Below are 60,948 nucleotides of genomic sequence, written 5' to 3'. Positions count from 1 at the left end.
TAATCTATTGTCACACAAGTATCATGGTCCTAACAAAACCTGTATGTCTTGGCTTTACTACAACAATTGGTCAGTCCCATGAAACTTTATGTGTCTAAGCTTGGGTATCAAATTTAGTCTTGTTTGAAAACCTACCATACCATCTTAGTAATTGGAAACATCAAAACTAGTTTTGTTTCATAACGAAAAAAAAATGTGGCCTAAAGCTTATATTAAATGGCATGATTTTGACTATCAACCAACAATGACTGTTCTCACACTAACACCATGGCATTAACAAACCTCCTTGTTCTCTCTATCTAACCAGACAATCCATTGTCCCACTAGTACCATGGAATTAACAAAATTTGCATGTCTTCGTATCTCCATGACAGTCAGCCAAGCCTAGAAAATCCAGTGTTATTTCAGATATCAAATCTAGTTTTATTTCAGAATCTATCATACCGTCTAATTAATTGAGAAGTATCAAACCTAGTCTTGTTTTAGGGCCGAGAATGAGTGGCCCAAACCCTATAATAAACCACGTGATTCTGGCTATCAAACTTAAAAACTCCTCTTACAGTAACAAGTAACACCACAACACTAACAAACCACATGGTTCTTTGTCAAATTGGACACATGCCGTTGTCATATCGTGGCCTTAACAAAATCTGCATGTCTTAGAATTACCACGGCAATTGATTAGGTCCAGAAAGCTCCGTGTTTTGAAGTTCAAATAAATATAGTTTTCACCTTACCTCTTTCATCTCATCAGCCTCTTCTTTGTTCCTTATTGTCTCAATCTGTGCTCCTCTCTTCCCCTTGGAGTTGTAGTGGAAAGTCTTTGCTCCTCTACTTACTGCCAAAGATTACGTCACCAAGTTCATGTGCTCTTGGCAAGTTCTGAGTCCTTTTATATTCTCCCGAACCGCAAACAAGTAGTTTTTGCATCCTAACTTTGTTCGTAACAACTGGTTTTTCTCTTCTTAGCTTGGCGGTGCCGCGCTTCAATAGTTGCACACTTGAAGTGGAAATTGCATTATATTGGTACCATGAGCATAATTTCCAAAGAAAAAGGTCGGGAGAGTGGGGGGTGGGGGTGTGTTCGGTTTCTGGTCAAGCCGACTCAGGCTGTGACACATGATGTAAAGAGGGAATGGTTGATCTAAGCTTGGGCATCGGGCCCGGCTGACCCGATTTTGATAGATGTGTGGCAGGCTTGATAGTGTAGTAGTTGGGCCCATTATCTGGCCCAGCGTTATTTGGGTACCAAGCCAAACCCTTCGCCCTATACGCAGCCGGCTCGACAGCATTTGCTTTTTAAATTTTATGACATTTGTAACAGACTGATCCATTAAGAGTCAGTCCGATCCATAGCTACTTTCACACTTCCGACTGATTAAGCATTCCTGAGGCTAGTTTTTCTTTGTGGCATTGACACATGACTAAATACGAAGTCCTTGTCCTCAAAAGAGGTGTAACTGTGTATTCTTTAATGCTTGTTTGCAGTGCTTTGAAGTTTAATGACTGAACAAAATCTTTTTTCCAAAAGAGGTCTGACCGTGTAAAAAGAAAGCTAACATTTCTTTAATGCCTTGCAAGTTGAAACCACCTTTTTTTGATATAGACGTAAGTAGGAGAAAACAATGTAAAAAGTTAGTCCAATATCGAAATATTTGAGTGCTAACCCGAAAACAAATTATAAAAGGAGCCACCCATGCATTGTCTTATGTCCAGCTGCATATATTGGGCTTGTCGGGTATCATTGGGCCCACAGGCTGGGGCCGGGCCCCATTAATTTTGGGCTGATGTCTAAACCAAGGCCTGTTTCTGGTTCAGGGTACCCGGCGGGCACCCGGCCGGATGCCCGCCCTTGGGTCGATCATGGAGCACATTCGTCACCTCCGAGCATCACGCGACGACAAACTAAATGTTTTCGTAGGAAAAGTCTGGTCTCCTTTGGACTGTTCAAATTCACGTTTAGACATTTCAAAAATATCGCTGCACTGAAATTTATCGCGAACCTCGTTATGCAACGCAGCACCCAACGCGGTTGTGGATGCGTGAGAGAGCGCCTTTTACTGCCTGTCCTTTCTCGATTCTCCTTCCCTGTGCAGAAAGGCGCTCCAGTGACTTTTGGGTTGAACTCCATCCCTCCCTTCTCCTCTCTTACTTCTCCCTTCCAACCCTTTTTGAAGAGGGGAGGAAGCAAAACTCCGGGAAGAAACAAACCCTAACCCACAGGCATAGAAAAAAAAAAACAGAGAGAAAAGATGGCGAGTTTCTTCTCTACTTGGTGTTCTCTTTCTTCTCTTTATCTTCCAGAATTCTAGATCATCTAGTGTTGTTCGTTCAAGTTTTCTTTATTTCCGTCCCTTTCTCTGTTTTTTTGGCCCCGGCGAGACGGGAAGTGCGTTGGGGGAGGAAAGGGGTGTTGGAGGGGAGCGGAGTTGTCGACATGTTCAGTTTTGGTTCACCACAGAAAATGGTTTCGTCTTCCTGTCTTCTTGGTTGAAATCACCAGGCCATCCAGTGCTCCTGCTAGAAAATCGTAGAAGCGAGTTAATTTTATGATAGTTGTTGTGCAGTTTCGAATTTCAGATGTAATAGCCTTTTTCAATATTTTGTTGCAAGATGCTTATCGAACTGGTATCACAAATACACGTGAAGGTGATCAGATGTTCTGTCTTTGGATCTGCATGAAGTTTTAGATTGTAATTTCTTGTTGTTAAGTTGCTCTTTGGAGCTTTTAGAGATCACGGACCGTCTGTGCTGTCTTTGGGCTCACCGGGTGTATCTAGTGCTCTAGACATTCGAATTCACCTTGTTAGCGTAGCTAACATAGCGTTGCTTGTTATTTCATTTGGAGCTTGTTGGTTACTAGGTGAACCTTCAAGGTGTCCTCCCGGAAGGGTTTCTGTTGAAGATTTTAGAAAATTCATAAGCGTGCCTGTATCATTATATGTTAGAGTTAGACCTACTTCCATATGTCATGCTAGGAGAATCTTCAATTTTGTGTTTCTGGTTCTACTTGATTAGAGTAAAAGGGCTGGTTTTTCCCTCTTCTGTAATTGAGTGAAACATTTTTAGGGAGAATGATGGTGGATATGTTTTGCCTCAGGAAGGCCATACAGATGCTTTGGCATTCTAGATGTTCCATGGTCTAAAATTGGGCATCGAGAAAAAAGAAGAAGCTTAATTTGGATTTTGAACACCTAATTATCAAGGAAAATTCAAACATAGGAAAAATAGACCTCGTATATGACCGGGGTGTTCCAAGGCAGCAACCCCTCTCTATCAGCCTGTATCTTTTGCCTTGCGATTCCTTGCATTTGTGTGTGCTTATGTGTGTCCATATGCAAATCTGAATCTGTATGTTGCATGTGTGGGTACTGGGTAGTGTATGTCTGCACAGTGTATCAGTGCATGTACGTTTGGTATTTCTATGAACCTAACTATGGACAGTATATTGGAGAACTGAACATAAAAAGGATGTTCCAAATTGGAAGAAGGTCAGACACAAAAAATTAAGGTTGAGCTTCTTTTAAATGGCAGTGCTTGCACGCGCGAGTATACACTACTAAATCAGAGCCATACCATGGTACCCTAAGTCACACAGTGTTGCTTCCACAGACTTGTGTGATGCTTGGCAAAATGATGGTATTTTTTGGGTCTATTTTAGCATTTATTATTTGCAATTATTTTTTTGGAATATGAATAATGAATATATTGTTTGTTTATAAATATACCATCACCCGTGCACACACACATATAAAACTGTATGCATGAACCTGAGTGGATTTGCTCTGCAGCTGTTTCCGCACCTGCACTTGTGTCTGCTTCCATGCCTAACATCCCTGTGGCATAGATGTGGATATGGCATAAACTAATGGTACATGAGGCTATCACTTCTATATGTTTATTTATTTATTTGTAAATGAATGGCTAAATGGAGTAAACAGAAGAAATGTTTGTGCATGCCCATCACTTGCTTGTGTGCATGCATTGAGATTGAAATGGGAAATGTAAAAGAATGAGAAAAGGGGATATGTTAGCATCCTATGTGGCGTATTAGCATTGTGCTTGTGTCAGTGGTCAGCATGAGTTGGAGACTTGGTATGTGACACATGTACATGAAATGTTCACATCTATAAAACTTTTGTTTTCTTTGAGAATGAAAATGTTTCTCTTAAGGTGGAGGTAACTTTTGTATTGAATTAGTTGAGCTTAATTGGAGGCATATTAAGTGCATTACCTGCTGAATCATATAGTATTAAAAACGAGACTTTTGGTGTTAATTGTTGAGAATAAATTTGAAGGTAGAGGAAGAGAATTTGGCATAACTTCAGGGTTCATGCACTGCACATGTTAAAATGAGAAATAAAACCTTGTAAAAGATAGTAAAACCATTTCAATTGACCAGTCATCATGAATTTGGGGGTTAAGTCACTTATGCGACTGTTGTTTGTAGCTGCATCTTCTTGCTTGTCGAATGTTCTTTTCATTTTTTTGCATGTGCTGTTTGTTGGATATGGCAGGGTCTTAGATAAAGTGAGACTTATTACTTGTTCTCATTAATTGAATTTTTATGTTGACATATTATTTTTGTTTATATCACATTTCTTCTGATCTGCCCCCTCTCACCCTCCCTTTTTCATATTTTTCTCTTATTGTATTTGTATTATTTCTGTCCAACTTGACCAATAAATGCTTTCATCCAACCTCTTCTTGATGTCTGCAATGTAACAATTTGTATGCATTTGTACTTGCAGCATAAGTTGGGTAGGGGACACAAGGACAAGGTCCAGCAATTTACAGCAATAACAGGAACTAGGTAAGATTATTTGGTTGTATCCTTATATTGCTTCTGGTGCTACAACCGTTACTGCTGTTAATGTTCAATCACATGGTTTTACTAGTGCTTTTTATTAAATTATTTAAATTGTTCATTTCCGCTTTGCCAATAATTTACTTTTTTAATCAAGACTAAGAATGTATACGTATGCCTTTTCTAGAGATTCCATCAGCAGACATTGAATATGTGCCTTTTATATTGCATCTATGGAATACTATTTTCTTTAAAAAGTTTTTATCTTGTTTATTTATTCTAGTATGGAATTTGTTATCCCATGTTAAGTTACTGTCAAATGTCAATTCTTTCTCTTTGTTCATAACCCTATATGCCAATCACCATTTACTTGATTGTGTTACAGAGGTTTTATGCCTATTTGTGAGCCAAATGATGATTCTCTATCTTCACCAATGTTTGTTTGTCTCCAAGGTCCACATGCTAATATCTCTAAGTGGCATATTTTCCTATTGGTTTCTTGGATATGTCCTGCCAAAATACCTGTGTCCTGGGAAAAGAAACAATCCCATGAGGTTTTTCTTTCAAACATCTTTACATATTTCCTTTGACTCACTATTGCTCCTTGGACCTTGATTTGTAAAGCTAAATACTCAAACTAACAATAACTCATCAACTCATCATTTCTTCCTACTACATTCAATTTGTGTGTCCTTGTACAACTTTATATATGTTAAGAGTCATAATTTCTTAACTATAGCTCAAGTTAAAGAGGTATAATTTTTTGTCATTTTTTTAGTGCCATCAAGTTCATCTTTTGGGAATTGGGATGCTGACATCTGCTTGTTTCATTTCTTGTGATGAAAACACTGCTTGTCATGGTTGTCACTTGAGTCTTGAAGACCTTTGTTGATCATGGTGGAGATTAGGGGCTGAATGTTCTTGGTTCTGTGTGTTAAGTTTTGAAAAATTGCTTCACTATAGCTATCAATCAGGCCTATGGGCTGTCGTTATGCTTCGTGTTTGCCAACCTGACCAAGTTGCTCCTTAGAATTGTATGAAGCAACAATACCACATGAATAGATAGGACAGGGGACTTTAGGAAGGCGAATTAGTGCGGCTTAAAAGATAAAATGAAGTGAGCACCAACGAACCATCCTAGGACACACAAATTATTTCCCAAGTATTTGGGACCATTGACAATGGTGAAAGTTTCAATTGCCTAAGATGACCTAAATACATCTCATGTTCCATGTATCTCCGTCTGAAACCATTCAAGGGAGGATCAAGATATCAAAGGAAACTGATTATTCCAATTGAAGAGAATCAAACTGGTAGTCAGCGATTTTGGATTTTGGGAGTGGCTGATAGAATGAAGGAAGGGGATCAATTCAGGCCATTAGAAAATTTCAAAGAAATCATAAAGTGCCTTCTGGATTCGACACTTGAGGACCAGGTGTTTTATGTCAAGATCTGTTTATATTTTGAGGGGAGGTGTTAAAAACTGTAGGGTAGTTCTTTGTTATTACTTTGTGGACTTATCTTGTAAGATGTCTCAGCCAACCCTAACTCTCTTTAATTTGAGATTAGGGCTAAATGGCTAATGAATGTTACAACTTTTCTCTCTCCATCTCTCTTGCCATTACATGGTATCAAAGAGCCCCTTACCTGAGACTTTCTGACGCTAGAAAGGGTCGGTTCTCTATCCTCTTCTCGTCTTTGTGTTCTTCTTCTTCTTTCTTTATGCTGACTGATCTCTAAGGTGGGAGCAGTGCTGTTTGTCGTTAACCAAGGGGTCTAATCACCGCTGGTCCACATGAAGCCATGATTAGAAGCCCTAAGTTGGTCGTTATTGACGAGGAGCACACACTATCTTGTATGACGTCAAGGCAGAAAAAAACACAGTGAAGGTTGATGTCTTTGACTTAGCCATATCGTGTGGAAGCTGCATGCATCAGGTCTGTTGTGGGGAAGCGTATTCTAATCAAGTAAGTCAAGGCTGTTGTTGGTGAGGTTCATCTTTGCTGTTAAGGATGTCTTTGTGGCGGTGCTGGGCTAAGCATCGATGTCAAATTAGTTCTGCCTGCCTTAGTTGGCGTTAAGTTTAATCCATTGATTTGTTTTTGCTCTTGATGCCTATCAATTTGATATTTTCTTTTCTGGAAGTCTTGGTTGTCCAAGTTGATCAGTTTTGGCCGTTGTCATCAGATCTACATTTGTGATCAGTTTTATTTTTCCAATTGATTATCTAGGAACTTCTTATTGCTGCTGTTGGTGGTCTGAGGTTGGAGTTTGAGATTAAAACCTAGATGACAGTGTAGAAGTAGAGGGAGGAGAAACACATGCAATAAACTTTAGATGAAACAAAAGGACTAGAAAGGGAAAAGAACCAGGCACCTCAGTGTTCATGATAGACCCAGGACGAGAAAAGGCTGTAATTCAAAGAACATACATCTGCATTTGTCATACTCCTTTCGGGAGATTGGATCAAAGCACCTATACCTTTTCTATTTTTGGACTAACCCACAAGTGTACATGTTATTGCTTGAGTAGAAAATTTATCTTTATCTGATCCCTGCACAAAACACACACAGCCAAAACCTTGAGGGGAAGATGAAATAAGGTGCAACCAGAATAAAACATTTGGGTAGGTATTTGATCATCAACTGATGAGGATGGCATTAGCTGTGAGAATTGCATCCCCCCAAAAAATATGATGGAATATGATTTTGAGTCATGAGGGTTCGGGCTACATTGAGAAGATGTCTATGTCTTCTCTCTGCATCCCCATCCTATTGAGATGTATATGCACATGTAAATTGAGGCAGATGCCATGCTCTTTGTAGAATTGTTGTAATTGGGTAGATTTGAATTCGAAGTGGTCAGTGTGAACACATCTACAGTAGAGCCAAACTGAACTCTTATTTCAAAATAAACGTTTTGAAAATACAAAAGACATCAAACCTTTCTTTTAGCAGGAAAACCGAAGACGTTTTAAAATAATTATCAACAAGGAGAAGATAATATCTACACGGAGACCGACTAAGGACCCAACTAGTTCCCCACACATTAACATGAATGAGATCAAATAGACATTACAATAGAGCCAAACTGAGTGTTTATTTCAAAGATAAATGTTTTTGAATACAAAAAAGCATACAAAAAACATCAGACCTTTCTTTTAGCAGGAATACCCAAGACATATAATCATCAACATGAAAAGGATAATATCTACACGGAGACCGACTAAGGACCTGATACGGACCTGTCTAGGAGTCCGCCGAGACAGGACGTGGGCGATGCCGTGAGGCGCAGGGCCACCCCGGCCAAGCGTCGAGGGAGTGGAGAGGCCCGTTCTCTGCCGCCTCGGGGACGAGCCAGGACCGCGGACGAGGGTGTCGTCCAGGAGACAGCTGCGGCCATTGAGCCAGACGAGAACACTAGTGGCAGCAGAGTGCCGTCCGGGACCGGCCACACCAGCGCCGAGGGGTGCCGAAGCGGGCCGCTTACGGCCGAAGGTGGCACCGACAGGCGCGAGGCAGCTAGCGGCACCAGAGCTACGACTAGGGCTGACCCTCTTCCCACCCGCCGTGCTGGGAAAGAGCCGATGGTCGACCTGCGTTTAGACTTGTTTGTGGCTAACCCTTCTTGTAACATGTTCGAAGAAGTACCCGGACCAAGCGGGACCAAGGGGCGAGACAACACACAGAGCGTCGGACTGGTGCTGAGGGAGGACGACATGGACTCCGCCACGCTCGGGAAGAAGACCACCCTTCCTGAGTCAGGGTGAAGTGGGTCCACGCCCAGCTCGAGCGTCTCGACCGATCTCGCCTTTGGTGCGAGCGATGTGAACTTGGGTGACCGTGCAAAGCGGTTCCCTCATTACGTGTACATATTTTAGAACTTATTTCAGAACTTAAACCCTTGTATTGGTACGCTATTAGACTTGGAATCGGTTTGGCCATGTAGAACCGGTTCAGTTGCCAAACCGGTTCACTCAAGCTACTTAACGCTTGAGACTCATTGTAAAGGTTATGCTTTGAAAATCAGAAAATCGATTTCTCTCTCCTCTCTCGCGATTTCTTCCTCCTCCCGCCCGAGGGTTCACCCTCACCTTGACGAGGCTGACTCCCCCGTGTCTCTCTCTCTCGCGTCCCTACCTCCTGACGCCTCTTCCTCTCCTCGATCCTTTGCTTCTTCTATCTTCCCCACGCATCCCTTACCTTCGATGCCTTCTTCTGCTCTCCCCCGTGAGGTCCAAGCATAACCCGTCACCCTCCACCGCAGCTGAACGTTGCTGCTTCACCCACAGCCTCACCTGCCGCCAATACCTCCCTGCTCTGCCGCATCCAGCGCCCATTTGGTGAAGGCTTTCAGCAAACGGACGCCTCCATCAACTTCCCAACCCCTGGGCGACGCTCTGTACTCATTTTGAGGAGGATCCGACTGATCACTGCTGCCAACGAACCCTCGATGGCATCAAGAGCTCTCAGGTTGCTGTCTGCCCCTTTCAACGCATCCTCCACCCTAACAGGCAGCTGTTGCATTCCCAACTGGTCCAGAGGACCTCGCCATTGCCTTCCTCACTTCTGGGCGATGCCGTGGGACCTCACTGAAGAAGATCCGACAGCTCCTAGCGACTGAGAAGCCTCCTGCCGGAATTCTGAGATCACAGGCCGATGTCCGCCCCTTTCAGCGCCTCCTCCACCCGAACAGACAGCTGAGGCGTTCCCATCTGCTCCTGGGGACCAAGCCGTTGCCTTCTTCACCCCTGGGCGACACCATAGATCAGTTCTCAGGAGGATTCGATCGTCCATAGCTGCCAGGAATCTCTCTGACGGAAACCATACCCCGCTGGTGGCGCTCCCTGTGAACTCCGCCTGATTCCCAGCTGGTTCCCCTGTTTGCGATAGCAATTTGGGGGAAAACCCCAAATCGGGTGAAGGATCTTCTCCTTCCCCTCTCTCTGGTTGCTTGATCCTCGTTTCTGCCTGTGGACTGCACGAACAGAAGGCTGGAATTGGTTGAGGGGTTGAGCCGTGAGGAAGAAGAAGCTCACTGCTACCTGCCGTGAGCTCTGTTTCCTGTAACAGGCCAGATCCCAATCCTTCCAACGACTTGGCCATGGGGTGGTCAGATGCCCCCCAAACTCTGGGCGTCCCATCTTAATTGTCATGGCCTCCTGCCCACCAAGTTTCAGCTTCATCCGACGTTCTGGTGAATTGCTATGGATTTTTGAAGGTTGACTGCCCTGTTTTCCCCTGTTCTTCTCTGTTCCGGGTGACAGTCCAGCGCCTTGCTGAAGGAACGACCTGGCCTTAGGGTGGGCTTTTGCCCCCCATCTTTTGGGCGTCCCTAGATAAATATCACAGGCACCTGCACACCAAATTTCAGCTCAAACGGAGTTGCGAGTGAAATTTGACGAATTTTGCAAGATTGAGCTCCCCTGTCCTGCGCCTGAGACAAATCTGAAGCCAGCGACTGTGTCAGCCAGCGCTCTTCTTCAGGGCTTCGACTGAGCTTGGAGGCTCCTTTGCAGCTCATATTCGGAGCGTGTCATTGTAATTATCTGAGGGAGCGCTCGACCAAATTTCAGCTTATTTGGAGCTTCCTACGAATTTTAGTGATTTTCCGAAGAGGGAGCCACCCCGCGCCCACCAGTGAACCAGGGAACTCTGTTTTGACTGCGGAGAAGCCTGGAGCATTTGCTGCTTTGCAGCGCGCCTGCGCCGGCGTTAAACGGCGCTTGCCTCACCCCACTGCCGTCTGCTCCCGGGGTTTATCATCGTGCACGGTGACGCTTCTCTACTCCTTGGGACAGTTACTGCTTATTTGACTACACCTTGACTGCTTGGTTTTCTATTTTGAGGGCTGCTCGATGAGCCGCTAGGTACCAGCTGTGAGGAGCTAGGAGCAAAGGCTGCTTGGCAGCGCGCGTGCACCGGCGTTAATCGGTGCCTGCCTCACCCCTTACGTTCGCTCCTGGGGGTCCCTATTGTCGTCTGGTGAAGCTCCTCTACTCTCGCCTCCTTTATTCCTGTAAATTGTGTTCTTGGTAATTGCCCTGCTGCTTGTGTTGAGGGCGTTTCCAAGGAGCGACAGGAGGCGTGAAGGAAGCTGGTACTCGCCTGATTCGCCGTCCGTTGCTGGATACCGAGGGCCTTGGTCTTCTGCCCTTGGTCGTGCCGCTGGGCTAGCCCCAGCGAGGTTTGCCTCACTCTCCCCCTATAGAACGGGGTGGGTTACTTGCTTTCAGCCTTAACTGTGGACCAACCTATGGGCTGGGGAATGGTTTGTACCAATGTTATCACTGGCGTATCGTATCGCGTATCGGTCGGGCCGACCTATACGCCGTATCGTAACGTATCGTAAATGTATCGTAACGTATCGTAAAATTAATTTTTAATTTGTAAAAAATATTAAAAAATTATAAAAAAATAGAAAAAAATCAGAAAAAATTTAAATAAATTCGAAAAAACAAGAAAAAATCAAGAAAAATGTATTTAAAGGAACATTCATCATTCATGTATATGAAGTATGAACTATGAAGTATGAATATGAACAACACATTCCAAAATAAGAAATCAGACATTCAAAAATCAAAATAACATACTAAGCAGCCGAAGAGTATTCGATTACATCACAATTCATAAGTTCAGAAGTCAAAACATATAGACATAGTTATCATCTTTCATAATCCAAAAAGCCCTCTTTCTCCAAGCTTTCCACTGTGCCCTCTACGAGAAAGAAAGCTATCTCACGGGCAAAACTTAAAGCAAATGAGGAAAATCTCTTCCTCCCACGTCTCTTGCAATGTTTAGAAACAAGAAGAGAGAGAGAGAGGAGCATATCTTTTGAAATAAAATGAAAAAAAGGGGCCATCGGACCCTTTTGCCATTTTTCCCCCGTATCGTACGATACGGGGGTGTATCGACCGTATCGTACGATACAGTGCCCGTATCGTACGATACGGGCGATACGCCTACGATACACCTCCGTATCGTGTATTGTAGGCGTGTCGTATCGTTTTTGTTGATACAGACGATACGTATCGTACGATACGCGTCCGTATCGTACGATACGCGTCTGTATCGTACGATACGGATAACATTGGTTTGTACGCATAGGCATGAATGAATGGTTTGTTGAGTGAGGCTGAGGGCATTCTTGTACGCAACGGTTGTAAGGCCTTGAACCCATCTGTGTAATAGGTTCAGACCTAGAATAGGCGGGAAAAGCCCTCCTTGTACCCTTACCCTTGGGAATTAACTGGGTTTGTCCCCAGTGAGGTAGAAATTGGCTTGTAATCTTGGTATCTTCGGCGCCGAAAGCATCCGTGAAGAGATCTTGGGAGGTCAGGACGGCAGCGCAGTCTGGGTTTTCTGGACAGCTACAGTGCCCGCAGCTTGCGTCCTACCAGGACCCAACTAGGTCCCCATGCATCAACATGAATGTGATCAAATAGACTCTGACTTGAAAGAAAAGAACTCCGAGAATGCTTTCGCAACTAACAAGTTTCTCATTGAAAGAATGTTGTCGAGGGAACCTGAGGAACGACACAACACAGTTTTGAAAGAAAGGGATGACTGAGCTTGAGGTGCCATTGGAAAGGACTAGTACTCGATTTCAATGTTTAAAAATGTGCCGAGCCAAGGTTGACTTGTTTTGACTCGGCCAGACTTGTTTTCTATTGAAACTCGACATGACACGGCCTGACTCGGCCGAAACTCGGTTTGACTCGGCCACAACTTAAACAACTCAGTGTAGTCCAGTGATATATTTTGTATTTTGTAATTAAAAGGGTGGTTTGTTTGTTAATTACTCAATTACTTAATTTTTGACAAGAATCTTCTAACTTATTGAATTATAAGTATTTAGAATTATTGTTCATTTATTAAATTTACATATTAGAAATGGAAAGCTAAAGCTAATTAGGCGTAACTTCTTGTAGGGTGTATTTATTTCAATTTTTAGGACATTGGACTCTTTACTTTGGGATTTTTAGTTTTACATAATATTAACATACATGTTGAGTTTGTTAACCATTAGATAGTTGTAAATGTTGAATATATTTATATTGATTTTTGCCCCATAGTTTTTTTGAAATATGCGCTTATATAGAGTAGGAGCAATAGCTTAATTGTGCAATTTCTTGTTATCAAAAGAGAAGATATAACTTAGGTATTACTTGATGGTATGAATTATACATGTATCAAGTCATTTTACAAATTTTTATTTTTTATGTTTAAATGACAAGTTATATAGTATTTTTCTTTTAAAAACAATAGTTAACACAACCCCGGCTGAGTCACTGAGTTGACTTGCCGAGTCATGAGTCAAGAATGAACGAGTTGAGACCCAAGTCAGTGGGTTTTACAACATTGCTCAATTCCACAGACGATGCAGCAACTCCAACTGGTCGTGATAAATAACAAACCCTCCTTCCTCATGGCCTCCACCAATCAACTTTCGAGTCGATATGTCTTGAATAAGAACTAAGGTCAAATATGACTCGGCAATTTAGTTCTTTAGTGAGCTGGCTCACAGATAAGAGACTTTTGGGAAACTCTAGGGCATGAAGAGCTCACTGAATATGTAGTGAATGAGACAACTGAACATCTCTTTTCCCCAAGATAGGAGAAAATCTACCATTGACTAGCTTTACATGTCGTGATGTAAGAGATAGTGCAAAGTAGAAAACTAGGAGACTGACCACAAAAATGTCTAAAGATTCAAAGTTGACAATCCATATCACCCTTTTTAGTGGCCACAAAAACGTCCTCGTCTGCCAGACATCGTCAATGCTAAAGCAGGGAAGTCACTAGATGCCTGAGGAAGGGTGACTGCGAGACAAAATTGGCAATTTCAACACGTATGAGCATCTATAATTTAGCTACTGTATACTTAAAGGATAGCCCAGATAAGAATCAAGCTACAGTAGTCTGCTTATGGTGCGTTTTGAAACACACGTTGCACGGAGGTTGAACCACAGTCAGTCTTTTGTAGTCAGATTTGATTGAAGAAAAATGCTGTGCAAGGTCTTGATCTCTCACTGGAGCTGAAAGTTCTGCTTTATCTGCACACATTCTTATCCTCGTTAAAATGTCCTGCAAAAACTCCCACATCCATCTGACCGTAGTATAGTAAACTAAGCACTAGGAATATGAGGCTGAACATTATTCACGATCCAAGTAATAACAATGTTGTTGTCCTCCTTTGTTCTTCCACATAGCATACTTTCTTACCTTCTCCTTCAGCTCCTCTTCATCAATGATGTGATCTTTGTGTTGTCCTACTACTGACATCAGAAAGGTACATCACCACATTTTGTAGTTAGTGCCGTCTAACTTAACAATTGACCCATATGAAAAGGATCGACAAAGGCTTTATAATCTGACACTAGGTCATATTTACTGCCATGAATTTGTGGAATCACAACACTTGACAAAAGACCAGACAGCTCACGTTCCAAAGCCAACTTGAACCAGATACCCACTAAAATCTGCCTTCAACTACCTACTCCAGTTCATCAAAGAGAGCAGCCACAATGAGAAAAAAAAAACAAAAGAAGAAAAAGGAAAGATTCAAGTTTGATCACTGAACAGATATATATAATATACTTTGATGTCAAACACCAAAGCTAAAACCACCAAAGATGCAACACTAGAAATCTACACACTTCCTCTCATGGTTCCACATCATCGCCTTCTCAAGAGGTAAGCATCCTGCTGATAAGGCTCATGTTGATTCTGGCAACTCTACAAATTCTCCTATAGTGGAAGATTATCTCCCTATTGCTTTGCGGAAAGGAGAGAGACAGTGATCTTTGCATCCTATTTGTTAGTTTTGGTCCACCCATAGACTTGGGGAGCATATGTAAAGTTTTGTATCCACTCTATATGTTGTTCCCATTCCCATGAATCATCAGTAGACTCTTTTGGATTTCAAGTGGAAACAAGCCATGCAAGATGAAATGGATGCATTGATATCACGTGAAACTTGGGACCTTGTTGATCGACCCGTTGGGAATGACTTTGTTGGTTCCATGTGGGTGTTCACCATCAAGTATCACACAGATGACCTAGTAGAATGGTACAAGGCTTGACTGGTTGTGAAATGGTATATGCAATCTTAACAGATTGATTTCTTTGAGGCCTTCTCTCCTGTTGGCAGTTGGACACCATCAAACGTGTTATTTTCGTTACAGTTCATTATGGGTAAAGCATATTCCAACTTGATTGATACGATGAGAGAGATAGAGCCAAAAGAATCTTCACTTACGTAACCCTAATCTCTTTTAAAAGAGATTAGGGCTGGCTGTAAACATTTTACAAAAAAGGTCCAATAACAATATGAAAATGTTTAAAGAGCACCTCTCTAACTTTTTAATATTTCAATAAAACTCTTTTAACACTCCCCCTCAAGCTGGAGCATATATATCAATCATGCTCAGCTTGTTACAACATCTCAGGAAATCGCCTATAGGAAGAGCCTTGATGAGGATATCAGCTGCCTGATCTTCTGAGGAGACATGAATAGTGCTAACAATTCCTTCTTGAACTAAGTCTCGAATATAGTGGCAATCCACTTCAATGTGTTTAGTCCTCTCATGGAAGACATGATTGTTAGCAATATATGTAGCTGTCTTGTTGTCACAATACATCTTCATTGGGAGATTCACTGAAACATTCAACTCTAAAAGTAGTGATCTAACCCACGACATTTCAGCTGCAGTTTGAGCCATAGCCCTATATTCCGACTCAGCATTAGAACGAGCCACCACATTCTGCTTCTTGCTCCTCCAGGAAATAAGATTACCCCCCACAAAAATACAAAAATGTGTAGTAGACTTCCTGTCATCTACAGACCCTGCATAATCAGCATCACTATATGCTTCGATGTCAATACATTCTACCTTTTTGAACCATAACCCCTTTCCCGGGGCTGATTTCAAGTATCTAACAATCATTAGAGCAGCATCCCAGTGAAGCTTCCGGGGTTTTTCCATGAACTGGCTTAACTTATTCACAGCAAAGCTAATGTCGGGACGAGTGACAGTCAAATATAACAGTTTCCCTATCAGGGATCTATAGGATCTAGAGTCAAATGGCTCTGAGTCATCATCATGTATATGAATGCGGGGATTCATGGGAAGTGTGGCAGGTTTAGCCCCCAATAGTCTTGTTTCCTGCAGAAGATCAAGAACATGTTTTCTTTGAGACACTACAACTCCTTTATTACTACGAGCCACCTCAATCCTAAGAAAATAACGGAGTTGTCCAAGGTCTTCAGTAACAAAGTGTTGCTGTAAAAACTCCTTTGTTTGAGCTATCTCTTGATCATTTTCCCCAGTAAGAACAATATCATCCACGTAGACAATCGATATCACCATCCCTGATGAGCCTCGCTTGATAAACAATGAGTGATCAAGTTGGGATCTGCGAAATCCACACTTAGATAACACCTCAGTAAGCTTCTGGAACCATGCACGAGGACTCTGCTTAAGTCCATAAATAGCCCTCTTTAATTTGCATACCTTGGAACACTCCCCCTGTCGCTCAAAACCAGGTGGTTGCTGCATATAGACGGTTTCAGAAAGGTCTCCATACAGAAAGACATTTTTCACATCCAGCTAGAAGAGAGGCCACTCTCGCTGGACAGCAAGAGATATAATCAATCGAATGGTACCCAACTGAGCCACAGGCGAAAAAGTCTCAAAGAAATCAACACCGTAAGTTTGAGTATACCCTTTTGCGACAAGACGTGCCTTGAACCTTTCAGTTGAACCCATCATAATGATATTTGATGGTGAATACCCATCTTGATCCAACTACATCACAGTGCGTCGGGGGATCTACCAAATCAGAAGTCTCCCGAGAAAGAAGAGCATCCATTTCCTCCTGCATGGCTTGTCGCCAACGTGGATCTAACATGGCTTGATGGTGAGAAGACGGGATAACATGATTAGATAGAGCTTGATCAAACTGCATCAAACTTGTACTCAAACAATCAGTAGAGACAGAATTAGAAATAGGATGTAGTGTACACTGTCGCTTGCCTTTGCGAATGGCAATAGGGAGATCTGCAGTAGAATGGTCATCATTTAAACCTGAGTCAGTCTTATCAGTGGAGCTTACCTCTTGAGATGATGTTAGTGGACAGTTGAGAGAGGGACCTAGACGACGAGTGTAAACTAACGGAGGATCAAGGAAACGTTCATGTGACCTAGGTTGAGATGGTGGAAATGACTCAAGTGACACTGGTGGAATAGGAAGAGGTACAGGTACATGCATCTCAGACAAAGATGGACTTGACGAGGCAAAATAAGGACGAGACTCAAAGAAGGTAACATCCGCACTGATAATGTCTTTCTTAGTCAGGGGATCAAAGCATTTATATCCTTTTTGATTGGCTGAGTAGCCAATAAAGACACATTTGATGGCTTGGGTAGCAAGTTTATTTTTCTTTGGGCCTAGAATATGTGTAAAGTAAGTGCATCCAAATACTTTGGGAGGTAAGTGAAATAATGGACGCCCTGGATATAACATATGAATGGGAATACGTTCTTGGATGGAGGAAGAGGGTAATCTATTAATGAGGTAACATGCAGTAAGAATAGCATCACCCCAAAATTAAGCAGGCATGTGAGAATGTAGCATAAGGGTGCGAGCCACATTTAGGAGTTGCCGATGTTTGTGTTCGGTTACACCATTTTGTTGGGACGTATGCGGACAAGTATATTGAGGGCGAATTCCATGATTGGCATAAAACTGAAGCAGAATAGAAGACTTCAATTCAAGAGCATTATCAGTGTGAATACTTTTAACAATGAGACCAAACTGAGTTTTTATTTCATTGACAAACTTTTGAAGAATATGATTGACAAACTTTTGAAGAATATGACTTCAGATCTTTCCCTTAACAAGAAAACTCAACTGACTCTAGTAAAATCATCAACTAAAACAAGATAGTATCAGAAACATGACCGAAAAGGAACTCGACTAGGACCCCATACGTCCACATGAATGAGATCAAACAAACTCTGACTAGACGGACTCTGACTCGAAGGAAAGCTGCTTCGTGTATGCTTGCCCAACTAACAAGCATCACATAAGAAGGACTTTGATGCAGGAATATCTGGAAACATGCGACAAAGTTTTGGTACTGACGGATGACCTAGTTTGAGATGCCATTGGAAGGGAGAAGGCTTTGAAGGGACTGAAGATGCAACAACATCAACTGGGATCGACAGAAAATAAAATCCTTCACGTTCATGGCCGCCACCAATCATCTTCCCAGTTGGTAAGTCCTGAAAAGAACAAGAGTCAAGTTCAAAAATGACGTTACATTGTAAGTCGATAGCTAGCTGCTTAACAGATAACAAATTAACAGGAAACTGAGGAGCATATAGCACGTGTAATAGTGCATAAATGTGGAAGGTAGATATCACCGCTGCCCAAAACAGGAGACAGCTTGCCATCAGCTAGCCTAACATGCTGTGGTGTAGAAAATCTGACAAATGATGAAAAATTCTGTGGTTGATTACAACAATGTCTGGAAGCGCCAGAATCTATCATCCATGTCATACCTGGATCATCAGTAGGAGCACCAACAGGGAATGCTGAATCTATAACAGTAGCATTGACAGATGTAGAGGTAGACCTTTGAGCAAGAACACGATCATATTCATCCTTACTTGAGAGAATATGACATAGATATAGAAGGATCAGTAGAAGACTCAACCATAGATATTGTTGCCTTTGAATGAGTTGCTTGGGATGAAGAAGGACCTTTGCTTGTGGCGATTCTACCGCCACCACATCCCGAGGAAATGTTAGAACGGAGGTGAAGATGTTTGTCCCAACAACGATCCTCTAGATGACCAATTTTGCCACAATAAGAGCACTGAAATCTGCCGCGTCCTACACCACGGCCTGTACCACGTCCCCTACTGCCACCAAAAATAACTGGGGACCCGTTCTCCTGATATCACAAGAGCAGAGACTGGTGTGTCTTGCGTATTCTGAGAAAGAGTGACTGCAAGACGACTCAGCCTATTATACGTGTCTGCTAGATCTGGAAGATCACTGCCTGTGAGAATTTGAGACTTTGCCACAGAGTATTCTGGAGATAAGCCAGATAGAAACTTCGCTGCCATACCAGTTTCAAAATGTGATGCATAACAATGTTGGCAAGGTAGACGAAAAGCCTTTAACCGTTCATATGCAGCAGTCAAAGTAGCAAAATACTGAGATAAATCCTGATCCCCTTGTCGTATGTTGCATAGCTCTTCTTCCAATTGCAGGATTTTAATTACATTAGTAGCATGCGAATATGTCTTCCTCAAGAAAGACCACATTCCTTGGCCTTGGTGTAATATGCAATAATTGCGGCTATATGAGACTCCACACTATTCATAATTCATGACATAACAATATAATTATCTTCATCCCACGCAACATATATCCCCTTTTTCTCAGTAGGTTCATCCTCCCCAAGAACATATTTTTTTTTATGCCCAGCCACAGACATCATGAACACCCTAGACCATATTTCATAGTTTGAACCATTCAATTTTATCGTGGTTCCATAAGAGAATGTTTCCAGCCATCTTGTATTCAATAGAACTTTCTGATTTACTGTTTTCAGCCATAAGAAATCAAGAGGACCGAGCTGGCTACTAATATTAGAGGTATATCAAAATCACTGCAATGCAGGAGAATCTAAAAAATTCTTACAGTTCCAATATCAAATCAGAAGTTCAATAAAGCAGGCAGCAACCCAGGCATAAACTCTGAATATTTCCAGCAGACACAAGCAGCAATATGGACTGAAATTTAGGCAGTAAAACAGGAAAGAAACACAGCAGACACTCAAATAATAGTTGCAGCCGATGAAGACAACACAGGCAGGAAATCTTCAAGAGACAGTAAATATTAACTTCAACAATATCTGCCAAAGACAGCAACTACTTCCACCATGAACAAATGGCTGCTGCTATTCTTAAATACAGCCACACCACATATGACTGGTTGTCCACGACATACGGCAAGAATCTCAACATAATCAAATGTTAGATTTCATACTTACGATCAGCAGCAGTCCACAGCTCATTAAACTTTAACTTTCAGACTTCATATCCACAATCTATAGGACAAATTAACATCCACGATCTATAGGATATTTTGCTCCCCACGGTCAACACAAAATCTGATCACAGCAGCCACAAGATTGATAAACAAGGATCTGATCACGCCTTCCACATAGGCGTGATCAGGTCCTTCCCCACACAGCCCCCTCAACCTCTATTCTCTTACCGTCTCCTTATTGGGTGGTAAGAAAGAATAGAGGTGGGAGATGAAAAAGAGGGAGAAAGAAAGAGATCACCGGAGGGAGAGGTCGCCGGAGTGTTCGCCGGAGAGCCGCCGGAGAGAGAGGTCGCCGGAAAAGCTCACTTGGCTGGCTCTGATACCATGATACGACGAGAGAGATAGAGCCAAAAGAATTCTTCACTTACGTAACCCTAATCTCTTTTAACCCTAATCTCTTTTAAAAGAGATTAGGGCTGGCTGTAAACATTTTACAAAAAAGGTCCAATAACAATATGAAAATGTTTAAAGAGCACCTTTCTAACTTTCTAATATTTCAATAAAACTTTTTTAACATTGATGTTAAAAATGCATTCCTTTATGGTAATTTTTCTAAAATAACTTATATGCAGCAATTATTTGGGTTTGAGAAGTGTGGAAAGGTGTGTAAACTCAAAAAGGCTATATGTGGTCTAAAGCAAAGTCCACGTGCTTACTTTCATAAATTGTTTGAGGTAATGTTTGCATTCGGTTTCCAGAGATCTCCATTAGATCATTTGCTATTCATAAAAAAGAGTTCCAAGGGTATAGTAATTATGGTGTCTTATGTGGATGATATCATCTTGACATGTGACAATAAACAAAAGGTTTTTGCTACTAAGATGTATCTACCAAAACATTTTTGTTACAAAGACCTTGGACCTCTCATATACTTCATGGGGATAGAAGTTGCTAGAAGCAAGGAAGGCGTGGTCCACTTGTAGAGAGTCAAAGACTATGTTCTTGATTTATTGAAGTAAACATGAATGTTGGGTGCCAAACCAGCTTCTGTTCCTATGAATCCTAGATTGCATCTTTATGATGATCGATTTTAATGTGTGGATAGCAAATCCTATAGGTCATTGATTGGTCATACATATTCCTTGTGTTAGGAAGTGTGAACCAGACGGGTTTGGATTTGGACTCAGAACCCAATACGTCTGGTTTGGGCAAACTTATCTCACGGGCATTAATTTGTCATTAACGGCATAGTCTATAATTTTGTGTTATTATTGGGATTAATACACATCTTGTGAGGGTCGATATATGCATATACAATCTCTAGGGCTGAACTGCGTGCAAGATGAAGACACCTACCATCTTAGTGTCTCCAAGTCTCCTTCAAGATATTTCTGTTCAAACAGTGCTCCGGCGAGGGCTCAGATCTGATTTATCAAAACTGACACCTTGCAAGTGGCAAGTTAAGTCAATTTATGGACATGCCTAAGAAGGTGCATTGGGATGTGGCTATGATGATTCTCAAATATCTTAAGTCCTAACCAGGTAAAGGACTATTATTTAAACGGAGAACATTTTTGGATGTAAAAACTTATATTGATGCAGGTTATGCAGGGTCTGTTGATGGACTTCTATGTTTTTGTTGGAGGAAACTTGGTATCTTGGAGGGAGTAAGATGGGTTGCTAGATCCAGCGTTGAGCCTGAGTATAGGGCTATGACACAAATTGCTACAAAAATGACATGGGTAAGATCCATGCTCATATGTTTGGGTGTTCCAATCAGTCTTCCCATGAAGATAAGATGTGATAATAAGGTTGCCAGGTATATGCCTATAATCTAGTATTCTATGAGAGAACCGAGCTAGAAGTTGATTCACTATATTAGAGACATTGTCCATAAAGGAGTTATATCCATTGTCACAAATATCATTCTTGGGTTTTTCTTTGCGAGGTTTTTCTCGGGTATTCTTCTGCAAAGCTGATTTTTTCTGAAAAATATGAGGAAAATGTCGGTGATTTAAAAAAAAAAATTAAGTAAAAAAATAAAATAAATGAGAAACTAATATAAAAACTAGATAAGCAAGAAAAAAAAATTAGAAAATGGAAATTGGCACTCTAATAACTACCAAAAACACAGGTTATCTAATGGCTGAAACGTCAGATGGGATGCTCTTCTGGGTTTCCAGCAATCGTCACCTTCAACACAGGTTATCACTCGTCACTCCTCAAACACTCACACGCCAAACACAGCTTCCTCACTTCTCAAACCCTCACCGAAGAGGTAGACACTCTTTAAAAGGTTAGGCGCGGCTGGAAGACGCAGCTTCCACTCTCACATCTCACACGAAAGGTAAAGTTAATAAACCCTATTCATTAAAAGTTAAGAGTTAAGTACCCTTTTTGCCATTAAAAGGAAATTTCAGTTCAGAAAATACCCTTTGTTTCTTTACTTTTAACACGTTATACCTTGCTTTTGCAAAAGAATTCATCATATGCAGTTTTTATGAATTAAAACTGTGCGCAAAAACATATAACAAGCTGAGCATGATTGATATCTATGCTCCAGTTAAAAGGGGAGCGTCAAGAGCTATTTATATGCTGAGTGGAAGTGTTTAGTATTTTTGTAAAAACCGTGGGGTAGGTCTTTGTTTATTTTTTTCTTCTTTGTGGACTTATCTTGCAAGATGTCTTAGCAGACCCTATCTCTCTTTAATTTGAAGTCCCTCTCTCCATCTCTCTTGCCGTTACATTTTGTAAGGGGGAGGGAATTTGATAGATTATAAACAAAAGGGAAGGGTGTAGATTGTAGTTCTCTCACGTTTTCCTTTTTATTTTTTTCATTGCGGATATATAAGTAAGGTTGCCATCCAGCTTCTCAAGCCCACTTAGGCCATTAGGGTGAGGGTTCAATAGATTTCATTTTCTTTGCTATGAACATTGGAGGCTTCCCTCCCTTGATGAAGAGACCCCATGTTTATGCTTAATATATTATTGTTAGTTTTTATTGTTAGTTTTCCATAGTTTAACTTAGTTCCTCTTCCTCTCATCCCTTTGTTCCCAAGTATTCATAGGTAGATGGTTATAAGAAGCCTAACCTAGGCCTAGGCATCGGGCCGGCCCACCAACCGGCCCTACTATTAATGGGCTGGGCTGGGCCGGGTATCAAGCCTAGTCAACCATGTCCGAGGCCTGGCCTGGCCCGCTTTGTAAAAGACATAGTCGATCTCCTCATCTCCATCTTCCATCTTGACAACCATCACCAATGTCCCAGGCAATCATCAATCCTAGTTTCTTCAGCAAAGGATCCAAGCAAGGAACTCTTCAGTACCCACCACGAACAAAAAACCATCCATTGTGCCGCTAAAAGTAAAAACAAAAAGGAAGAGACGACGAACCAGAAATTGCTTAGAGTCCAGACACGATTAAACCGCTTGATGGCAATGCTCCGGCCATCAGCGAGCTTCCTCTTATACACAACGTTGGGTGCCTTCTCCCCATGCTCTGACACTATGTTCTCAACAGAGAATCCCGAGGTCGCAACACCGAGCACCTCTAGCAAGTACTCCTTGAAAAAAGGCAGCTTCCCCACCCCATTCTTCCCCCCATTATCTACACCCAACTAGGAAAAAAAAAACGTAACCGAGTCAACTACAACAGAGTCCCAAATCAACCCCGAAACCCACCAGCGACAGATGTGGAAACTGAACGGCATCTGAATTCTCGACGGCAGACGACCAAAAGGACGGATGCCACCAGCAGATGGGGAACTTGGAGTAGCTTTCTCCCATTGTTGCAGCGAACTTCAAATCAAAGTAGTAACAATACAAACAAGAATCAGCACTTAATGTAGAACAAATCAGAATCAGACCACACCAATGTTGTTAAAAGCGTATCGTAAGCCGTATCGGTCGGGCTTTAAGATACGCTGTATCGTAAAATATCGTAACGTATCGAAATCGTATCGTATTTTTTTTAAAAATAATAATAAATCAGGAAAAGTTGAAGACAAAAATACGAAAAATTCATAAAAAATCAGTAAAAATAAAAAATAATAAGTTCTTCATAGAAAACATGTTTTAAATAATGATAGACTTATTGTTGCTATAAAGTTACGCGTTCATCATTCATAGACATCAAAATTCGTAACAATATCATTCTAGAAACTTACAAAGCATAAAACATTCAAGATTCAACAACCATAGATTGATAAGTCATAAAATTCATAAGTCTATGAACAAGTTCTAAATGTTATGTATTATAAATTTACATCACAATAGGCCCAATACATATAAAATGAAAGCACTTTTGAGTTTTGACTCTCATTCATAATCTTCATCTTCATCTTCATCTTCAAGAATTTGAAGATCCTCACCAACATATTCACCAACTCTTCTTCATCAACAAATCCTTCTGTTGCTTCAACTTCAAGGTTGAAACATTGAAGATCTTCATCATCAAATATTGTAGCTGGTTCTTCCTCAATCCATGGCTCTAGATCGTCAAAGTTTTCCAAGTTGATAGGATCAAACTGAGATGTGTGCTTCATTGCTGATGCTTTTTGTAATTCTCTGTGTTAAATAAGAGAAAACTTGTTAATATATATTACATATAAATATATTGTACAAAAGATGTAAATATTAAGCTATATTACCTTTGTTTCAACCTCATATTATATCGAACAAAGACAAAGTCATTCAACCTTTTATGTTCGAGCCTATTCCTTTTTTTGCTATGGATATGTTGGAACACACTCCAGTTCCTTTCGCATTCACTAGCACTGCATGTCTGGCTGAGGACTTTCATTGCAAAACGTGTTAGGTTTGGGCAATCAAATCCAAACCTATTCTACCACAAATCTAAACAAAAATATAACAAAACAATGTGAAAGTTCTAAAAGAATCAAATGTAACAAATGCAAAGTAAATTAAAAATTTCTATGTATTTACCTGGACGCATGGTAGTCCTGGCTCGAACTACGCCAGATTCTCCTATGTCCCGAAAACAAGTATCATATAGATCCAACTCATTGTGCACAACATCTTGTTTTCTAGAATCTGTCACTAACACTTTAATACAATTCAACAAACCATGCAAGACTTCTCTGTCCTTCTTAAATGTAGGAGAAAATCTAATTGCAGGATTTAGATAGTAAGTTGCTACATGAAGAGGTTGATGAAGTTGTCCAGTCCACCTTTTATCTATAATCATCCATATGGGCATATACAACTTTTTCTTTCCTTTCAAGTTGTCTCGAATTACCTCTTTTGCTTTATCCATAGCTTTGTATAAGCACCCTATGAAAGGTCTATCCTCTTGTCAGCTAACCTGAGAACTTTAACTAATGGAACACAAACCTTCAATAGCTTCACACATGATTCTCAAAATTCGTTATTAAATATAATATCCACAACTAAATAAGCATTTCTTTTATAAGCATGTGGATATGCATCCCGTTCTTCACTAGCGAACATCTGCTTCAAAGGAGTTCTTTGTTTCACCATACTTTGCATAGTCAATACATTTGTGGGAAATCTAGTTTGTGCAGGTCGTATTAATTCAACTCCTTCTGTAAACTTTCTCATCAAACTCAATACATATGCATGATTACAGATCAATTTTGTTACCTCGTGGCATTGGTGAACAACTGATTTCATATCATGCATCTCATTAAGATCTTGAAGCATTAGATTAACACAATGAGTGACACATGGACTCCAATAAAATGTTCTATACTTTTGAAATAACATATCCCCTGCAGCTTTATAATTTGCAGCTTTATAATTTGCAGCATTGTCTGTAGTAAACTGTACAACGTTTTCAGGTCCAACTTCTTGTACAACATTATTAAAAACATTGAACAAAATCTCAGCAGTTTTAGGAACATCAGATAAATCAAGAGATTTCAAGAACATTGTACCTTTAAGGCAATAAACAAGAAAATTTACAAGTGTTCTTGACCTTGTATCAGTCCATCCATTTGACATAATGGAGCAACCTGTTTATAACTTTATTTCCAGCATAATTTCAATTGATCACAATGTTCAGACACCTCTTTTACCGTATCCTGAAGAATTTGGCCCCTCAACTGATGATATGATGACATTTTGAATCCGGGGCCTATAGAAGCAATTGCATCTGCCATGGCTTGGAACTGAAAAGAATTAGATGCATTAAATGGAATACATGCATCATAAAACCATTTCCCTACCGTCCTTTGTGCTTGAAGTAGCATATCTTTAGATGTCATTGCAGCACGAATCTGCTTCTGACAACCTGGGCCAGTATATGAAGGGAAAAAGCTCTTAACAGAACCAACACTAGACCTATCAGTAGGAACTCTACCACTAGGTGGTCGCATACCACGCCTGGCCCAAATATCTAGTGTGCTTCTTCTCTTTCTTCCAGATATGCCAGATCGACCTCCTTCATACATGATTCATTTCTCTCTACGATCTCTACCTCTTGGGCTCTCCAAATCTGTTCTTAGATTGCTATCATCTTCATCATCATTAACATTTTCATAAGCTTCTTCCTCTTCTTCTTCAGCTTCCCAAGGCTCATTATAGCCTACATCTGCGTTTTCCATTTTTTTTTGTATCTTCCTTTGATGTAAAGCATGAAACATATCTAAACATTGCTGACGCACAAATGGAGGCAAATGATTGTTTGGTTTTCCAACACATTGAGCCACATCTTTGGAGGTCCCTGCCAAATGGTGTTTCGTTTTAATAATCCCTCGTGAAAATGTATTCTCACAAAATTTACATTTGAGTTTCAACTGGTCATTTTCCTTCACCCTTTCGCACCATTGCCATGTAGGATCCATATCTTCACAACAAAAACGAAATCCTACGGTAAACTTAATGAAAAACAATCAAAATCTTTCAATCTACGATTCTACAGTAAAAATATATGAATATATGGTAGAAACAAGAGATTTCATACCTTACAAAGAAAAAATGAAGAAAACCCATTTCCTCCCAACAAAAATTAACCACCCACGCACAAATCGACCCTTTAATCTTCGATTTCACGGTAAAAATCAATGTTTTTACAGTGAAAGTTGATGATCTCCCTCCTTGGATGTGCAATCCCCACGTTAGAAAAGAGGAACCCATTGACGTTTTAAAGAAAAAACGAAAACGGAGGCGTCGGGCGCCTCTTTTTGAAAATTAGCCCATATCGTGCGATACGGGGTGTATCGTACCGTAATTTCAAAACGATACGGTATGTATCGTACGATACCACACACACACACACACACACATATATATATATAGATAGATAGATATCAAGGTGTTGTACTAAGAGCGTAAGGCTAATCTTCTAGAAGAGCAAGGAGGTTCGGAAAGGAGGGGAGAGGGGGGTGGGGGGGGGGGTGGGAGGAGAAGAAGAAGACAGTGGGGCCCACGGGAGCCATCGACTGTTCGTCTTTATCTTGCATCCGGTGACGGTGGCGGTGGCTCAACTTGCACAGGCACAACTCTCTTTCTCTTTCAAATGAAAAACGAAAACCCATAGTTTTACGATGGCTGTCCTGTTATCTGTTTTAACTTTTTAAGTTTTAACATTTCGACCTAATGGGCCCCAACAGGCCAAGTCTGGTAATCCGGGCCTGGTCCGTTATGATGTCGGGCCGGGCCGGGTGCAACGGGCAAAAGCCCGACAAGGTTGTTCATGTAACCGGACCCGGGCCTGTACTGGGCCGGGTACCCATCGGCGACCCGGCCCGGCGCCCAGGCCTAGCCTAACCCTGAGATCTGAATTGGATCTTGGATCCAATAACTAAAACAAATCCAAACCCAAAAATAACATTCAAGTTTAAAACTTTAAATAAGCCTAATCAGATCCGAATATACAATTCGATCCACTCTAACTATATTGCGTCAAGGTGTAATCTGTGTCTTTAATACATATAAATTGACATAAAAATAATTTTAAGATGAGTTTTAGAAGTGAAAAAAAGTCAGACTGTTGACTATGTGTGTATATGTGTCTAGTTTCCCAAGATCAGCCAGTTTCAACACTTTGTACTTTGTACCCGTTTCTGATACCATTGCTTGTCTTAGTGTGCATGGACGATAGCAGATTCTCTTATTTCTTGATATCTTATAGTATGTTGAGAAGAGTTTTTTTTTTTTTCCTTTTTTTTGGGGGTGGGGTGTGGGTTAAGGAATTGCTTGCTGCTTGGCCTTCTCTCTCTCTCTCTTGTTTATGTAGGATTCAGAAAAATGTTACATTTTTCAATATTATTCATGCAGTGAAAAGATTGCTCTTCAGGCGTTGAAAGCTAGTGATTGGCATCTAGAGGGGGCTTTGGATTTGTTCTATAGCCAACCTCAAGTCAGAGCTGTAACTGATTCTAGACACCTTGAGGAGTTATATCATAGATATAAAGGTAAGAAGCTCTAACTTTCAAGTCAAAACTAAGTACCTTTTTATTTTCAGAAGATATTCTAAAGTGTCATGTCTGTGGGACTGTTAATAGTAGCTGTTATTTGCACATGTATATGCAACTTGAGTTTTTGAGTCGAGGTTATGTGACTTGAGCTTGAGCTGAGAGCTCACGTGGGGTTTGAGTAGCTCCACTCCTGGTTCCATGTCCAGGTTCACTCCACTTCTCTAGGCATGAAATGAGAAAACACAGATTTTGATTATGTTATGTAACTATGTTTATTATTGGACACTTTGTGTCTAAGACACTTAAAAGTATTGAATGTGTAAAACAAATATCCACTATTTTGGTTCACTTATATCTTAAAATTGAATTACTGATAGCATGCCATGAAGTGTTGCTATCCAAGTGTAGGACACTGGATAATTAGCCCTCCAAAGGAGTGAAGGGAACTTAATGTTCAAGCTGAAGTTAACATGGTTGTTGGTACTTTGCTGTTGCTTTGCCAATTTCTCAACCACCGGTGATTATTCATGCGGTCAATGGATGCAACCTCTTGGTCTACTTCGGTTCGCAATTATTCATTCAACACAAATATTTCAGTTACTTTTAGGTTATCATTTTCTCATGAAGACTTTTCATCTTTGTCATGTCACAGGAATGTCTCTTTTTTTATTTTGACCCTGAATATGTATAGCTTAAGCATCATGTCTATGTTTTTCTGGTGTTTTTATTTCTTATTTTTATTATCTCATCCTCTTTCCTGAAAACACCATCTTGTTTCTAGTCTTCTGTTATTATGACAATGTTGGCCTAACCATTTGGTAATCAGCTACCTCCTCTTTGTTAGGTCCAAATGTATTCTTTCCACAGTGCATATTATCAGGTCAATCTAAATGGCATTGTAGGGTTCTATATCTCTTATTTGTAGATCCTCTCACTTTTTCCTTGAAATCTTGTCTTTATGGCTTCTCATGTTAGTAACTGAACATGCCTTTATGGGATTCCGATGAGTGTATATTCGGATCTGATTAGGCTTATTTAAGCCTAATCAGATCCGAATACAAACGCATGCTAAACAGTTTTCTGAGGCATGGGTTCCTAGTGAAGTAATGGTTCTTTACTTATTTGAACATTTATTTTTCATGTGTGATTTTCCTTCCCATTAGTCTTAGTATTTAGTTACAGAGGTTTGGTTCAGTCTGCATGAAAGTTTCTGTTCCGATGAACTGATATGATAATGCCTATTTTATGATGTTGTCCACCAGTATGATTGTTAATATATTGATTCATTGATTTGTGATGTTTTTCATAATCTGAGGAATGTTAATATCTACTGGGCTTTGAAAATTGCCATGCTTGAAAATTGAGACGAACATCTTATTTCTGCAGATCCATATGTTGATATGATAATGGCAGATGGAATTGCTTCTCTCTGTGATGATTTGCAGGTAATTAACTCTCTGGATCTTGATTGGATAAACTACTTTATTACATCTCATGATGTGTTGCATGCATTCTCCATTTTTGACTCCCACATCATTGAATTCCTGAAAATTGCTAATGCCTGTATCTATAGCTGCATCCATGTGTCATAGATCTTGCATGGGGTCTCCTTTGGTTTCGGTCTTTCCATACAATATTTAGATCTGCCCCTTCTTTGACTCCTCGAATACGATGGAAATGTAATAATCTGCTTACTCATACTGCATGAAGTGCTTTGGATATTTTTTCCTTTTCGAATTGCGACAAGCACTTCAGAATAATATTTATGGGGATTTCCATTAATTTCACTCCAAGTTTCTTTCTTAGGAATAACACAAAGGACATCATGTTGAGATCAACGGGGTAGCTGGTAGTCTGTGCGGTACATGGTCACTGTTCTTAAATAGTCATTGCCTGCAAATTGGTTGGGGATAGTACCAGCTTAAATCTTCTGCATATGGTAGAATTTTCATATCACTACCTCAAACATGTTAGTGTTCAGGGACATTTGGATATAATTCTAATTGGTGAAGAGTTGTGGCTAATATCACATGAAGATCAGTATCAGTGCTATTTTTCCTTCCACAGAAGTATGTGGCATTTCACATTATCTGGTACATTTCCCTCAGAAAAAGGGGTTCAACATCTGATTTGTCAGCTGTGAAGATTATTATGCCTGTAATATCCTGCTTAGACGGGTGCATGAGCAGTCACTAGCTGCATATGACTGTCTTGATGAATCTAACCAATGGTTTGTCACCTAAGTCACATGGGTACTTCAGTAAGGTCCACGTACCTGTGTCGCCGTACCCGTACCCAAAATGGGTAGTTTGACACTTGGGTACCTATAGATCCAAACTGCTTAATTTTACTTTGATTTAATTTTTTCCACCTTACTTTTTATTCTATTTTTTAGATGTGAAAATTCGATTGATATTCATATTTGACTAGGGGGCTGCTTGGTTGTCCATATGTTTAAAGTTTTTCATAGGTTTCTTAAACACACTGCTGCAAGAGCCGTTGATATATATTTTCTATGTTATTTATTTGTTTATGTTGATGTATATTCTTTATTTTGATACATATTTTCTAAGTATTTCTTATTGTTTATATATATATACAGCCGTACCCGCGCACCCAAGTTTTTTGAAAATGGTCAGTATTCGTACCCGCACCAGCACCCGTACCCGTACCTATGTGACATAGTTTGTCACATGTTAACCATTTAAGTACAATAGAATATTGGAGGGAACCCTTCCAAAGTGACAATAAAAGCAGGTGCTGTGCTTAGAAATGTATCTACTAAAATTCTTATGGTATTGCCATGATAACTCTATGTTCGGATATTTAGAGAATATTGAACATGTGGTTGCTAATATCATTATCATGTTCAACAATTGCGATCTGTTAGGAACGATTTCCATTGTTATTGGCTTCATATCATTTTAAAATTAGGTGCTCTGAAATAGTTTTTTCAATTTTTTTGGAAAAAAATGTACAAGAAAAATTTATGATACCTTAACTTCTTTCAGTTATGAAGCATAGAGGATCTTATAATTGAGCCTTCACCAACTTAGTCTTAAAATGTAATTAATGTTCCATGATTATCAAATTTATATCATGTCCTAGCATGATAAAAATGCAAATACCTTTATATATTCAAATACCTGCACATCAAGAATCTTCAAATTAGACCTATTGATGCTAACGACCAAACTTAAATGATTAAGGCAAGAACATGAAAGCAAAGACATAGAAAGGCAATTTCAACCTCAGTAGATGAGTGGAAAAGGATCTTCAGCAAGGCCTTTCTGATGAGACATTTATTCAGATAATTCTATTTTTCGTTTTGTTTCTTCTTGGTGTACATGTTTGTATTATGGTCGGTGGTTTAATGATTTGAACTTGATTTACTGGTTGTGTAACTTCAGTTTATGATTTAGTCAGTTACCTCTTGATTGAAGGTTGGCCTACTCACTTTCAAAATCTGCCCTTGAAAACTGATGTTTCTCTATGTCACATGTTTGTGGGTACGATACGGGTACGGCGATGCGGGTATGGACACGGCAATTTTGAAAATTTTGGATACGCGGATATGGCAAATTTTATATTCTCAAAAATGATAAAATGAAAAAAAAAACATTAAATTAATAGTTCACTCTTACAATCTCGTAAGAAAGTTTCTTTTATCACAAAAGTGTTGAGTATTTGAAAGGATTGTTCATGGAAATAATTGGATGCATCACAAAACAATGATAAAATGAAAAAAAAACATTAAATTAATAGTTTATTTTTTGGCATGTCTCACCCGTGTCCCGCATCCGGATACTTGTGTCCGCGTATCGGATATGGGTACGTGGGCTATACCCACGTATCCGTGTGACAGAGATCTTTCTCAATCTAAGTCATTTGATGGAACTATTTTGATGTGGATGTCTTGTTAATTTGACCTTTTCATTGCTTTTATAACTGGAGAACTTGTGTGAAATTGTGAATCTGCTTGAATGAATTTCCTCCTCCTGACTTTTCCTCTGCACCCTTTACAACAACAAGGGGTTTTTGACAGTAAAAAAATCATTGCCTCTTTTTTTAAATTTTATCTGAAACTGATTTTTGCAGTTTGAAAGCTAATGGTCACAAACTTTAAAATGCATTGAGAGCAGAAATAGTGATGGCAAGATTTGTTTTTTCTTTTGGACTATTGAAGTGTGCCCTTGTTTGGCTAATGTGAAGTTAGTTTTGTTAGCTACTCTCAAATTCTTATGCCTTCTCCTTTTCTTGTTTCCAATCTGGTGCTTCCTTTCTTATCTGCTTTATCCTTTTGCCTCTCAGAAGTACTTATAGCTGTTATTCATGGTTCTCTGCAGGTTGATCCTGGAGACATTGTCATGGTAAATGGATGACCTTCATGCCTTCTTCAGCATTCCAGCCTTCAATTGTGTTTTAGTATTCTGATAAGTATAATGAGCATACTTCCTACAAAATATATCTCACTGTTGATAACCTCTATGAATATTGAAAATATCAGCCTTTTGAACGCATTCTAGCAGAAGATATCTGTGATGGATGTGGTAATGTAGATATAAATTTGAATATTGCATGATTTTAAGGTTTTTCTCAGGTTTTCTGAATTCCTCTTTTTTAATGTTGTCAGCTTAAATTATAACATATTTGATGAGCAATTGATATATATTTATCCGTTTCACTATCAGATGAAGATACCAAGCTTCTTTAAATGCTTTCATATTCTTATGATCTTTGTCTTTTGCTTTTAATGTGGACCTTAGAGCATCTGACATACTACTAGGGTGAAATTGTTAGGCGCTCGAGCCTTCTTATTTGCTTATCTGTTTCTTAGCATGAGGTTTTCTTGGGCTGTTGGATGCTAATGGCTGATTGCTAATTGTCTGTCATAGGTTATTTGTAGAATGTGTCATTTTCTCTATAGGTGTTGTGGGTAATATGAATTAGTCTTGTACAAGCTGGTCATATCAATCTCATTGAGCTGAACTCTGTTGTCAACTTTTGTTTTCTGTAACTGTAAAGAGGCACTGCTGATATAATATTTTGCAAATATTCACCTTTTTGATGAATGCTTAAATTAAAATGGAGTGCTTGTTGGCAACTACTGTCAAGTGTCAAGGAATGTTGTCAAAAGCATTAAAGCATAGGGAAGCACGACAACCAGCGGATGAGGCATAATCTGTCTATAAATAAATAGTAGTTCTGAGCACACAAAACTTGAGCTATTAAGCATAACAATCACAGTTTAAGTGAAATACACCTACCCAAATTTGAAATGTTACAAACTTTACAAGGTGAAAGTACTTTTGAGTCAAACTAAAATTATCCATTGGATGATATCCATGCAAAAGATGAAAACATTGTTCCATTTTAAAATCTTTTTATGAGATTCATCTCTTGTCTCGTCATTGTCAATGCCCAAATCATCAATGTCATCATTACCATCATTCAAATTATTCATGTAATTTGGCTCTTCATGTTTGCTCTCTGTTTCTTCATCACTCGCAGTCTCCTCAACATTAATTACCTGTTTTCTTTTTCCTTTCTCTTTGCTTTTAATGGGAAAAAGAAGACACTCATTTGATTATGCCATATACAAGTACAGCAGGAATCAGTCTGTATGTAAAACACGTAAACAAGTAGAAGTGCTATTTTGGGTGCTGTACGGCTGTACCTATGACAGGATACAGGTGTGGTGCTGCTTGGGTGTTGCAGTCCTCACCAGAAAAAGAAGAAAAAGGGCTGAGGACAAGGGGAAAGGCATACCTGGCTTGCTGTGGGAGCAGATGCACATGCATGGCTGAGGTTAAGGATTAGGGCTTTATTGATTTCTCTTTTGTTGTTTTGACACTTTTTTTGTTATTATTTCCAAAAAGAGACTATTTTACAGAGTTTCTGTTTAACTCTCTTACTTTTGAAGTTCTCTTTTATTACAAAAAGTGGCCTATTTTACAATTTATAAATGGATTCTCTTTTACTTTCATACAGACACGCACCTGCACTCATGTGACAGAGTAGAACAAGTTTACCTTGGCTGCTTGATGTTTAGTTTCTTTTACAACATTGTGACTCACTTGAAATTTTTGCCCCTTCTATAGGCACATTCTGAATTGCCTTTAGTTCTGGATTTAACCATGATTTCTCTAACATTGTATTATTTCTTGGGAACTCTGGATCTTCTTTCTCCACTATCTTTTTGTCATCAAAATCAATTTTGTTTAAATCTATTGGATCATTTGGGACCCTTATCTTGATGTGTCTCTCTTAGTTTCATATTACATATAACAAACACTAATGCATTTGTCCTCTCTTGCTGAAGCCTATTTCTACATTTTGTATGCACCTATGACAATATGGCATGTGACACTATCAAAACTACTAATATAAAATGATGTTTACTTAGAAACGTAAACAACTAAACATGGACATAGGATACATGCTGATGAGAAACTACTCCAATTATGTTCACAAGCTGATCTGCTGCATGTGAAACTTAAGATTTATGGTGTAAAAAGCATCAGTTCAGGAGTCTCTTATACAAATGAGTTCCACCAATCAGCTGCGTACCATGTAAATTGAAAATATAACAAATATGATGTAGATTGCATTATCAATTCTTCAAAGTACTATTAATAAATGACAAAAATATTAATAATAAACTACCGGGTTTTCACTTTCTTGTTCCAGTAGCCACTGCTTTACCAAATGAGCTGTGCATTTCTCTAAATGCATCTAATTGTCAAAAAATAGTTAAATGTCTAACCAATTTGTCTATACAATTGTATAATTCATCCTTAATCTCTTTATCAACAATAAAATTATAATGAAATATGCGGGTCCAAAAAATATCTTGGTCTGTAATGGTTGACAATACATTCCATCTTCTATCAATTACATCCTGTATGGGCTTCTATGTCTAAACTCTGTGATTTAAAGTGGCAGCTATTTGCTTTTCCTTGTTATCCGTTGCCTCATTAAAAACATTCACTAGAGGCATGGTTGTTTTAATTGTAAATATAACTGTGCTCCAAAATTTGTATCTTTAGCAACAATGTTTAAAACTTGCTTAGCTTTATGTTTTTTTAAGTAATTACTTTTCAATTCTGGACTAAAAACGTTACATTCAACTCCTTAGCACATGCAATTCCTTGGAGAATAAGGTACAATGTGCAAATTATGTGATTTTCTGTGTGCTTTCTTATCAAGTTAAGAACCCACGTGTGATTCTAAATGTATCTTGTGATACACTTGGCCTTCTCAATTGTATTTTTTCAAAAATGTTCATTCTTTGCCAATATCCTTAAACATGAAATCTATGCAATGAGCAGCACATGGTGACCAATAAAATGTCTTATCATTCGCCAACTTCTTTCCTGCAGCAACAAAATTAGGTGCATTGTTTACGAGGAATTAGATTACATTTTCTGGCCCAACTTCTTTTACAACTTCAAATATTTCATGTAGATATTCAGGTGTTGTCAGTCCAACTATTAACTATAATAGTACAACCAACCATCACCCATGATTTATTAAACTCTTTTAGCGTTTGGTGCGTTTGTAGTCTATGAGTTCAGCCATTTTTCCATAATCCAGGCTTCTTCCACCTCCATGTCAAGACGCAATTTGCACACTTCCTCCCCTTGGGCTGCAGCCTTGTTAGCAATCATGACGAGGCCGGGACCTAGGAGGCAAAAGCCAAAAACTTTCTTTACTTTATTATTACTTGCTGTATTTTCATCTCTTAATGTTCATGTCCTCATCTTATGGTAAGAAGGTGGTTTTAATCCTAATGTCATTAGTGCTCACCATACCAAGAAGATGCCATTAGTACTCACTATACCAAGCCGTTTTCCATACCAATCAAGATGCCATTAGTGCTGACCATACCAAAATCAATGCAAATTTGGTTGATGTCGTCTGTCTTTCCCTTCTCTCTCTCTTCTCTTAACAAAGTAGGTTCAAGTCAAACGTCGTGGCTTGCTACAAGCTGGGCTCAGGGGCTGCAGTCAGCCGCTTCCCCTGTAGTCGTCAGCTCGTTCTTGACAGATCCGATCGGGTGTTCATAATCTTTAGTCAAAGGATTCGAACCTTTGCATGCCGGTACCAAAAACCGATGCCTGACCACAGGTCCCAATAGCCTCTACCATAGGGTCAAAATAAGGGCTTCTACAAAGGTTGAAAGGGAAAGTATTGCCAAAAAAAAGACCATACCATCACATATCTCTTTCCTTTCTTCAATTTTAAATTACTATTGGTTGTAGTTTATCATGCTTCTCTACTAACAAACTGATCTAATGGCCCCACTGCATTGTTCTTACTGTTACCACCACCACCAACTTTCACATCATTGTCATGTATTGTTGTTTCTCATAATATATGCCACTTCTTCCAATTTCAAATAGTCTTTCTCTTTTGCTTTTTCAAGGTACTTCTCTAAAGGCCTTTATTTCATGAGGAACATCAGCACAAGCTCTTATGCCATGTTTTGTGCCTGCCAAATGATACTTCAATCTTGATATTTCCCTCTTTGGTGTCTTTATTGCAATACTTCTCAAACTTTAGTTTCATGCTCCCATCCTTGATCTTCAATGATTATGTAGAACTGCAAAATAGATTCACAAAAGTGAAAAGCTAATATATGAATTATGTTTACAATTTATATTCATATATGTATATATAACCAGTAAAACTAGTCCCAAAATGAGATTCAATTTTCAAGTCCCTCTCCCTCTCTAGGATTCACCAATTCTAAGGTGGAGAGGATAGCTGTGAAAAAGGAAAATGGGAAAAAGAGTGAAAGGGAAAAACTTGGTGTGAGAGTGAAAGAGAAAAAAGGGGTTGGATAACCAGTTCCAAAATGGGACTGCTGAGCCATTTCTGTTATACATATATGTATCTGAAATAGTGAAATCATGTTGACCGTTTCAGATCTGAAAACCCGTGTATGAAGCACACAAGTAATTACAGGAAAACACCCAACAGATGGAACCCCATTTCAAGCAATGGCATTGGTAAAACAATATACAAGAGAAATCACAATATGTAAAGGTAACATGACTGGAAAAATATCATTGAGAAACATTCCCAGAATACACGGCAACACGAGGAGAAGAAAATAGAAAAACAGTCCTGGGAAAAAAGAATCCAGAGAAGCAAGGGAAAATACAAAGAAGAAGAAAAATAAGGCAGAAAAAAGGACCACTGGAGAAAAAGTAGAAAGCTTTCCTCTTTCCATCCTGAAATCCTTGGACTCGCATCTGGTTGTATGAGAACAAAGCAGAAGCCCCAAAAAAAAAACTGCACGGGGGGGCAGCCCTGTCTCTGCCTGCACCCTTTGTTTGGTGCTCATATAAAAAAACCTAGTTTAACAAAAAAGTATTTTGACCTTTTTTGACCAACCATAAGAAAGGTGTGCACCTTATGGATTGTAGCAAAGCACGGTGCACACCTTTAAACTTCTGCACCTCACCACTGTTTGCCAAGGTGAATGTGATTGGTCTACACTACAAGGTGCCTTTTTTTTGTGATTGTAGCGTGCTTTTGAGTTTGACAACACTGGCAACATGAATACATCCTATGCCAAGCGGTGGTCTGCCACATGGAAAATTCTCTTTGAGATTTTCCTGGCTGTTTCTGACACTGCTCCCATGCATGAATATTTTCTTGTTTTATATGCAAAACTCCATCTACTATGGGAACAACTTTTTTCAGTAGCTATGTATGTTTAGATGTACAGTTTGTTTGAGAAAATGTCTGTCTATGTGCAAGCAGGTCTTGTTTCTGTGATAATTAATAGAAAGTATAATGTGTTGAGGAACCCTTTCTGTTACCCCCTCTCTAGCAATCTAAGTTTCAAAACTGTCACCACTGCATCGATAAGCTAGTAACCTTATCCTAGTGGTATGCCTCCCTCTGTGCTCCATAAAAGCCATGTGCTATGCAGTCATTGTTGCTTCATGTGCTAAATTAATAAGATCTGTTTGGTCACAGTTGGTTGTTAGTTGGCATATGAAAGCTGCAACTATGTGTGAATTTTCTAGGCAGGAATTCATAGGTGGTCTGCAGGCACTTGGGTAAGAGCTTCACCAAGTTCCTCAACTCATTTTACTTTTTTTCTATTTTCTAGTCGAGTACATTTCTCTTATAGATTAGCTTTGAGAGAATGGATGACTGAGAACACATTTCTGTGCCAGGGTAGATTCTATTGAGAAGTTCAGAGAAAGGATACCGTTCATGCGTGCAGAACTCAAAGAAGAACGTATGTACTTATGTATTGTCAAAATTTCATTTCTAATTGGAAAACGAGATGAATATTTTTTCCTTTAATCTGAGAATTTGAGCTTTTCCTACTTTGATTTTATCATTACTACAGCCTAGTAAACCAACTGTTAATGTTTGAGCTTGTTGGCTTGCTTCATTGTTATTTATGCACTGCCTGAGTTGACTGACTTGCCATCGAAGATCCGACTTTAAGTGCACCTGAGCGCTGTTAGGTCTAGGCGCTTTTTCTCCTAGTGTTGAAGGCTCTTTATTTTGGGGGCGTATATGATACCTGGGCCCGCGCTCCTTGTTCGGCTGTTCTTTCCCCATCAAGTCTTTTTAGTTGTCAAATCTGTGGCTTAACAGGCATGTTCGATTCAGTCGTGGTTTTGATTTTAAAGAGATACAAATTAGTAAATATTTTAAATGCTGGTAGTTATGCTACTGCGTTATTTTGTTTGATTTTTACCGACTTCACTTGGTATTTAGTAATGTGCAATGACTTATTGTAATTGTATACACAACATATATGTTGGAGAGCCAGCTTTCTATGTGTAGCAGTTCTTCTAATTTTTTCGTTGCATGTGCAGAGAAATTTCGTGAAATTTATAATTTTGCATTTGGCTGGGCAAGAGAAAAGGTAACTTGAGTTTTTGTTTTCTCAAATCTCAAACTTCAGTCTGTTCTTCCTTGCACCCAGAGTTTTTAATTTGCTCAACTATATACTTGAACCCCTGTCCACATCCACATCCATGAGACTTAGCATTTGGAGTCAATGACCATTTCTATTTGTACTAGAATCCTTCAAGTTCATGCCAACATGTTTGTCACAGTTAGCGTACTATGGGATGTTCTTCCTTGTTCACCGTATCCTCTGCATTCTTGTTTCCACTTTCTGATATTGTATCTTCAATACTTATATGCATCACAGATAGACACATACATGGGGAAAGAGATATCCACACGCGTAGTGCCCGTGCAAATTAAAAATTTAAAATATATCAATTTTATCCCTTGAAGCCTTTGACATGAACTAGTCTTTGATGCAGGGTCAGAAGTCATTGGCACTTGATACGGCCATTGGGATGTGGCAATTGTTGTTTGCTGAAAAACAGTGGCCTCTGGTTGACCACTGGTGCCAGTTTTTGCAGGTACTTTAGGTTGTCCATTTGATTTGCTCCATATTTTATTAATTTGGACTAATCTGGATAAGAAATTCATACTTTTCATTTTTTTTCCTAATAATTTCCACCTGCTCTCTTTCTAGTAGCGATTTAGTGGTCAAAGTCATTTTTTTCTGCATATGTACTTTTTCCTTTTTTCTGTTTTTTTTTCTATTAGCGAGGGGACTATATATTTTTCTGTATTAGTATTGAAAAAAAGAAGCTTTCAGTATTTGGATGAGCTTTTTTCCTGGTCTGCATTGGGCTGTTGGCAAATTCTTTTCCTAATGTCTTGAGAGTTGTTCATTTATGAACTTTTAAAACTTGCATCATTGTTTGTTGGGTTGTAGGTGTGTCATTTGGTTTCCATCTAAAGGGAGTTACGATTTTTTTTCTCATAGAATGCATTTGTTATATACCCAGTCTTTTTGTTCACTGGATGCTTTGGCTTGTAATGTGTGTTTCTGCAATTCCAGTGAGCAGGATCCTTGGTGTCTTGCTGACTCTAGTTTTTGATAAATGTACACATTGGATTGTTCTGTTGATGAAGAGGTCATTCATTTATATTCCTTGAACAGGAATGACATGTCCTACATGTCTAGATAAGGAAAGGTGTCATCATGTTAGCAGATGTGTCAGGACTCTCGATTGGGACTTTCAATGATTTGATATGTGTCAGGTTTATTTTAGCAGGGAGAATTAACTAAGATTACCTTGTTATCACTTTTATGTTCATGTTATTCTTACCCTCGCTGGTGCAATCAAGCTCTTTGGCTTTTGCCTTCTCTTTGGTTCATAATTGGTTTGTTCCAGTCCTCTATTCAAGTCAAGCATCCACAACTGGGAAGCTTCTGCATTTTTGTTTTCTTGGTCATGTACACTTTGGTAGCTTTGACATGGAAAATTTTCACATCTTAGCACTTGAAATAATGATGACTTTGGTTTGCTCATGTTCTGATATTTAGGCAAAGCACAACAAAGCAATCTCGAGGGACACCTGGTCTCAACTTTTGGAGTTTGCCAAGGTATTAATGGTTGTCCTGTAACTATTAGCCTTGAAATTGTTCAGCTTGAAAGCTTGGATTTGAGTTGCTAATTTACTGTCGGGTGATGGAATACATGTTCAGTGGATATTATCAATAGGATGAATTTGTATATGAATTATTGGTTCTTCTTTGATAAGCTATGTCTGTTGTGGCAAATGGCTGATGATTTTACACCTTTCTTTTGATTTCCTAGTTTGCTGCTACTTCACCATGCTCTAGCATTTTGTCTTCTAGAATAAAGCCATCTCTTGCAAAGTTGCTAGGTCTCAAACAAATTTTTAATTCCTTGATGATTGCTGAGTTACAGAAGCAACTGTCATGTATGAAACTTGGGAATGGTGTGTATCCATAACTTGCTTAGGATTTTTAAAAGAACTTGGAAGACATTCCTTGCATGTTATCTGAAGTGTACAAGTCTCATAAACTTGTGATTTTACTTGAGAAGGTATGACTAAGACTTGAGAGACGGCTCACATAAAGGTTCATGTGTATCTTTCATCCAAGTTTAGGTAATCTTGTCAAACTATTAGCAGTTTCTTTGGATATAACTTGCCTATTATTTTGGAAAGTTTGCTGACCGGTCAGATTCAAGTCTGAGTGCCTAATGATGATGCATCATGGAGTTGTAAGCCTTCTGTTATCTGTATATCGCTGTCACAGAAGTCAAATGTCATCAATGTACATTGGCACATCCTTAAATTTTTAGCCTTTTCTGCAAGTGTGAGACACTATATGAACTGTATCGTAAGTGTATTATTACTACATAATATTTCGCACGTATTTAAACATGCTTTATGTGCACTACACTGGCTTTGTAAACATAAATATGGATGAATAATCTCTGTGGATTCCTGTTAAAGAACAAAGGGGCATTTTGATCTATTTTTTCAAGAGTCATCAATTACCTTGGATGCTCTGCTGCTTAATGCTGTTCATTATGTCAAGTTTGTAAAAACCTTAAGTGGATCAATGACGGAAGTAGGATGAAGTTTGTTGTTTGTCCAATTTCAATGAACGTCTCTAAAATATCGTACTACCTAAAGATCAATGTGGATAGTGGTGGTGGACAAAGAGTTGACTTGATCATGACTTATTGTCGGAGTCTGTAATGCATAATATTATGTTTTATTTTTATATCTTTTCATTTTTTTTTATCGAAAATGGGTTCTGGGCCCCAATATTTCTTTGGTTTCACAATGCACAGTTCTACTTTTTGAATTGGTACTTCTGATGGAGTTTGAGTGCGCATTGGACATTTTCGTTTCTGTTTTGGAGTTTAGTCCAAGGCCTCCTTTGGCTCTTTTTTTTCTTTCCTTTTCTTTTTTATTTTTGGGTATCAAGTCCATACTATTAGTATTAACTTGGAACTACCCTGGTACGAGATTCACAAAAACAACTTTTGTTAAGGAATGCTGCCACAAAAGGTTTGAGTTGTTTATTTCTTGAGTTTCTTCTCCCATGCAGACGGTTGATCCAATGCTGTCCAACTACGATGCTGAGGGTGCATGGCCTTATTTGATTGATGAATTTGTGGAGTACCTAATGGAGAACGGGATCATCCAAAGAAGTGGCTGAGCTGGACTATTCTGCAGATTGTGGAAGGTGAAATGTTATAATAACATACCTTTGAGTTTGGATTGCACATAAGGGTGGTGATTTAAACTATTCAATGGGTGTAATTCTGTTGAAAGATCATGAACTTCACGTGTTCTCTTGTTATAAAGAAGTGGGTATCTGCAAAAATGATACCATTCTTGCAGGTATTCGTTTTTTTTTTCTCTTATTTTTTTCCCTCGTTTTGTGGTTCTAGTGGCTCTTTTGTGGTAATGCACAATTCTATTTAGTCTGTATGTAGATACGACATGCAATTCTTGAATATTGGGCTAATTGGTAATTCAATCTGTGATGAGTTGTATAAATTAAAGATTTTACTGGTTTTGTGATGGTAGTTTCTTCTAAACTAGTTGATAATATTTGTCACGCTTGCATCTGAAATCCTTGGCAGTTACGTTCCGAGGACAAAGAAAAGGCCCTGTAGGAAATGACTTATGCGGAGTAATTGAAACTTAACTGAGGGATCTTGAGCTGGAAAATCCATTGGGCATCTGATTGTTGGCCTACTCACTATACTAACAAGCAAATGTGTACCTGGAAAGATTGGTTGTCAACGAATCATGGTTTATGTCGTCAAAATATTCAATAATTGGTGGTATAGATAGTGTCATCCTAAATTAGTCGGAATACAAGGATTTCAAGTCAAAATACTTTTTTGACACTCAACAGTATTGGTCGTACGTCTAGTTCCTTCCTCACTCTTCAGCATGTTAATGATGCTACATTGACATGTCAGTACACAAAAAAATGAGGCGCTGTGGCCGAACTACATGCCTGAGCGGCATCAAAGTGCCTAAAACGAGTGAATTTCCCGACTTTCAAAAAAGGAAAAAAAAAATTCTTTGTTATTCTTTGGACAGGGTCATCATGTATTCCCCAATGAAACCATATCAAGCACGCGCATGTTGGAACATGTTAAAATGAATACCTAATATGGAGATTTGATGCTTTGTGCGAGGACTCGGCCCCACAGTTTGTTTTTCCTATCTGTAAGACCTGTAAGACGTGAAATCCTGGTTGTTGGTTCATAGGTGCTACAATAGTATTTTCAAGTTGATGGATTAACAATAAGAGTACCCACGTGTCGAAGTAGTTCTGAACCACCACGGATGGTGTCAGAACTTCAATTGCTGAGATCATTCTTGATTAGTCATGGTCTATCACCATTCTCTCTCTCTCTCTCACGTGCAAATAGCAGGGTCCTTGGATGTTCGATTTAGATGCTTCTTTCATTCTACCATTGCCTTGACAGGTAGGCATCAATTTCCAGCGCGTGTTGCGAGGCTGTCGTAACTGAATGGACATATGAAAGGCTAGATTCGTATTTTATCTGTTCTATTAATGCCTGCCAAAGTAAGCAAGTGCATTAACCAATGCCTTGAACACCTTTACCTTTTATGGAACGGTGCAGCTAGCAGTAACAAGAAGCATCTTCTTGTATGGACACTGCAATAATCCCAACTTCTAGGGGCGGCTTTGGAGTCCCTAATCTGCCCCTTTGGAATATCGCCTTCAATTCAGAATGAGGGTTCTCTTCATCATGAACTTGCAATCAACATGTGTTATAATACGTTTCCCCCCAACGATTAGCTAAGCTCATCCTTTTCGATGTAAAATCCGTCAACATAAATCATCGTGCGCCCTAATGGATTTCAAGATTCTTCAGACGACTTTATTATTTTTTATCTTGCAGTGTGTCATTCTGTTTCATTGCTTGCTTCTGTATCTTTGTTGCCCTTGGCTATGCTTGGTCACGTTCCAATATATATACATCTTTCTCTCTCTCTCTCTCTTTCATAACAAGCATGTAGTGTAGTTGGTCGAACCAGAAATACATATTGGATGTATCTCTTATTCAATTTTCATAGGTCCTACTCTCCTATTGGCATCGGGAGTTAAGGCTTGAAGGTTACATTTGCAGTTGTCAGGCTAGGGTCAAAAGGTGGAGCTACATAGGTGTTGGCGTACCCTTCAATGTTTCTTTGTTTTTATATTAACATTTTCAAATAATTGTTCTGTTATGGACATGGTGCCCCTCTAGATATACAAATCTATGATTGAGTGCTCCCTTCAAAAAATTTTTTGGCTTTGCCACTGGCTAGCGTTATTGTTTGTGCTCTCTCTCTCTCTCTCTCTACGTAACATTTAGCTTCTGAGTACCAAAATCAGATTGTGAATTACTGTTTTAGCCATATAAGTTCCTGAGCCTTACTGTATTCCTGTGTGAGTATTTTTAAGACATTACGCCGAAATTAAGAACTAATAATACTTATAAAAAGTACTCAACTTAGTCTTCCTCGTATTTTGAAGTGGACGAAAAAAACAAATGTCTGATGCTTACAAAACTCATACTTAAAATGGGAGTTTTATGGGCTTTGTTTGTCAAATGACATAACTTTGTTGTGTTCATTTGGACATTGAAAGCCAACGCGAAGTGAGTGTGCTTTGCACTTGCACTAATGTCATTCAATGTTGCAAGTTCTTTGTGTATAGTGTCACACCCCAACCTTTTGACCCTCAAATAATTTTTTTTTCTTAAACATAAAGTATTGAGGTGCGACGACACAACAATTCAAAAAGGAGGGAGCTATGTCATTCGAAACATTGGGGCAAACTTTCATTCATATAACAATTTAAGTTCATACAAAATCACATTGTGTATGACAAAAATGCCCCAAACCATATAATTGATGCCTAACAAAAATAAGACATCAATAAAATCAAAATAAAACACGTCGGCACTACAAAAGACCCAAAACCTCCTCAATATGATGTGAGTGAGTGAAGCCATCTGATCAATCTACCACCCCGGTCCGCCAAAACCTGAAAAATGAAACAACTGAAGGCTTAGCTTTTGCAGTACGACAACAAACCAGTAAATCCCTAAACCCTTTAGGTATGGGCTCAAATATGAGATAATCACAATTATAAAAACAAATTATCATCTTGTCGTGACATGGCCTTGTCACATGACTTGACAAGAAGGCCCCTCACATATACCACGACAGGTAAAGGCCACTCAATGGCCATGATAACACAATTACAATTCCCATGCAAGGCATGCATAAACATATCATTCTCATTCATTTCATTTACATGCACATCATTCAGATACATTTCATTCATATTCTTTTCATTTTCATTAGTTTCAGTGAATTGATAGTTCCTGTGGGTGCAAATACAGGTACGTGCACACCGCGGGTGGCCTATAGCCGGGAGACGACCCCCGTAGTAGCCCATAATAGTATGGATCCATTCCCACTGCAGCGGTAGAGTACTCATCCATAGATGTGTGAATTTCAAGGAGAAATACTCAGCCTTCCCTAGGACACCCATGTTGGGAATGCGGGAGCCCAACGCTCCAAACACATCACACAATAGTATCCTGGGGCCTTGCACCGTTTGCGCTTCGAACAGGTGAGACCAGTGGCGGAAGCGGGACAACTCCCAAACACAATGCGACAACCCACTGGCCTCTCATCTCTTATTCTTTCATTTTTATCTTTATAATTACACATTAACAAAAAGACTGGCTAGCTCATGAGGTTGGTTAATTTCACGAGTACACCAACACCTCCAATTGCCTCTACACGAGGGCCACACATATCATTAACATTATTAACTAGTCGTCATACAATACAGGTACAACTACCCTCCAATTTCATTTATTTGCATCATTGCCCACGGCAATACATGTGCAACAAATCACAACATTCATATTCATAAAAATTAACATTTTATGAAATCACATCTTTCAAAACTTAGCCAAATCCTAGAGAGTAGTCTCGATCCATGATTAGCTTGTAGCTGTCCTACGCAGATATCATTTTAAGATGCTTCCTAATGCACAATTGGGGTCTTATCTGTCCTAAACAGTTATCAATCTAGCATGCACATGCACTTGCATAGAAATTTTTAAACAAAATTCTAAACCCAAAGCTTCGATCAATCTATCACTAATACATTTCTCACTTGTTTTTCTTAGTTGAGGCGTCTTCGCCACCATAAGATTCTCAACAAACAACATATATGCACATCAATAGAAGCATACTTCCCAAGCTCACTAAAATGATTTGAAACGTTCTCCACAACATTACAATATCTACCATACTTTCTAATTGCTTCGAAAATTAACCCATCAAGCTTATAAAATCATTGTAAATATGGATCATCGTCCCTCCAAATTAGTCCTAGAACTTTGCCCAAAATAGTAACGTCATTAACCAACATCCAAATTCATCAAATCGTAAATCTAGCATACTCCATTAATAATTATACATGCTCCAACAACAAATATTTGACAATTTAAGCTCGATTAGGTCTCCCTCACCCCAAATTTAGAGTCTTAGCTGTTGCAGTCCTCCTGGCAGCCACCTCACGAGTTCGAAAGATCCTAAAATGGCTAAAATCTCTCAATGTCGCCACCACCAATGCATGCTAGTCACCGTTAAAAAGGGCAGAAAGTGTCCCAAACTGCAATCTATTCAACAGCCACAAAAGAGTCGAAATCAGTGAAAATGAAGTTTTAAGAGAGAGGTATGCCGCAAGAAGAGCCTCATGGTAGCGGTGAGGGTGGCTGAAACGAGTGAGAGAGGGCGCTGACAGAGAGGAGAGACTAAGAAAGAGGATTCAGACAAAGGGGAGAGATAAGAGAGTGGCGGAGGAAGGGGGATAGCACGGGAGAGAGAGAGAGGGAGAAAGAGAGAGAAGGGATGGGAAGAGAACTGCGAGTGAAGAGCGTGAGAGAAAGAGGGGGATTCGACAGGGAACAGTCGGGGGAAGGGGGGGGGGGGGGGGGGGAACGACGGAGAGCAGCGAAAGGGAAGAAGAGAGAGAGACACCGACGGGCTTACCTATGCATTGCCGCCACCGTTGCCGTTAACCTCTGTCGCCGCTGTTCAATCCTCTGCCTTCTTCTTCTCTGTGCTATGTGCAACCCAACGGGACGAGGGAGAAGAGGAAAAGTCAAGGGAGAAGACGAGAGAAGAGCCCCCCGCGTGACGGGCTCTTGACACAAGCGGGTTCGGGTCCAGGTTTAGACCCGGCCAGGCCCAGCCAAAAAGTCGAGTGTTACACATAGCACTCACAAAACATAGGCCTTTGCTGGTCACTTGGTGTGTTGGCGTGTTGGCGTGATGTAACATGATTGTACAAAGCACTTGCGTCCATGGCGAAATGAGACTTGGGCATTTCAGTCATTGGTCAGTAACATGCTTGTTATTAACGACCATGACCAGGGATAGACTAGTAATTGAATGGTTTTAGATTAAGTTATGCTAATCATGATTAAGCATAGTTAATGACATTTTAAAATACTAGACATTATTTAGTGAAAGATTAGACCTCTAAGGCTAGAATTAAGTCACCAAGCTAAACTTGTTGTAACCTCCTCTCAAAATATAAATGATTTTTACCGCCCTTTCATTCTTAAATAATGTAAAATATAATAACATATTCCAAAAACTTAAAATTAACATATAAAGGGCTGTTAAAGGGCTGTTGCCCCTTTTCGGTGGTAGCTTGAAGGAAAAGACAGAGGAAAGGAGAGAGAAATGAGGAGAGATAAAAGTTTTGTCGTTAGTGAAAATCCATTCACCACGTGCGCCACAACCATTAGAAATTAGAAATTAGGGTGGGCATCGGGCCGGGCCGGGTCGGCCCATCGGGCCTGAAGCCCGGGCCCGGCCCGATAATCTTGTCGGGCCTGGCCACCAAAAGTCAAGCCCGGCCCACCCCGCCGCGAAGAGGGAGACACGGGAAGGGGGAGCCGAGAGGAGAGGGAGACGGAGCGGGGCGCGGGGGGACGGAGGCGGAGAGGCCGCAGGGGACGGAGGCAGTGTGGGAGTGGAGCGGGGCTGCGGGGGGCGGAGAGGGAGAGGGGAGGGACTCAGAGAGGGAGAGGGAGAGAGAAAAGGGAGAGGGAGCAGAGGGAGACGAAAGGGAGAGGGAGTCGGAAGGGAGAGGGGAGGGACTCAGAGAGGGAGACGGAGACGGAGACGGAGACGGAAGGGAGATGGAGCAGAGGGAGAGGGAGCAGAGAGGGAGAGGGAGACCGAAGGGAGAGGGCGAGGGAGAAGGAGAGGGAGGAGAGGGAGGGGGAGACGGGAGACGGGAAGAGAGAGGGAGGGGTCAGGGGAGCGAGCGAAGGGCGGAGGCCGCCCGAGAGCGGGAGTCTGGCCGGGCCGGGCCACCGCCGGGCCGCCCTTCTCACCCGGCCCAGCCCAGTTTGGTTATCGGGCCGGGTTATTGGGCCCGGCCCGGCGGCAGCCCGGCTGGACGCCCAGGCCTAGTAGAAATCTCGAAGAAAGCAAAGGTATGGTGAAAAATGTAAATTTCAAAGTTTTAGATTGTAGGAATTCTAATTTCTGGCATTGTACAGTTATTCTAGTGAAAAATAGACTGGTGGATGAGATTAAGTCTGAATTCGTTTGGAACTTCAAAGCACTCCATAACAAGCGTGGTTCGTAGAAGCAGCGAATAGACTATGCCAACGGTGTTTGAGTAGCTTAATTGTCCATACTGCACGGGAACCCATGTCAATTTACATGCCAGTTTGCTATATAACAGACCTCAACTGTAGACCAGGCTAGGCCATGGGGCTCGGTCAGCTTGGCCTGGCCATGGCAAGACCATGTCTGGACCATAGTCAACTAGGACCCAGACCTAGCCGTGAGAGTGAATGACCAACCATAGTTTTAGGCCATGCCCGGGGTTAATTTTAGGCCATGAGAGTGAATGACCAACCATAGTTTTATTTTGAATTTATTGTTCATTATGCATAATTTGATTACTCAAGTGTTTTGTTGATTAGTTTACATTAATAAAATTGAGATTCAATGACTTAAACCAAGTTGCAAGATTTAAGCAAATATCTTTAGCTAACCTAGTCCAAATTGTTTGAAAAAATATATGCATACATGTATGCTATTCAGATGCAATTGAACTTGAAGGTGTGTGGAATACTTAGACATGGGACTTGAGCTATGTTAATTATACAAGCTTGTGATTGACTTTTGAGTGCAATGTTGTTCGATGATAGGCCTGTGTTTTAGCTCTGAGGTGTTAACCAAAAAAAAGGGGTAATGTTTTCTAATATGAAATTGCTGTCATGCAATGTTTTGGTTGAAAATGAGTTGGTTATTTTATTTTATGGTATGTTTGCTTATTGCTTTCATTTTGCTGTAGGGCCGGTTTTATTTCCAAGATAGCGGCTTGGTGACTAACCCAACTGTAAAACATAAAAGGGGTCAAGTTGGGTGGTGCAGGTCTGCAGAGATCCGAGATAGCGAGTCATTCCGTGAATGTTGGAATTGTTATATAGAATTGCTCCTTCTCCTGCCCACTTAAAAGGAGCTCATCCCCGATGTGAGGCAGGGGAAAAGCGGGATGAAGTTATTTAGATATAATGCAGTTGAGCTCAATAAACTTGGAGTCATGGTGGTGGTGACGCAAAAAATGCCAGTTCCCAGTGACTTGGTTCTTTGGAACTGTAAGCTGCAAAAAGCTCTACCCTAAATATGTAAAGGAAATGGGTGGCATCATATAATTTACTCAGGCGAGTGCACCTTTGAAATTTTTATTTCCTTTCATTGTTGTTACTAATGTGATTTGATTACTTTGTGATTGAAAGTGAGTCTTCTGGTTCACTAGCACGTCGAAAAAAATCGATAGACTAACTTTTGGAGCATGTAGATAAGGGAAAGCGACCTATTGTCGATAATCCAATTGATTGGAACACGCTATCTTCTCTATCCCCAGGTTCACAGATGGCCAAGTGAGGGATTCCATTCCCTGCTCCCATCAAAATATCTTCAGTTAGTTGTATTATTATATCTCCTGACCCTTTTGAACTACAACCTAAACATTATCATTAGAGCTGAACTGGACCTACGTCCAGTGATGATACACACACATTATCATTTTTCTATCTATGCTTGGGCATCGAGCCGGCACGGCCCGATAAGAGTCAATCCCGGGCTGGCCCCACACCCGAAACCCAAGCCCAGGCTGGGCTCAATGCCTGAAACCCGAGCTCGGGCCTAGCTCTGCCCGACCAGATTAAAATAAAACAAATAAATAAATAATAATAAATATTGAATATATAAAATACATTTTAATAATAAAATATATATTGTTATTAAATAAAAATAATATAAAAATTTTAAACGGGCCCCATCGAACTGGCCTGGGACGGTTTTTGGGCCCGGGCCTGGGCCCAATGCCCAGACTTCGTCTAAAAACTACCTACATGAAGGTTCAATGATCCTAACTCCAACTCGAATGATGGAGAATGATACAAAAGTATAGTAAGGAAGAATGTTCAAAATTCTGGAGAAAAGGAAAGAAGAAAAAGCATTAAAGTTACCTCAATATATGTCCAGAAATTATATCTTTCACATAGTTGTAGTATACATGTATATTAATGTGTGTACATTACACATGCAAAGTTTTACTTCAGTGAAGAATGTCTCGGTATGCCAGCATCGATCTGGGCAAGATATCGAAAAGAACTAGTGATGGCCAAAAAAGAGATGAGGGCCATCAGCGAGGAGGCTAGATTGACCTTGTAGAATTTTAGAAAGTAAATTTCCTACAAATCTTATAACTATTGATCTAGACAGATTTGATATAAATTTGAGGATGACTGGATGAGTAAGTGTGATGCATTCATTGGTTGTCATGGAAAGAGGATTACTGTGTGGGCCAATGGCTCTAACGCTATAGTATTCTAAACACATACTTGTGAAAGCGCATCAGAAATAGCTATAGCCAATTTGTTGACGTAAGAAAATATAAAGGGTTATGATACGGTCTATCTCATCCATTGTGACTTCGAATGAAATTGAAACACCAAAGATAGACCGAATTTCAATGGTTCGTGAGTTTACGGATGTATTTTCAGAAGACCTCTTGGAATTCCTATGGTTGCAAGAGATTGAGTTTACTATTGACTTGGTACCTGATACTGCTCCAATTTCAAAACCACCTTATAAAATGACACCAATTGAACCAGAAGAATTAAAGAAACAGTTGCAAAAGTTTATCAACAAGGGATATATACGACTTAGTGTATCACTTTGGGGCGTACATGTTATTTGTAAAGAAGGATGATGGGTCATCTCCGTTATGCATTGGTTATCAGATGTTAAATCAAGTGACCATCAAGAATAAGTATCTCCTCTCCCAAATTGAAGGTTGGTTCGATCAGCTAAAGAACGCGCGTACTTTTTAAAATTGACCTTAGATCGGGGTATTACGAACTAAGAATTGAAGAGGATACCCTTAAGACTGCATTTCAAATGTGGTATGGACATTATGAGTTTTGTGTTCTTTCCTTTGTGTTGACTAATGCACCTATTGTGTTTATGGACTTAATGAACAAAGTGTTCAAATTTTTTTTTGATTAGTTTGTCATTGTGTTTATTGATGATGTATTAATTTACTTATTCGTTCAAGAAGAGCACATGGAACATTTGAAAAAGGTATTGAAAATTCTTTGACAACACAAATTATATGCAAAATTTTCAAAGTGGAACCTTCGACTGTGCAAGCAAAGCTTAATGGGACTCATTATTTATAGTGAAGGTATTATAGTAGATTCAGTTAAAGTTGATACAGTCCAAAAATAGAAGACCCCTATTAGTATTACCAAGTGAGAGCCTTCCTTGGATTAGCTGGTGACCATAGAAGATTTATACATCCCTATGACTATGCTTCTAAAGAGGGAACAAAAGCAGTATATCAAAAGCCTAAAGGATTGTGGCAGCCAATTGAGACTCCTCTATGTAAATAAGAGGATATAATGATGGACTTCATCATATGATTGTCAAGGACTAGAAAACAACATGACACTATTTGGGCCATTATTGACCGATTAAGAACATCCCTTCACTTTCTCCCATAAGAGTTAATTGGTCATTAGAATCTTTGGCTGAATTGTACATTGATGAGATAATTTGATTTCATGGTGTGCCACATACAATATTTCAGAAAGGGATCTTAGATTCACCTCTTGTTTTTGGAAAGTTCTTCAACTAGCATTGGACAAACCGAGAGGATGATTTTAACCTTACAAGATATGTCACGGGCACACTCTCTAGAATGAAAGGGAAAATGAGACAAACATGTAAAACTAGCGGAGTTCACCTACAACAATAGCTAACCTTCTACTATTGACATGACACCTTTTGAAGGTTGATATAAACGTTCATACCGATCAATCATATACTAGAATGAAATTGGTGATAGAAAAATTGAAATATCCTCTAGTTCTACATTACTATGCTGGTCAAATCAAGATGATACAAAACAAATTATCAGTTGCATAGGATCATCAAAAAAAGTTACGCTACCAGAAGACAACGACCCATGAATTTTGAAATTGGTGACTATGTATTTTTATATGTCCCTAATTAAAGGAATTTTCAGATTTGGAAAAAAGGGCAAATTGAATCTCAGATTTATTGGACCTTTCAAAATTCTAGAAAAAATTGGTAAAACAATGCACTAACTAGCAATGCCACCACAGTACTCTCAAGTTCATGACGTCTTTCATGCTTCAACTACTGTGAAAGTATGTACCACAGTACCAGATCTCAGTCATATCATCAGCTGTCATGATTTAGAAGTTTGAGAATATTTGACATATGTAGAACAACTAATTTTGCATGGTTGATGAGTAGGAACACATTGAGAAAAAAGAGAATATCATTAGTAACAGTTGAATGGCAGCACCATAGGTCCACTGACATTACTTGAAAGCTAAAAGATAATATGTAGAAACATTATCCCCTCCTGTTTACACAGACATAAATTTCGAAAACTAAATTTTATTAAAAGGGGTAAGATTGTAACATCTGAATTAGATTATGAGTTACTACTTTAGTTGGAGAGGTTTCTAAGCCTTACTGTATTCATATGTGATCATTGTGACGTAACGTCGTAATAAGAACTAATAATACCTATAGAAAGAATTCAACTTAGTATTATTTAGGTTTCAGACCGAACGAAAGATAGGTATGTCATTATCTTACTTCCACTTGGCCAAAGCTGCCCTACCAAAAAAAAAGCTATTCTCTTTTTGCACCCAATTGTGTATGACATTGGAGTCTTTCTCTCTCTCTCTCTCTTCTTTTCTTTTTCTTTTCTTCCTGTGATTCATGTAGTGATTGACGTAGATACTTTAAATTATTGATATGATATCCTTCTTGATTGGTCTTCTCACCAAAAATTAAAAATACATTACTAAAAACAGTTATCACTGGAACATTAACAACGGTTTATAGTGAAGCAATGGTTCATAGTGCTTTGAACATTGGTTTATCTCCCTTCCAACTACAGTTTTTTAGTATTTAGCCATCCAGCAATACCCAACACACACATATGGTGTGTGCGTGTGTGCAAGTGTGTGTTCCATAAAGTTTACAAAAAAAATTACCTACATTTTCAACCTTGAGACCATCTTTTTGCACTTGGTAAGTTCATTAAAAATGTGATTTTGTGCTATCGTATCTCTAGTAGGTGTGTAAGCCATTATTTCATTGTTAATGTAGTTATTTCACAATATTCAACACGCATAGATAATAATGGAACTTTTTTACATTTCTAAATATCAATGATTATCATAACACCACCCAAATTTTTTGGTAAAAATTTCTGTTTTTTTCGGATCACTCCCCCAACCCCTTCACACAGCACCACCCCCACCTTCTCTTTTCAAAAAAAAAAGAAAGAAAAAAGGAACTGTATCTTTAATCTAAGAGGAAATACTCCACTATTTAAAGTTCCTTAATAAATCAAATAACATCTAGAACTGCAGTAATGTGGATTAAAGTAATTACATGTTGAAATTGCCTCACCATATGACTGCAAGGAGCTATGTCTAAGTATAGTAGTACTCAACAGCTGTTTGGCACTTGTTTACAGCGTGTGTATTTTATGAATCTATGTCAAAGACTGGCAGGTTTATGGAATAGTCACGCAGTGCGCCTTTGGTCGAACAGACCTTCAAATACTGTTTGGTTGTCAAGAACACAAGTGTCTTAATGACAAATAATCCCTGTCCATATGGTCAAGTTGTAATTATGTCCAATATTTGTTTATAATAACAACATTTGCAACTTGTCTTGTCCACCATTTGTTTAAATAAATAGACAGCACGAATTTAACACGTATTTTGCATTTTTCTAACTTTATCTTTCTCTCTCTTTATAAAATACGTGATAAAACAAATGGAAAATATATGAACTAATAAAACATACTCTTTCTTCCACAAAATAAAAAATTCACATATGAGGAAATAAAATATTTCTGAAAACATATCAAAAATATAAGCAAAAAAATATTCACTCTCTTTTTACCTCTCTACAAATGAGAGACTTAAAATCACCATATAACGAAAAATAATAATAAAATATGTTAAAAAAAATCTAAGCCAACAAAAGTACTCTCTCTCTTACTCTTTCTATCTCTACAACTAAGCAACCTAAATAATATGAGCCAACAAATACTTTCTCTCTCTCTCTCTCTCTCTCTCTCTCTCTCTCTCTCTCTCTATATATATATATATATATATATATATATATATATATATATATATATATATATATATATATATATATATATATATATATATATATATATATATATATATATATATATATATATATATATATATATATATATATATATGTGTGTGTGTGTGTGTGTGTGTGTGTGTGTGTGTGTGTGTGTGTGTGAGACATGAACTTCATATATAAAAACATTATCCAATTATAAACACAGAAACATGACTGATGTGTAAAATACAGAGATAATGACATATCCACACTTTAGAATATGCCGTTGGGCTCCTCTCTGGCTTGATGAAGTAATAGAAGATGCGGGTGTCCTCTTTCATCTAAGGCTGGGTGTAACGTTTTATTTGAGCAGGTCGGATCGGGTCGGGTCGGGTCCAGATCCAGACCCAAGCTCCACTCGTGGAAGGGAGCCCATCGCGCGAGGGAGCTTTTCTGCCTCGCCTTCTTCAGTGTCTTCTTCTTCTCCTTCTTCGACTTTTCCTCTACTAACACCGCACCAAGAAGTGGGCGGACGGTGTGGGAGTGGAGGTGGCTGGACAGGCAGCAGCAACAGCGGCAGCTCGTTGGTAAGCTCTCTCGCCCTCTCCGTCTGCCTCTCCCCTCCCTGTCCCTCCTGCGCATCCTCCCCTCTCTGCAGCGTTCTCTCTTTCTCCTCATATTATCTCCCTCTTCCTCCTACGCATCCTTGCACACTCTCTCTCTGCTGCACTCTCCTCTTCACGTCCTCTTTCTTTGCATTCTCTCTTGCTCTCTTTTCTCTCACTGCACTCTCTCTCCTTACGGTCAGCCTCCTCCCACTCACACCTCTCATGCTCTCTCCCATTTCCAACTTCCCTCTCCCTTGTTGTTCCCTGCCTCACCCAATTGAACCAATCCCTCTCAGCCGAACCCCTCTCTTGAGGCCCATTTTCGTCGATTTTGACTCTATCGTGGTTTGTTGGTCAATTTGCAGCTTGGGGACGCATCTTTTCCCTCATAGTAGTGATGTGAATGCGTTGGTGGTGGCGGCATTGTGGGATTTTAGCCGTTTGGGGGCCTTTCAAACTCGTGGGGTGGCTGCCAGGAGGATTGCAACATTTCAGACTCTTGAATTGGGGTGAGCAAGGCGTAATTGAGCCTATTTTGTTGTGTATTTTTTGTTGTAACACATATAATTATTATTTGAGCATGCAAGACTCTTGATTTGATGATTTGGAATGCATATTAGTGATGTTGCTTTTTAGGAAAAGTTTAGGATGATGTTGGACAAGCGATGATTCATGCCTATATTGATCTTTTAAACTTGATGTGTTAATTTTCGAAGCTATTTAGAAACATGGTAGAGTTTTGGACGTGGGTGAGAAGTTTTAGATCTGTCTTAGTGAGCACATGGTGCATGCTTTTGTGTACGGGTGTATCTTGGCGTTATTTGGGGAAAGAATATGTACGTTAATGTACTAGTGGGTTGACGCCTCGACTATATAAAGCAAATAAGAAATGTGTTAATGTTGGATTGATTGAAGCATTGAGTTATGACGATTGGTGACAATGTCAAGAAGTTGAGAGGAGACCTATTGGAGGGTTTCTACGTTGACACTACCCGTTGACATCCTCTTGAGGCGATGACATGCCTCACTTGTTATATTTTCTATTTGTATACATTGTAAAGCGAAACGAGTAGAGAACTTACCATTTGATTATGTTTGCAGGTACACCGGGCACGTCAAATAGGCCTTGAGCAACGTGGGTTGTAGTTCGAGGTGTTTAGTGGACGCGCGACAGGTATGGTGGCATTCTAGGCAAATCCCTACCTGGGGCCTATTTGTGAATGTGTGTTTCAGGATCGTTGGATCCTCGGATTGTGATGTGATTATATGATTGTAATGTGTTTGAATGAATGTATGTGATTAGTTTTGTGTTTTGTTAAATGACTACGCAATTTCATGTGCATGCTAGAATTGATAACTGCGTAGGACAGATGAGGTGAAGTATCGAGTCGAGTGTCTTCTCGACCCCAAGCATGCATTAGAAAGCATCATAGTATGATAATTACCTAGGACAGCTACGAGCCAATCACAGATCGAGACTACTCTTCATGGTTTGGCTAAGTTTTGAAAGATGTGACTGACGGGTGTGATTGTGTATGTTGCGAATTGTTGCATATGCATTGCCATGAGCAATGATGCAAATGAATGGAGTGAAAGGTAGTTGTACCCGTATTGTTATGACGGCTTGCTAAGACTGTTAATGTTGTGTGTAGCCCTCATATGAAGGCAATTGGAGGTGTGGGTGCACTTGTGAAGTGAACCAACCTCATGAGCTAGCCAGTCATGTTGTGAATGATTTGTCATGTGACAAGTTTTGTTTTGAAAAACTATTAGAAGCTAGTTTTGAAAATTGTTACGCATTTACATGTACATGCTAGAATTGATAACTGTTTATGACAGATGAGGTGGGGTATCGAGTCGAGTGTCTCCTCGACCCCGATTGTGCATTAGAGAGCATCATAGAATGATAATTGCGTAGGACAACTACGAGCCATCATGGATCAAAACTACTCTCCAGGATTTGGCTAAGTTTTGAAAAATGTGAACGATGTGTTTGATAAGATGTGAGTGCTTATGAATGTGAATACTGTGGATTGTTGCATATGCATTGTCGCGGGCAATGATGCAAATGAATGAATTGGAGGGTAGTTGTACCCGTACTATATGACGGCTAGCTAAGAATGTAATGTTATGTGTGGCCCTCGTGTGAAGGCAATTGGAGGTGTGGGTGCACTTGTGAAGTGTACCAACCTCATGAGCTAGCCAGTCATTTTGTGAATGTGCAATTATAATGATAATAATGAAAGAATAAGATATGAGAGGCCGGTGGGATGTGGCTATGTGTTAGGAAGACGTCCCGCTTCCACCATTGGTCTCGCCTATTCGGAGCGCAGGCAGTGCAAGGCCCCAGGATATTGTTGTGTGATGTGCTTGGAGCGTTGGGCTCCCGCCTTCCCAACCTGGGTGTCCTAGGGAAGGCTGAGTATCTCTCATTGGAATTCACACATCCATGGATGAGTGCTCTACCGCTGCAGCGGGTGAATGGATCCATACTGTTCTGGGCCACCATGGGGGTTGTCTCTCAACTATGGGCCGCATGTGCCTATGTTTGCACCCACAGGAATTGTCAGTTCACTGAAGTTAATGAAATGAAAAGTATATGAATGAAAGTTTATGATTGAAGTGTATGTGATTGATGTGTGTGTGAATCGAAATGGTGTTATCTTGGCCATTGAGTGGCATTTACATGTCGTAGTCTATGTGAGGGGCCTTCTTGGCAAACGACGTGACTATGCCCTGACACGACATGATGATGATCTATTTTATGATTGTATATTATCATATTTGAGTCATGTCTAAGAGGGTTTGGGATTTTCCTGACTTGTTGTCATACTGCGAAAGCTAAACCTTCAGTTGTTTCTTTTTTCAGGTTTTGGTAGACCCGGGGCAACAGGTTGATCAGATGACTTCACTCACATACTATTGGGAAGGTTTTGGGTCTTTGGTAGTGCCGACGCGTCATGGATTGGTCTCTTTGATGTCTAATTTTTGTTAGGCATCAAAGTTGTGGTTTGGGGTATTTTTGTCATACACATAGATGTGATTTTGTATGAATTGAAATTGCTATATAAATGAAAGTTTGTTTCTTTGTTTCGAATGACATAGCTCTTTTTTTTTTTGAATTTTTGTGTAGTCGCACCCAAATGCTTTATGTTTAGAAAAAAAAATTGTTTGAGGGTCAAAATGTTGGGGTGTGACAGCTTTAGTATTAGAGTTATGGCAAACCCCACTATGGATGTACGTTAAAGCCTATCTGTGAAGTCGTATTACCTAGGTACGCGTTTACTTGATTGAACTTTTATTGTAGTTTTAATCTTTCAATAAGGTATATGTACAGAAGATGATTGTTGTTTTGAGTGATTGATGTTTTGAAACATTGTGCTGATACACGTTTGTGATTTGATTTAAAAGATTGGTCGTAGACCTTATTTGAGAATGAGGGTTCTTGTGTGTACAGTTGGAGTACCAATGTTGGGGTAGGAAGTGAGCTGGGTCGGCTACAGAGGCACAAGGAGAGCTAAGTTCGGCCCATTCTGATGGGCATACCCTATTGGATGATAGTATGTCATGGCAACAGTACACCAAGACTAGTGTGGGTGCCCAAACCCTATCAAGGCAGATGAATGAATTGAAGAGGGTGAACGCATCTGTGAGCTCCTCAAGATGCTAGAATGTGACAAAGTTAACTATATTTTATATTTGTTGAAAGGTTATGCCAAACGGTGGACGTGGAGACCCACCCATTTCACTTACCTGCACAGTTGGTAATTCATAAGTTTTAATGAGTTTGATGTCATTTTGAGTATGGATTGGCTATGCACACATTGTGCCAATATAGATTGCAGAGAGAAGCAGATATAATTGTGGATGAATGAGATGAAACCAGTGGAATTCCAAGCATGAAAAGCCAGTCAAACCGATAAGATATTGGTGTCTGTACTAAAGGCTAAACAATCGCTAGAAAGTGAGAATGTTGCATTCTTGGTCAATGTGTTGACTAACTAGTGAGACTGAACTAGTGAAGTTAGAGATGTTGCTATTGTGAGTGAGTAGCCCGATGTGTTTTCGGAAGAGCTATCGAGTTTACGTCCAACACGAAAAGTTGAATTCAAGATAGAATTGTTATCAGGGACAACTCCTATTTCTAAGGTACCATACCGAATGACACCAACAGAGTTAGAAGAATTGAAGAAGCAACTGCAGGAGCTCTTAGACAAGGGCCTCATTTGATCTAGTGTGTCACCTTAAGGAGCACTTCTATTGTTTGTTAAGAAGAGGGATGGAACAATGCGCTTGTGTATAGATTACCGCATGTTGAATCAAGTCATCATCAAGAATAAGTATCCGCTTCCTAGGATTGAAGACTTGTTTGATCAACTCAAGAATGCAAAGGTATTCTCCAAGATCGATATGAGGACATGTTATTATCAACTCTTGATATGAGAGGAAAATGTTTCTAAGACTGTTTTTTCGAACTAGATGTGGGCACTATGAATTGAGGGTCACACATTTTGGGTTGACCAATAATCCTGCAGCGTTTATGGACCTCATGAATCGGGTTTTCAAGACTAACTGGATCGGTTTGTGATTGTTTTTGTGCATGGTATTTTGGTGTACTCAGATAGTAAGACAGAGCATAGAGATCACTTAAGGAGTGTGTTGGGTCTTTTGCGCAAGCATAAGTTATATGCCAAATACTCAAAATATGAAATTTGGCTAGAGATGGTAAACTTACTTGATCATGTGATCTGGAAGGATGAAATTTCCGTTGATCCGGCTAAGGTGTCGACTATACAAGGCTGGAAGACGCCGTGCAATGCAATTGAGGTTGAAAGCTTTTTGGGATTAACAAGATATCATTGCAGGTTTATACGAGAATTTTCAAAAATAGCTACGACCATGACTAAGCTATTAAAAAAAGAGTGAAGTTTGTGTGGAATGAAGAGTGCGAAAAGAGTTTCCAAACTTTGAAGGACAAGCTTATTACTGTCCCTATCCTGACACTTTCATTAGGTTATTCTGGTTTTGTAGTGTATACTGATGCATCAGGAATCAGTTATAGATGTGTATTGATGCAACATGGTCGTGTAGTGGCTTATGCATCAAGACAGTTGAAGGTACTTGAGCAACACTATCTCACTCATGATTTGGAGTTTGGAGCGGTTGTGTTTGCACTGAAAATATGGAAACACTATCTCTATGGGGCAATGTTTGCGTTGTTTATAGATCACAAGTTATTGAAGTATATATTTTCCAAGGATTTAAATCTGAGGCAAAGAAGATGGATTGAATACTTAAAGGATTATGATTTCACCATATCATATCATCCAACCAAAGCGAATGTGGTGGTTGATGCTTTGTGCAGGCATACTAAGGCAACAATGTGTAGTATGTTGACTCGTTCTTGGACATTGTTACAACATG

At 39.6% G+C, this 60,948-nt stretch overlaps 1 protein-coding gene and 1 long non-coding RNA gene across 5 annotated transcripts; both read left to right on the top strand.

Moving 5' to 3' along the window:
* Positions 1 to 1,974: 1,974 nt before the first annotated feature.
* On the top strand, positions 1,975 to 42,683 carry LOC116255719 (uncharacterized). 4 transcript variants are annotated; one of them, XM_031631650.2, is made up of 12 exons: positions 1,975 to 2,255; positions 3,792 to 3,871; positions 4,752 to 4,813; positions 28,134 to 28,270; positions 29,660 to 29,718; positions 32,620 to 32,643; positions 38,267 to 38,349; positions 38,470 to 38,534; positions 39,127 to 39,176; positions 39,574 to 39,687; positions 40,665 to 40,724; positions 42,210 to 42,683. In XM_031631650.2, exons 2-12 carry the CDS (start codon positions 3,848 to 3,850, stop codon positions 42,318 to 42,320), a joined length of 789 nt encoding a protein of 262 aa, XP_031487510.1. In that variant the 5' UTR covers positions 1,975 to 2,255; positions 3,792 to 3,847; the 3' UTR covers positions 42,321 to 42,683. The 4 variants fall into 4 exon arrangements, with proteins under 4 accessions (XP_031487510.1, XP_031487513.1, XP_031487512.1 ...); XM_031631652.2 differs by having other exon boundaries at positions 1,981 to 2,255; positions 39,586 to 39,687; XM_031631653.2 differs by lacking the exon at positions 3,792 to 3,871 and having other exon boundaries at positions 1,978 to 2,255.
* A 5,804-nt stretch (positions 42,684 to 48,487) lies between these two features.
* Positions 48,488 to 49,938, top strand: LOC126410187 (uncharacterized). Its single transcript, XR_007573725.1, has 2 exons — positions 48,488 to 48,672; positions 49,545 to 49,938. It is a non-coding gene; the product is annotated as an uncharacterized LOC126410187 (long non-coding RNA).
* Positions 49,939 to 60,948: the final 11,010 nt, after the last annotated feature.

This window comes from Nymphaea colorata, chromosome 6 (genome assembly GCF_008831285.2).
Source record: "Nymphaea colorata isolate Beijing-Zhang1983 chromosome 6, ASM883128v2, whole genome shotgun sequence".
Lineage (NCBI taxonomy): Eukaryota > Viridiplantae > Streptophyta > Magnoliopsida > Nymphaeales > Nymphaeaceae > Nymphaea > Nymphaea colorata.
This window is presented reverse-complemented; position numbering and strand designations above follow the sequence as displayed.

Bases quoted from the DNA above. Each gene is read 5' to 3' on its own strand.
- LOC116255719 (XM_031631650.2), top strand. From the start codon at position 3,848: ATGTGGATATGGCATAAACTAATG. The intron at 28,271-29,659 runs GTAAGAAGCTCT...TTATTTCTGCAG, and splicing joins GTTATATCATAGATATAAAG to ATCCATATGTTGATATGATA. The intron at 38,535-39,126 runs GTATGTACTTAT...TTGCATGTGCAG, and splicing joins TGCAGAACTCAAAGAAGAAC to AGAAATTTCGTGAAATTTAT.